At 40.0% G+C, this 51,651-nt stretch overlaps 1 long non-coding RNA gene across 1 annotated transcript; it reads right to left on the reverse strand.

Moving 5' to 3' along the window:
* Positions 1-19,373: 19,373 nt before the first annotated feature.
* Positions 19,374-21,303, reverse strand: LOC132098486 (uncharacterized). Its single transcript, XR_009422936.1, has 5 exons — positions 21,150-21,303; positions 20,549-20,745; positions 20,267-20,433; positions 19,923-20,002; positions 19,374-19,747 (listed from the first exon to the last, which is right to left on the reverse strand). It is a non-coding gene; the product is annotated as an uncharacterized LOC132098486 (long non-coding RNA).
* Positions 21,304-51,651: the final 30,348 nt, after the last annotated feature.

A 51,651-nucleotide genomic window follows, 5' to 3' on the forward strand; every position in this document is an offset into this window, starting at 1 on the left:
GTATTGCAGGTGGGCCGCCAATTACTATTAAAATAAACAATAATATTTTTCATATATGTAAAAATGTCTAAGTCATAACATAATAACACCATTTCATATATATAATTAAGAAACAAAAAAATAAATATTAAACTGATACTATGCTTCCACTATTCGAGCTCGCTGATTTAAGAATAAACCACCAATTTATCTTAGATATTTTTGCTGCATATGCTACAGAACAACAAATTCAAACATGCATAAATGGCTTTCAGCATGTTCCCTCCTGACTGCTTGCTCCGCTGACTGTCTACCCGCTGCTGAGCTCTGCCTGGATCTGGTTTTCCCGTTTTGCTGAGCGGTGCCAGCCCGAGCTATTTTCTGTTCATCTCCAGTCCATTCTAGGGCTGTGTGATTGATCGAAATCGTCATAAAATCATGATTTGAGCATACGCGCTTTCTAAATCGCTTTATAGCACCATTTTCCACGGCCCTGACCTCCCGCAGTATGCTATCCGAGCCAATCAGAATGCAACATGCCTAGTGGAGAACAGAACAGACTGGGCATATGCCTAACTCCAGGTTCACACACTGTCTGTGATGCGCCTTTTATCCAAGCCCATGTTAAAGGATCAGAGCGTTCACACTGCACGCGGTAAAAGGCTAGAAATAAAGACGTGTGAAAATAATTAATATCTAGCACATGAGCATATATAGAGTTGTGAGTGCACAGGGCGCAGTTTAAGTGAGAGGAGACACGTTTTAAGTGCTTGCACTCTCTCTGGGCGAGAGAAGCGTGTAGCCTATTTGAACATGCGCGTCTGGTTTTGTAACAAAGAAAAGGAAATCTGCGTGTGAGCTGAGAGATTCGCGTATAATGTATAACAAATCTATTTCAACACCTGAGGCACCGCTACAATTAATGAGCTCTATGAACAATGCATGGCAAAAAAAGAAAAAAAGTCCCTGGACACGGGATTTATTTATTTATATATTTTTTTGCCATAAGTCTATCAAGTTTTTACACCTTTACTATAGTGATTATTTTGACTTATGTCTGTTGTAGAGACGTTACAACTTTTTGATAAAGCTCTAATTGGTTTTCTTTTGGAAATATGTTTCCAATTCATCCTGAATGCATTTATGACTGTAAAAGCATATCGGTGTGTGTCACAATTGTGATTAAAATCGAAATCACAAAATTTATCAAAGATAGGTTTTTTTTTTGTCCATATCACACAACCCTAGTTCATTCAATAAATACAGTTAACAATCTAGTTTCTGAGTACTAAGTTATTAACCCAACAATAGCGGGATCAGTTAATTTTTTTGCAGTGGGCCGCGCAAACATACGTGTTTGGTTGTGTGGGCCCGCGAGTTGAAAAAGGTTGGGAACCACTGCAGTAGGCTAAGTGCAAGAAGCTCTAGATGCTATTTACAGAAAAAATGTACAGTGAAAATCGTGATATATTCTATTTACCATGTAAAAGTAGCAGTTCTTTGCAACAGGCGGAGTGTAAATAAAAATTAGATGCTAGTTAAACTTTATACTGGCAGATACATTTGCACCTCAGTATTGTTATACATTAACAGGATGCAATAATAACAGATTATAAATGATTATATACAATTATAAATAGTTGTATCATTATTAAACGCTCGTTATGCACTTTACTCCCACTTTTAGAACATTGTTAATTTTTATTGAAAATAAATTCTAATGTGACATGTGATGGGAAAAGTGAGAAGAACGAGCTCGGCAAAAGCCGGACTCTAACCCAATCAATCGCGTTACAAGCTAGTTTTCCGTGCCAAAAACATTACTGCCTACACCACTGAAGCCGTTATTCACGTGTGTCGTATTTAACCTTATGTGTCGATGGAGGGCAGAGCTACAGTAGATTTGCTCTTAGTAATAGACACTCTGAATAATCTTGTTTTTCCATTTGCATTAAGATTATTTGTATTACCACACTGGCATATAATTTTACTGAAGTAAAATGCACTTAATTTAGGTCCCCCAGGAAGTATCTTATATCATTTTCTTATATAGAAAATCAATCTTTATTTTATTTTATATATTTGTACTTGGGGAAAAAAAGAAGAAAAAAAAAAACGCTTAGTAAGAAGAGCATTTTTCAGCGTGCATCAATGAAGTGTTTAAAAAGGGGGAGGAGACCAAAAGAAACTCTGGGTTTACCGAAGAAAACCTGCTCCCAACCAGGTTAGGTTCATAGAGTATATTATAGATTGTTACCATGGGAACTGACTCTGAGTACAAGTTACCTCTCTTTCAGAAACGGGCTTGACTTACCCTGATTTTCCGGGTTTGATAAACCTCCCATTCTGAAACAGAAAACCTAGAGTTTCCCTCATATCAGGGTTAACATACTCAGAGTTTTCACTTAACCTCCTTTTTGAAACAGGCCCCAAATGCGTGAGAGTTGGCCACCCTGAATATGGAGTTTCCATAAAGTATATCTTACGAAATGTGTTAGACTATGTATTTAAATTGTTGTGTAAGTATATTAGGGTTTGGCTGAAAAGGATGTTTTATTTATTTTTTAGTTAAAAAAATGGAAGCCATGTGCACTTTTTTTAACCTAGTAAACTGCTATGCATAATTTCAAAAGCACGTAGACCTAAAGCCAGCATTATCATAGAGAAAGTAGCATTATGCCCGAATCCCTCAAGATACGTTATTGTTACTGTACGGTCCATTTTCATTGTTGGACTGGTAGCGGTGACTGCTGAAGTTAGCTCTTTGATTTTAGTTTACTTCGAGTAGGAGGGACTTTCAGCCAGACATGTCAGATTGTGATTAAGTTAACTAATGTATAGGCTTAAAGTAATGTCAACCATTTTTTTTTTTTATATATATTTTGGTGGGTCTTAAAATAGATTAGACTTGTCTAGGTGGGTTGTGGAATGGAAAAGTACTAGAGGAAAATAATTGGATAAACACGGCTTTGACGACGTAAAACAAAAATTAGAAAAATTAAACACAAAAAATACAAATATTAAGGCACAAATGCAAAAATAGGAAAAAATAAAAATATAAACTTGTAATGAGGAAATATGAGTGTGAGGAGTTGTTGTCATGGTAGAGCCCCTCCCCTCGATTTTACAGTCTCCGCCATGTCGGCAGGACACCGGCGGCAAAACATGATTGTTTACTTGTGTTGTTAACTCTGTAGTAGAGGAGTTTCTCACAATTCTGCACCGTTTTACCATGCCTGGAAGTGACTGCTGCATTAAAAACTGCTCCAGTACCTCACACGATACATATGGAACACATTGGAACAATGGAATACAGTTTTTTCGAAATGGACACCGCATCAGTCTGCATCGTCTGAATCTCATACACCTTGCATTCACACTGTTAATGGCTTTAATCTTACCAGTACATTTACGTCTTGCAATTGTGACCTTGGAGAACTTTAACCAGATCTAGGCTTAACGGTTCTTGACTACGCCACCTGGTGCCTCTCACACCAAGATATACGTTGCTTATTAACTGCTGAATACGTAACCTAAGGCAAGCAGGTTCATAGAAATACACCAAAAGATGAACTAAACAGAGACGTGCTTTCAGTAAAAAAAAAAAAAAAGACACTTTATTAGAAAATGGTACAATTAAAAGAGCCTCACAGTCATGGTAGAGGCACAATAGTTGCAACCAAAAGACCTGGCTTACAGAGGGTGACCAGGACTAGTATTGGCTGCTACCAGAAACACTATAATTAGCAGTGTAACAGGGCCATATTAATTCACTGTCAGGATAGTTTACCGGTCCGGGATAAACGTGGAGTTCACCAACCGTGCTCTAAACTCTGGTGCCTACAGTCAAAAGCATAGACACACCACGCACACATCGGCACAACCACTGCAAACAAGTGATTCAATCAATATTGTGAGGTGCAGTTTACCACTACAATACGAGGTGCAGTGCATGAAGATGGACCCAGGAACCTCTCCTATAAACAGCTGCTTTAATACTCTGGAAAAAGATGGAAGGCAAAGAGATCGTTATCACTAGCAAGATGTATGAAGTATACAACTAGACAGAATCTTAAGACTATGTATACTACTGGAACAGCCAATACCACAATGGTCCGACAGGGGCACTGGACAATGGCCACAAACAAAATAACTAAAAAGAAAAAAAAAAGGCACAGCTATCAATACACTTAATTTAGGCAAGGCAAAGCAGCAGGAGCAATCTGTCTCCATGTAACATACGAGATGACCAGTGGAAAAGGAGCCCTTGTGCCAATCTTCACGATCCTACATAAGTTACACTCAGTAGATTTAATACATTTCGATCAAGGGTTAATTGTTAACACAGCCATGCATTATCAGGACAACAAACTCTTTACACGTGTTCAAAGCTAGCATACTGGCTAACACACTGGTTCTTCCCATAACAAACGTTTACCTTTTAGATGCGGTGACTTAATTGTGGTACAGCTACCTGGCAGGTGCCTTGCCCAAGACCTGTGTGCAAATATGCTTAACCACATCAACTCTGGGGACCCACCGGTGGGTCCAATATTGCATATGCCTAATTCTCAAAAAATCAAAATAACAGCTGAAGTGGTTAAACTACAAAGCATGTCCAACAACGACACAAACGTAATAAAGCAGTAAAATGCACACAAATACCTTTAGTACACCGCACGACTACCCGGAAGCGTCTGGCAATCGGTCGAACACCTATTTTCCAATGACCCAGTGTTAAACGAACAATATCAAATGCTTAGCCTGCTACATCATATAGAGATCTACAAATACCTTGATTACACGAAGGAGCCACACATCCAAACCGCAACAAAACTGTAGACCTGGGGCCTGTACCATGAAGCCAGATTAGGTGGCTAGCCAGCTATGTTTCAGCTTAGTTTCCACCAACCCTGGGTTTTAGGTACTATGAAAGTAGCTCGGCTTTAATCGGTGTTCGTTGCCATGGTATCTTACGCTGCACGGCTTACCTGCTCCGGGGCAGGTTATGTTCTGGATTCAAGATCTCAGACTGAAGTTTGACCAATCAGCTGTGAGCAAAGAAACATATAGGTGACGTAACTAATTCCCAGTGTCTGTTCACTGTTGCAATGGCTTCACCTTTTCTCCCAAATCCTGTGGACATCTCCGCGCAAATTGTTAGACGAGCACTTCTTAGAGAAAGAGTTTTTAGGGACAGACAAAATCGATTTGACTTTCCTGATACTTACTTGTATGAAAGATACAGATTTTCCGCGGAAGGAATGTCTTATCTTTGAACTTCTTGAGCCGCACACAACAAATGTGACTCGTCGACGCCATGCCCTTACTGTACCGCAAATGGTATATATTGCGTTGCGTTTTTTTTGCAAGTTGTACATACTTGTATGCAGTCGGGGATGCAGAGAATCTAGGGAAAAACACGGTCTGTTGAACCATTCGAAAGGTGGTCCTTGCTCTGCAGGGGTACATAAACAGCTTCATTGTGTTCCCTGGACATTTATCGACCATGTCCATAAAAGAGGGCTTTTATAAAATTGCCGGTAAGATATCTTGATAGGGTGACATCACATGAACAAATTTAACATTTCACACTAATTTTTTTTCTTTTTCAAAAAAGCATATTTCACACTTAGAAATCTATTATACAGTAGTCTGCAGTAGCTACCAGTTAAGAATGATTTTAAATATATATTTTTAATTCCTTAATTCACATTCCTTCTATAGCCCATTGAGGTAGAGCCTTCAGTTTCTGGGGCAGGTTGTGAAAAATCCTACAAAAGAGATGTGTAAGGGCCAGTCCCATACACAAAAGAAATATGTTTGAAATATATTTTCAGAATATATTTTTGGAATATATGCAAATATTTGAAATTGGCCCAATAAATATATTTCACACTTAACAATGTAATTTTGTTATATTTCAGAATATATTTCAATGTATTTTTTTCTGTATGGGTCCACAAAAGTGTCAAAAATATATGTGTCATATATTCCAAATACATTGAAATATAAAAAAATATATGATGTTAAGTGTGAAATATATTTATTGGGCCAATTTCAAATATTTGCATATATTCAAAAATATATTCTGAAAATATATTTCAAATATATTTCTTTTGTGTATGGGGTCACTTAATTATGACATTTAAATGTGTGCCATAATAAAAAGCTCAGTGCATTCACCTCAGCAACTGTCTCAGAACACACAGACAGAGTGTCTTCATCGTTTGGTTCACCCTAATAAATAAAAGGCCAATGTAAAGCATAACTGTTATAAAGCAGGTTATGTTTGGTGTTATGTCTGCTGCATACTGACCTCTGTGTGGGAGACTGTGTGCATGTGTGCTTGCTTCAACAGGGACACTGTATTTCCCTCTACTGAAGAACAGAGTCAGCCATATTTAACTTTTTAATAAAACATTAGTAATGCATTGCACACACATACCCAGTGTCACTTGCTTAGAGGAGCCAGCACCAGGGTCAGACTGTACAGCACTTCCAATCCCATCCATAATCGACCGCCCCTTATTGTTGCTCAGCGCCAACTCCTCCGCCACAGTGTAATCTTGAGGAGGTGGCCCTCCCCCAGTTTTCCTCTTTTCACATTTTTTTCTGTTTGCTGCAAACAAGTGTTTGTGATTACATGTTCAAAAAAAGAATAAAAGGTTATGGTAAATACTCACCACTTTGAATTATATTTTTATATTTTGTCTTGATCTGCTGCCAAGAACGTTTGGAGTTGGGGTTGCATCTAAAAATCAATGAATATCAATCTTTCTTAGGACGTAATAGCCTATACATTCACATTTTACATACATCTACACACACACGTATGTATGTATGTAAATATATATCAACACGAATACATTTTCATTTTAGCATTTAATACACTTATAATATGATTAGCCTACATAAATGTACATTAATTGTTTAACCTACGCGTTAACGCAATCAGCAATCTTCCTCCAAGATTGTTCTCTTGCTTTGGCAGCAGATAGTGTTACTGCGTGCTTAAAAAATACTTCTATATTCTTCATATTTCTGAAGAATTATCTCTTGCTCCTGCGCGTAAAAATATATAGCTCTCGCTCTATCCATATCGAACGCGATTGGTTGTTCAGTGTCGACGTCACTCTTTTATGTGCGCGTGGATTAATCATAGTTTAAGGATCAAAGCCTGAGTTGACAGAGAACGTTGATAAGCTGCGTCATGGTACCAATAAAGCCTGATTGCATCGGTTTGGTTTTGTCGACTCAAAACCAATCCTGTAACCCCGAGTTTGTTCAGCTACCTTCATGGTACAGGCCCCAGGGATTCTCTCTTAACCAAACAGTGAAGACTGTTATATAGCACCCAGCCTGGCTGCTAATGAATTGTTAATCACTCAGCAGCCAGCTGGGCACCATGACATCAGAGGGCTGACAGTGACTACTCTGCGGGTTACAAAAGGTGTGTTCAACATCGGCTGCGGCTGGATGCAACCGATCGGCGAGAGTAGCCGCGTGCAGGTGGGGAGGAGCAGCAAACAGAGATATGAAGCCGGACACGTTGTGGCTCCCGTAGTTTGCTGCAATTACGTCAGTCATGGCAGATCACGTGGCGTTTGCTTACTTGATCGCAGACGAGCTGGAAGCAATAGAAAATCCATTATTATTTTTTTGCAATACATTGAGCAGGATGAGCAACGAAGGTGAGTAAAGGTTAAATGTAAAAAGTATATTTTTAAACAAATTATAGACACATTATCAATTTAGCTTTAAAGTTACTAGACCTATACCTAGAATCGGAAAATTATATGTTGAATAAAAATACTGTATCGAAAGTCTAAGGTCTTTGCAATGATGTAATGGGTGTTTTTTGTAACCAATAGCTCTTGTTGCTTGCCTTTTTAACAATTGTTATTATTTTGGTTTAATTAGAGAGAATGACTCATTCTGACAAATAAATAATTGAGTTTTACTCAAGTTTTAACACTTCTGTATAGACTAATTATTTAATTAAAATCCCTATTCAACATAAAACACTGATAATAAATGTTTGACTAATGTTACATGTGTGTTCAGGTAGGCTACATGTACTGTATATAGTGAGTACAATTCCTCTTGTTCTTATATAGAATGGTTCCAAAAATAGACAATTTTGTGGAGGATGTTGTCCCTCTCTACAGTCTCTCAGAATTTAGAAGTCATTTCAGGCTTTCCAGAGAACAAGTGGAGGTTTGTACTGGACTGGTTAATATAAAATTAATTGAACTATTACAAGTGTTAGCATGCTGTCTTGATTACCTATTTTTCTACTTTTGCAGGATGTCATGACTACCCTTGGTCCTGTGTATATGAATTTACAACAGACCAAACAACTGCCTTTGGACATTGGTGAATCAGGAGTCATATCGTGGGGTGGCAGATAGATTTAACATGTCAAAATCCACTCTTGCCAAGCATCTCCATGAGTTTTGTTACAATATTAACACATACATGGCCCACCACATATCCTGGCCCAGAGGTCAAAGGCTGGAGATGTCAAAGTTAGGGTTTGACACAGTAGGTTTCCCTAACACTGTATGTGCAGTAGATGGGTGTCACATTCCTATAGTGAGACCCCACTGTGATAATCCCATAGCATACATGAATAGGAAAAAGTTTTATTCTGTAAAATTTAACTGGGTTTTGTGAGAGTCAGCGGCACTTCTGTCACATTAGTGTGGGTCACCCTGGGAGTTGGCATGATGCCAGAGCATTTCGCTTCACAGAGGTTTGTCGTGTTCTTGAAGAAGATCCTCATTCACTTGTTCCACAGGGAATGCACATAATTGGGGATTCTGCCTACCCTTTGTTGCCTCAACTTATGAGGCCTTATAGAGACAATGGCCGCTTGTCTGCTAGGCAAAGATATTTTAACAGAAAGCTCAATGCAGCTCGCGTGGTCATTGAGCATGCATTTGGCATTCTAAAATCTAAGTTTAGGAGGCTCCATTACCTGCAAATGAGAAGTATTTCTAATATCAGCTCAGCAGTCTCAGGCTGCTGCATTTGCATAATCTTTGTTTAGAGCCCAGTGATCAAGTTGTTGTGGTAGGTGATGGTGTTGATGATGAACCATACCCCCAGCAACCCCACAACACTAATGCATGTCATTATAAAGACCAGATTTGTGGCCAGATCTAACTTGTGTGTATACTTAACATACAAAACAAAAGATGAAAAGTAAAGATTTGAATGTTCAGAAATATTCAACAAATGATAAAACAAACTGATTTTGTGTTGAAATAAAGAAATTGTTTTATTGAACAAAATTAGTTTGTCATTAGAAATTGTTTTTTGGGGAAAAACAAAGGACATTTTGGGGAAAGGTGTAAATCAAAAGAGATAAAATCTTTAGATTATAATTTTATTGGGGTTCATGTGGGTTCTGTAATAGATGCATAATTTGCTCTTGTCTTTTCCCCATTTTTTTTTAGCTCCTCCACAATTGTTCCCAAGCTGGTCACCATCTTTTTGTCGAAGGACCTTCTCTGCCTCTCCTTAAGTCGCCGCCATCTCTCCAGATCTGGCCTTACCAGGGACTCAAGCACAGCGGTCCTTCTCTCTGCATGCTCTTCATAAGCGTCCAGGAATTGTAAGGGTTGTGGTCGTCTTTGCCTTCTTGTTATGTATTTTGTATGGTAGCAGTTCCTGGCTTTTCATCCATACTAGCACCTACCGGCTGGTCTTGAAGAGAAGACGTTGTGGGCCTGCTTGTGGAAGAGGTCTCTTCCAAACCCAGAGGTCTGGAGTTAATGGTGGAAGGTGGTGCAGTACCGATCCCCGATGACCCAAATAACTCATCCATTAGCTGGTGGGGGTGGATGTAAAATGAAAATGACCAATGTTTCAGTCTTGTAACACGTGACAATGTTATTTCAGAAACAAAGTAAAGCAGTCTTCAACTTACTGTATAGTACTTCCAGGTGATCTTCCCTTCCCCAGTTGCACGGTGCCTGTCTTTCACTCTCTTATAAGTAGTTAACATGTTTGCTAGTTTTTTTTCCCCATTTTCTCACTTGACAAGTTGTAGCCCTTTAGTGAGAATAAGTTTTGTATTTTTTTTATAGAATGCCATTTTGTTCCGAAAATAAAGGTGCTGATGAGTTTTTGTAAGGTCCAGTAGAAATAGTGTCATTGTATGTGTTATTTCTGTAAAATGGAGGGGATAAGGAGAGAAATAGATCAACAAAGAAAATTATGTAATTTAACAACAGCATTGCCATTTATCTTCCTTACAGTATTTGATGCAATACCTTGAGATTCATGCCTTTCTGACTGGAAGGAAGGGGATGAAGGTTGAATGGATGCTGAAGGGTTTCCACACACTGCACCAGGTTGCAGAGTGGAAGGTGGTGGGTCCTTGACAGTGGAGGTAAGTAGTACAGGGGGCCTAGTGGTAGTAATGGGGCACTGGCTGGTGGATGGTGGAGGTGGTACAGGGGGCCTAGTGGTAGTAATGGGGCACTGGCTTGTGGATGGTGGAGGTGGTACAGGGGGCCTAGTGGTAGTAATGGGGCACTGGCTGGTGCATGGTGGTTTCACAAAACTGAGGTTTAGGGGTGCCGGCGACCTAGTGGAGGTAGTGGGACATGGAATAGGAGATTGTCATGTGGTTTACTTACCATATTGCATCCTTTCAAGCGATGTCCTTGGAAACCGTTAGCATGACAACATTGCCTTTGCTGTCGAACACATTAATGGTTACATTGTCCATTTTGTTGTGTGTTACACAGGGTAATGCAGGTTCTTTATATATCCTAAGGAACCATGGGACCATAGCCAACACCTGTTCCATTCATTATTACTTATAGTTAGCAACAATTGCAATTAGCATTTTAAGTCCACTTTCAGTTTTGGCTCAACATTTGTATCAGTGATTTCCATTGTTTACATGATTTAGTGATTAAGTAACTCTATGTATTAACACGCATTTAAGATGTGTGTATAAGTGGTGTTTTGCAAGGGTGTCTTCCAAAACAAGATAACATATTTAATATATACTTTAGCAGTATGACATGGGTGTTTCTGCTAATACAAAATGATAAAAGTAACCTATAAAAAAAATTCCCTGGTGGGTATGTGTTTTTTAAGAAAGTTTCAGCAACAAGATTTACAGTACCCTCCAGCTGAGCTCTTTTTAACATTTTAAACATAAAACCATTGATTTTCATATACAGAAAAGCACAATTCTGTTGGATTTATATTGTGATTTAGACCAACTATTTGAAAGTGAACAGAATGTTGTCAAGTTGTTAAGATGAAGTTCAGGTTGTTAGCAGTTTGCTAAGCACATGCAGGTTAAGTATAAACACAGCAAACTAAACTAGAGAATATTAAGAAACCAAACAAATGGAGGAACATAATGTATTATGTATCATTTGTATAGGAGCATACATTTATGACCACATTAGATTGTATGTTTTTAAGATTAACATTTTAGTTATTAAAAATGCTCATTTGAATAGGTTATGCTGCTGAATATTGTAAAAGGTCTGTATAAAAAAGAAAGTCATGCAAAATAAACATACACAAACTTTATATTAACAATAAATACAGTAAATCAATATTTAATAAATATGATTTATAAGCAGAGGTGGGTAGAGTACCCAAAAACTGTATTCAAGTAAAAGTAAAAGTACTTCTAGAAATATTTACTCAAGTAAAAGTAAAAGTACTAGTCTTGAATAGTTACTTGAGTAAGAGTAAAAGAGTATCGGATAAAAAATCTACTCAAGTACTTAGTTACTAGTTACCTATTTTTATTTAGATATATAGATAAAATGTATGTAATGTATGTGTGCATGTATAAATGTATATATTTCATCAGCCTTTACTCCAATTTGTGTAATTTATTATAAAACCCTGTCTGTTTACTTAATTAACAGATATAGGTGTCATGCCATAACATATTTTTAATACGACTGGCTTTATATTAAATGTGAATTTAACATTGAAAGTCAATGTGATATAAAAACAGCTACTAATCTTTCATTGTTCAGAAAGAGAGCAAATAACATTTACATTATCAAAGATCATTTTCACTGACAGTCTAGATTTCAATCACTCTCAGAAACTCCCATTAAAATCACTGAAACTGTTAACACTGTGAAATCAATATCTTAATTAAAGATTCGTACACACATCTGCACTTTGTTGTTTCTGACGAGAGAATTCGCCAGAAAGAGGTATTCAGTCAGTGAGCGAGTGAAGGAAGCACCGGCATTTTAGCGATGACTCATCTGAACGCCTCTGATTGGCCAATGCTTTAATAAGCTCAAAAGAATCATGTGTGATTGGTTATAATGCGCAGCGCTGTATAAACGCATCTATCTCTGGCTCAGCGCCAGCAAGCGATCACAGATCTGAATTTAGCAGCTAATGATATGACTCACTGAGTTCTCACGCCGGTGTGATTGTATTAAAATTAATAAAATCTTAATCGGCTATTTTTTGTCTTTTGGAAGCTGCATTCAACTTGAGTTCCCTCTGTTATAAGCCACACACGTACAACAAACTAATGTCACAGTGGTATCGTGTACTGTAATCGAATGTAGCCCAAGTTATTACCTGTTGAACAGCAGACAGCACACGTGGTGTTCATCTAATAAGGATCTCCATCGCTAGAAAATAATAGCCTTTGCAGATTTGCTTTCAATTCAGTGCCGTTCCAGCCACGTTTTCAACGCTGCTGATGATCTTAAACATTACAACTCCGAGTGAACCACTTCAGACGCTCAGCGTGTGCGGCAGGGAACTGAACGACTCATTCAAACTGATTCATGAACCAATTCACTCGTTTGCCAATTGGTTTGATCAAGCCTTTGAACAGAATTGACTCAAAAGAATGAATTATTCGCGAATGGGCATCGCTCATTGCCCAGAGAAAAGTAGACGGCGTGTTTGGAATAAACTGAAGCTTTTATAACATTTATTGCATTAAGATAAAGTAACGAGAGGAGTGTCGCCCACAGTAACGAAGTAAAAGTACAGATTTTCCCCAAAAAATTTACTCAAGTAAGAGTATAAAGTACCCATCTTTAAATATACTCAGAAAAGTATTAGTTACCCCAAAAAATTACTCAAGTAAATGTAACTCGTTATACTACCCACCTCTGTTTATAAGATGAAGACGACATAAAAAATTATTGAACTGTTTTAAAAGTCCATATGAGAATTTCTGAAACTGAAGTCGTCGCAATAAACTTGAAACGCACGTCATCGGTGTCATCAGTGAATCCAGCCAATCGTGGATCATTTGTGCCGTCATCAGAACCTGTGCAGCCGCTCTTCAGAAGCTGCGCTGGCTGAGTTCTCCGGCTACTCTCGAATCGCTCTCGCGGTACTTTGATGGCACACGTCACAGTCACGTTGCGTCAGCGCTGTATCAAGTCGGACAAAATTTCTAACCGGCATGCACTGCTTCAAGTCAGCCGACGATCGGTCTGCGCAGAGCTGCATGAAGTCGAACAAGCCTACAATCACACATTTAACTACCCTAGCTAACCCAGAACTGGTTTGTCCACTTTGCAGCCCCCAACACAAAAACCTGGTACAATATGTGTCCTTGGGCTAAAATCAAATTACAACTAAATACTAAAAACATACACAGCTTTAGCTTACATCAAAAAATGTTGGAAACGTTTGTGTACATTGAACATCTTGTTACAATCTGGTGTTCACGAAACAGTCACAGTTAATTAAGTTACTTTGTCATTTTACTCAAGAAGTGTCTGCTAAATGCAATGTAATTACAACACACTAAAACGCATGTGAGCTTGTATGGGTTAATATTTTGGATGCCTGAGAGCTTCTCCAAATCCCGCTGTTTTGCGCTTTGTGTGAGCTTGTTCCTGTAAGGTCCCTTTTCATTCGCCTTTTCTTTTTGCATTGCTTTACTTTCTTTCTTTTCTTTCTCGTATTCATAGATCCGTCTCTGTCCTGCAGAAATAAAAAATGCACAAAAATGAAAGAGCTCTGGAATGTTGTCGCGCCTCTTTGAAGTTCTTAAGGCATTGGCCCTGGTAACCGATAGCGTATCCTACCATCATGGCCGACCGGCTCAGATCCCGCCTAAATCAGTACGTGACTCCACAATCGCCTGTATTGAGTCGCGCCTTCTGATTAGTTCTCGTGACGTAGCGGCTTTTGCTGCCAAAGGGAAGTGGCGTCTAGAGACTTTTGCCAACAAACTGATATTTCTGAATGGGCTGAGGCTGAGTTTTAGAGGATTTGAAGCAAACATATTTGTTGAATGTGTACTATGTGCAGATAGCTTTCACTCAATGTCATTATCTCATTTTTGATGGAGGTGGCATTATAGGCTTTTGCACCTGAGCTCTTCATACACTCTCAGAAAGAAAGGTACAAAACTGTACCTTTTAGGGTACAAGTGGCCGTCGCTGGGGTGGTACCCGGAAGGGTACAATTTTGGACCCCAAGGAACAATTTTGCAATGAAGGCAAAAAAGTATACCTTATTAAAAGCATCCTCAGGATACTGTCTAACCATTTTGATTATTTTGGTGTCTGTGTGCATGCATAAATAAATAAATACCTTGGCTAACAAATACACAATTTTATTTAGAAATGTTATTTTAAAAAGATTTCATTACATCTCTCAACAGCAAGCGTGTCCAGAAAAAACTAGCTCTTCAATGAAAATCTCAGAAAAACTCATCAAAATAATTTAACAAGTAAACCAGCCTTATTACACAGACTACATTAAAGTACTGTACATTTTGACATTTGCAGCAGTTTGTCGTCAGCAAGAATATCTATTGCTGATAAATAACTTGTCATCAACATTGTAGGCATCTAATGCCTGGTAATCAACCTCTTCACCTGGCAAGAGGACAGTCCATTCATTCTCACATTTCACACAGTATGAATAAAAATGACGACAAAAAGAAACCGGTATTAAAAGCTTGCCACACAATAACCAGTCTGTGTCTATGTTAAGAATGTACTTAATCTGTGTCTATGTTAAGAATGTACTTAATCTAAAAAACAATGGAACAGCTTCTTCATGCAGATGACCCACAGTAAACACATCTTTGACACAATATTTGACATCATTAAGCAGTACTTCTGTTACTCTGAGGAAATACTGAGAACAGTATTTCCTTAATGCCTCACAAATAGAAACATAAGAGTAAATTCCAGTCTTGTTACCACTTGGGTCTCTTAGTGTGTAGTGTACAGGTTCAGTCATCTCAAATTTTTCTTTACAAAACTCTTTTAACGTGTGGAGACCTAACAAGTCTTGAGGCCTCTGAAAGAAAGTTTGGGGACTGTAGCACTTCTTGAAGTTCTGGACATGCTGCAAGATCAAAGCTTTTTTTTCTAGATGATATGCAAGAAATTCATCATAGTTCTCTTTGAAAAAACTAAACAGGAAATTAACATCATCTAAAATTTCTTGCTGCACTGACTGAGGCAAGTGATTTTTTTCTCTGCATTTCAATGTGAAGGCAAAAAGGTTCTCTCAAAACTGCTGCAACAGCTCAGTCATGTTTGGGGGCGCTGAAAAAGCAACATCAGTAGTACATTCTTTCTCAATCTCCTCAAGCAGAGGCAGAGGGTCAGTAGTCGTAGTAGTAGTCTGTTGTAAAACCGTATTTTTATGCTTTCGGTAAACATGACATCTAAAGGATGCATACTTCGTAAATGATCTCTGACAGTCATCAAGACCACAAGTTATTGAAAAATCTGCCTCATGTGCATGAATGAGAGCAATCAGAGTAAGAACCCCTTACTCTGAGTGGGGCCGATACAGGATGGCTGCCTCCGTGACGTGCTCTGCAGTTGTTTTTGTGTTTTTGTTAGTTTGTCCTGTCTTTAGTTATATTCCTGCAATCAGTTTCACCAGGGACGAATTGCTGGACATTCGGCAACACACATCTCCCAATATTTCACCGGTTTTCGACTATTCTGATGTTTTGCTGGACATTCTTGTCGGCGGAGCGGCTGCCCTGATCACACGCTTCAAGAAGACGCGCAGGCGGGGAAAGCGAGCGGGAGCGCTCGTGAGACTCAGAAAACGCGGATTTCGAACGCCGTTGCCTAGCATCCATCTGGCAAATCTCCGCTCTCTACCCAACAAAACGGACGAACTGCTTCTGCTCTCTCGGACAAATAAAGATTTCTCTCACTCTGCTGCTTTGTGTTTCACGGAAACTTGGCTGAATGACACCATACCGGACAGCGCGCTCCATCTGCCGGACTTTCAGCTGTTTAGAGCGGATCGCGACGCAGAATAAACGGGGAAATCGCGCGGCGGCGGGACATGCTTTTACATCAATGAACGGTGGTGTACAGATGTAACTGTGTTAAAGAAGACGTGCTGCTCAAATCTCGAAACGCTCTTCATTAACTGCAAGCCGTTCTATTCGCCGCGGGAGTTTCATTCGTTCATTCTGGTTAGTGTTTACATCCCTCCTCAAGCGCACGTGAGCTCAGCTTTGCAGAAACTCGCTGAGCACATCACAGAGATAGAACAACAACACCCAGACTCTGTTTTAATCATTCTTGGGGACTTTAATAAAGCCAATCTCTCCCGTGAACTACCAAAATACAGACAGCATGTTACTTGTCCCACAAGAGACAGTAATATATTGGATCACTGTTACACAACAATAAAGGATGCATTTCACTCTGTTCCACGAGCAGCTTTGGGACAGTCTGATCACCTTCTGGTTCATCTTATACCGACCTACAGGCAGAAACTAAAATCAGCTAAACCTGTATTAAGGACTGTAAAAAGATGGACTAATGAAGCAGAGCAGGATTTACAATCTTGTTTTGATCTCACTGATTGGAGTGTTTTTGAAGCTGCTGCCACCGATCTGGATGAACTCACAGAGACCGTAACATCATATATCAGTTTCTGTGAGGATATGTGTATTCCTACCAAGACTCAACTAAATTACAACAATGACAAACCGTGGTTCACTGCAAAACTCAGACAGCTCCGTCAGGCCAAAGAAGATGCTTACGTGAAGGGGGACAATGTCTTGTATAAACAGGCTAAATACACACTGGAAAAGGAGATCAAAGTGGCAAAGAGGAATTATTCTGAAAAAATAAGGACTCAGTTCACTTCGAACGACTCCGCATCAGTGTGGAAAAGCCTAAAGAAGATCACCAATTACAAGACACCACCCCCCAGCACTGTGGAAAATCAACGACTGGCAGACGATCTGAACGAGTTTTACTGCAGGTTTGAAAGAACACCCATCACCTGCCCTGAACACCTCTCCACACAACCGTTCACACCAATAACAACTCCTGCAACCAACCCTGAATGCCTCTCCAAACAAACGTTCACACCATTCACAGCTCCTGCAACCAACCCTGAATGCCTCTCCACACAACCGTTCACACCATTAACAGCTCCTGCAACCCATCCTGATCACCTCTCCAATCAACCGCTCTCACCATTCACAACTCCTGCAACCAACCCTGAATGCCTCTCCAAACAACTGTTCACACCACTCACAACTCCTGCAACCCACCCTGAACACCTCTCCAATCAAGCGCTCTCACCATTCACACCTCCTGCATCCCCCCTCTCCCCCACACCTGCAATACAGATCAGCGAGGATGCGGTGCGCCAGGTCTTCAGGAAGCAGAAAAGGAAAAAAGCACCAGGCCCAGATTGTGTTACACCAGCCTGTCTGAAATCCTGTGCTGACCAGCTGGCCCCCTTCTTCACAAAGATCTTCAACAGATCGCTGGAGCTGTGCGAAGTCCCTTCATGCTTCAAACGCTCCACCATCATCCCCATCCCAAAGAAATCCAAAATTACAGGACTAAATGACTACAGGCCTGTGGCTCTAACGTCTGTAGTCATGAAGTCATTTGAAAAACTGGTGCTGGCCCACCTGAAGGACATCACTGGACCCTTGCTGGATCCTCTTCAGTTTGCCTACAGAGCAAACAGGTCTGTGGACGATGCAGTAAACATCGGACTGCATTATGTTCTGCAACACCTAGACAGACCGGGGACCTATGTGAGGATCCTGTTTGTGGACTTCAGCTCTGCCTTCAACACGATCATCCCAAACCTCCTCCTGCCCAAACTAACTCAGCTCTCCGTGCCCACCTCCGTCTGTCAGTGGATCAACAGCTTCCTGACAGACAGGCAGCAGCTAGTGAGGCTGGGTGAGGCCCACTGCTCTTCTCCCTGTACACTAATGACTGCACATCTAAGGACCCCTCTGTCAAGCTCCTGAAGTTTGCAGATGACACCACACTCATCGGCCTCATTCAGGACGGTGACGAGTCTGCTTACAGACAGGAGGTTAAAGAGCTGGCTGTCTGGTGCAGTCTCAGCAACCTGGAGCTTAACACGCTCAAAACAGTGGAGATGATCGTGGACTTCAGGAAAAAACCCCCTGCACTCCCCCCACTCACCATCATGAACAGCACTGTGACTGCAGTGGAGTCATTCAGGTTCCTGGGCACCACTATCTCTCAGGACCTGAAGTGGGACATTCACATTGACTCCATTGTGAAAAAGGCCCAGCAGAGGTTGTACTTCCTTCGCCAGCTGAGGAAGTTTAACCTGCCACAGGATCTGCTGAAACAGTTCTACTCCACCATCATCGAATCCATCCTCTGCACTTCAGTAACTGTCTGGTTCAGCTCAGCTTCTAAATCGGACCTCAGAAGACTACAGAGGGTAGTCCGGACTGCTGAGCGAATCATCGGTTCAACCCTCCCATCTATTCAAGAACTGTACTTATCCAGAGTGAGCAAAAGGGCTGTTAAAATCACTCTGGACCCCTCACATCCAGCACACTCCCTCTTTGAACTGTTGCCATCTGGTCGACGCTACAGAGCACTGAGCACCAGAACGACCAGACACAGGAACAGTTTCTTCCCTCAGGCAATCCATCTTATGAACAGCTGATAATAACTGTGGGACACACTACACTATTTATATTTATATACACTACACTTTTTATCCAACACACATACTTAGCGTACACGTAAATCTTTTGCACATAATATACATGTACATACATGGAACACACTATACTACTTATATTTATATTTATATACACATACACTTATTTATCCAAACACACATACTTAGCATACAGTTACAATTTTTCCACATAATATACATGTACATACATAAATGCTCTTTTTAATATACCTGCCATACATTGTCAATTTGTATATTGTCAATCCTTACCCACCTATTTGTATTTTTTTGTATTTTTTATTCCTTATTGTGTTTTTTGTTCTGTCGCTGTTATGTTGCACTGCGGAGCTCTGTCACGAAAACAAATTCCTCGTATGTGTGAACATACCTGGCAATAAAGCTCATTCTGATTCTGATTCTGATTCAATGTGCTGGATTAATTTGATGATTGTGAATGTTCTTCGAGAACATTTAGGGCAATTGAACAGGTGGGGCATTTTTGCTGATGTTACTGTAAGAGGTTGATTATTCTGGTAACTGGGTTAGGTAGAGGCTTGTCCCCATCCACAGTAAGTTTCAGAACATACCGCTGAAGAAACACCAGGGTGTTCTTCAGATGAGATGGAAATGTCAAATTGAAGACGAAATAAGCACAAAATGCTGCAAGAGCCCCTTCATCCACACCATTCGCCCGGCAGATTTCGATCCCATCAACTTTGATGACTGCAGTGACTCTTCTTGTAAACACAGTTTTCCAGTCAGTGGTCTCCTGTACTTGAACAGAAGGATATGGTGAAGATGGTTCACTCTTAAAGACAAAGCACAAAACAGATTCTTTATCAGTAAAATTTTCTCAGCAGTTGACTAAACTGATGGAGAGAAAATTTACATGCATAAAGACTAAGATAATTAATATTCACCTATTTGCATTTGGCCAAAATAAAGTTTAAGGAATTCAAAGAAATTTTAAACTATATACGCACCTCTCCAAGCACAATGAAATGTTCAAGTTTCTCTCTGAACTAGGCTGGCAACATGAGAAGTGCTGCATTAAAATCAATTCCTGGAACATAAATGTGATACACAAACAAATACCGTATTTTCCGGACTATAAGTCACACTTTTTTTCATAGTTTGGCTGGTCCTGCGACTTATAGTCCAGTGCGACTTATATGTTTTTTCCCTCCTCATGACATATTTTTGGACTGATGCGACTTATACTCAGGTGCGACTTTGAGTCCGAAAAATACGGTATGTAAAAATGTATCAAAAGGCAAGATTTTGATAGGCTTAATAAAGAGCTAAATAAAGTTCAGGAGTCAATTACCAAGATGGTCTTCAAAGAGATTCTTCTCTAGCTTCTTTATGCAGCTTTGCTAAAGTGGATTTCCCTTGAGCAAGACGTAGCACGCTGGATGTAATGGGTCCAAAAGGTTCTCGAAAATGGCGGCTCAGATGAACACATTTATACAGGAAACCAATTTCTTGATAAAGCTGGAGTTAATTGAAAAAGATATAAGTATAAGTAAATCAGAGAATTTTATACAGTTTTAGTGTTCTACATGTCATTGAGTTTGAGTCATTTCATAACTATAATTTGCAAACTAACCCCTGTTGGACTCTTCAAGAATGGATATTTGTTGACGACATCTTCAACAGTCATACCACTAGAAATCTCCTGCTGCCTCCAGGCAAAGGTCCTCCTCATTCGATCTTCAACAATGTGAGTCTCTTTCTATATTGGACCTGCAGGACTTTCACATGTCCCTCTATTGCTGTAGCATATTCTCCAACAGCATTAATCTCCTTGTGCATAGACAAAAACAAAACAGATAGAATTTTATTTCTAGAGATAAAAATTATTGGCCAAAAATTACATTTTAATTTTTTGGCCAAAAGAGAAAAATGGGCAAAAATATGAGCTGAACATATACGCAGGTTTCATGCTCTGTCTAGCTGCTGTCACTGAACGGTAAAACGGTGTTCCGCTTGTGTACTGCTCCAACAAAATAACACGCTGACAGGAAATTTTTGTGCATCTAGAATTTTTCTGTTTCAGTTTTGGCCAAGAATTTTTATTTTGATCCCTAGTTATTTCTAATTTCTAGGCAGGAGAATAATGAAAATGTTTGCATCTTCTCACTTAATTTGAGAACAATACACTGGTAACAAGTGTAAAAAATATTAATATTATAAAAATATGCTCTCACCAAAGGCCTTGTAATTTCTTTGCAACTGCTTTCTTCAGGTTGCACAGACTTTTTTGAATGACCAAACTTCTGTTGAAGTCTTTTCACTACTTCAACTTCAGCCAAAGGTGTCCGCTCAAATTTAAACTTGCGTTTTAGAGACATGTGCCAAGTGTGCTATAAAAAAAACAAAAAGAAAAGTAGTTTCACAAAATAAACTCCATTAACCAAGAACCAAAAGTAGAACATTAAAAGGTAAACCAACTACTTACAGTCAGGGCCTTAGCCACTTGAACATACTCTTCTGTAGTTGGATACCTACAAAAATGTTTTAAACACATGAGTGTAGCATTAAATGTTGTATAAAATTGAATGCAAGCAATTAAAACAGGTACAGGTAATGAGAAATACATTTTGTACTGAGCCATGCTTTCATACAACGTTCTAATAATTTTGTTTCGGTCTGATGACGTTAGTCTGCATTCTTTTTGGTCCAACTTGGCCTGAACATCAAATGGAAACTTAGGAACTTCAAAAAATGCAGGGAAAGCTGTTGATGGGCTGATATTACTATTGCCAAAAGAGAAAGTAATATTTAGACATTGCAGTGTTGCAGGTATACATAAAATAGAACAAATACTGTAAAGTACCAGTTTCAGTACTGAAAAGACAAATAATTTACATTAACAAACAAAAACACTAACTTCAGAATTTTACCAAAAACTTTTATTTAAAATATGTGCCAAACCCTTTACTTGATCATCTTAGTTGTCAATTCATACACTGTGGTAACCCTTATAAATAATTATATAGTAAACATAAATAGTGATGCACCAAAAATGATGGGCACACTGGGCTGAGATTGTACACTCTCCATGTCAAAGCTTCTGTTATCTTATCTGCTCAAGTTGTATTTTCTGTTGATATTTTTGAGAAAGAAAATGGCTAGAATTTTATAGCACCTCTAATACACTATGTTACAGGTGCAAGAAATGTATAAACTAAGCACTAGTAAAAGTACAGCAAAGCAAAATGTAGAGAAGCATGCATGGGAAATAACCCTAACCTAGCTACTTTTAAGATTTGCTTGTAGAATAGCTCTCTGAAACAAATGAAATATTATTAAACAGCAATTACCTTGCTCCAGCTCTTGACTGGCTTTCTACAAGGACAGGTTCAAGAGTTAATGTCACTGTCCCCTTCATCTGCTGAATAAATCGATGGAATTTTGCTTGTTTTTTAAATGATCCCTCAAAGAGGAATGAAATCATTGACTCAGTCAGTCCGATGTCAACAGTCTCTCCATCCACATCATTGTCTGTAACAAAAAAAAATGAAAAGTATCATTTAATTACCCATCAAACTGAAGCATGTACTAAACCAGTGTTTTTGAAGCTTTTCCTATTAATTGGATAAGAAATCAAATACACTGCTATATAAAAAAACCCAATAATTGATATTCTATATATAAAGTATGAATAACAACACAATGCATTAGAGCGTTCAGCGCTTAATCCATAATGTTCACGTTCCCTCATTAGGGATATGAGTAAAAAGACTGCAGAAAAATAAAATCTCTCCGTGAACACACCTAACGTTACCGGAAAAAAAAAACATCAGGAGACGAATTTCCATTTTAACAGTGAGAGACACCTCCCCCGCTTACAAACATCTGAAGTTACTCGTGTTTGTAACGAATAAATATTCACTTGGATGCTGTCCTTTTACTTAATTAATCACTTGCTTTGCCGTATCTACACAAAATGGCTCTGTGAAAAGTAGTGCGTTGGGCAACTCTCCTGCGGCCCATTACAAAATGTTGTCATACTCGCAAAGGCGGGAAAATTAGCCTCAAAATTTAAAATGTCAATCACTAATTACCGTACAAATGTTAATATTGCAAATATATTCCGTAGTGGCCGTAGTTATTATTATTTAAGCAACAAGGTAACGTTATGAGAGGCGGATAAAAAGATCACGGATATCACAGGGAAAATCCTCAAGAAACACTTCAAACCTTTAAAAAGTGTAACAGCATAACTTACTCAACTTCAAACTTTTTCCTCTCCTCTTCAGTGACTTCGATACCAAATTGTATTAACTCCTTTATTAAGTTAGCTGTAGACATTCTAGCCAGCTCCATCTTGCAGGCCAACGTACGTTACACCAGCCAGTCTGACGCAAGCTTTTTTAGCGGGCTAGAGCAGGGGAACATCAAGTTCAACAAAATTAACCGAAGATGGCGTCCAACGTGTATAAATTAGTTTATATAACATTATTCCGCATTTACCTGAGAAATATTAACTCCAAGCACGCCAGCATCAATCGCCTAATTTATCTACTCAAGCCAAGCGAGGGAAATTTTCTTGAAGCGACATCACCAATAACGTCTGCATGAGCAATTTTGAATATAATTACTTGAGTATAATTAAATGTTGCCATTCCGCATTGTCCTTATTCCAAATGTCATTCGGCATCTTAAAATAAAATAATGCAAAGGTCAAAATTTTAACGTTTTAAATTAATAAAAATACATTTAATAAAAAAGCTTTTCTAACTACGACTATAATATTACAACAACAACAAAAACCTTAACAGTTATTCAAAATATTTAATATAACAATTTCATTAGCTTTGTGTTTTTTATGATATCTGTCTCATTTTACAGGTAGGGGAAAAGTACACTGTTTGAAAATATATTTTTTACATTTAAAGAAATGTGTCTCGATGTTATCATGAGTTGACGCACATTAAATTTAATAAACAAAAAAGAAAAACACATATGCCTACTCTAATTGGGGGTAAACTTAAAGTAAATATATAAATAATAATAAATAAAAAATTCCAAGGTAAATGTACCTTTCACATCTGAATCTCAAAAGTTGTACCTTTTGAGACCATAATTGTACCCATAAGGGACCTACTGTGTACTTTTAACCCTTGTGCGTTGTTGGGGACGTGTGTCCATTAGGGGGTAAAGTTGAGTCTTATTTTGGCCACAACTTTCTCTGTGTTTGAGCTAATGGAATGATTTTTGGTGACAAATCTTATTGTGACCCATATTTTGGGAAAATGCTTTGAAATTTTTAAAAAAACTCAATGGTACACTGTGGGCAAATTCACTACCCTTTCGGGATGTTCGTGGATGAAAACATCCACTAAATTAAACTGCTGTAAAAATGTATCAGATAAATATTTTTTTCAAATTTTTTTTGCATAAATCTATTAATCAACCTCAGTCCTGATCAAAGCTACCAAATTTAAAAAAAAATTCCAAGATTTTAACTTTTTAATTACCAAGTTCATAAATGATGTCACTGATTTGGGAAAAAAACACACAAAATTACATATTTTCAATATAAAAAGTGATTGTGGACTGGATTTTTTTAACCTTTTATCACAGTCTTGGGCATGTCAAAGATTAGTAACAAGATTGGCTTTGATGCATTGTTAGTTTTTGTGCAGCATTAGATTTAAATTTTTTCTCCCTAATTTGTTGTTGGTGGCTGTTTTTGCCCCATTGACTTCCATTATAACGACATTTTTTGATTGCAAAGCCATGACACCATATAATCATGCATTCTTGATTGTTTGTGGTTTTCACTTTTGAGAAGAGGTAAAAAAAAATATTTTTACAGTTGATCACTAGGTGGGACCATTAACCCTTTAAATAGGCCTGTGCAAAAAAAGGCTTGGTTTCTGGCTTGTATGGAGTTATATGGAGTATAACAGCAAATTATAGTGTTTGTGTGTGTGTGAGATTCTTGATTGTTGGTGGTTTTCCCTGTTGGGAAGAGGTAACATTTGTTATTTTTACAGTTGATCACTAAGTGGGACCATTAACCCTTTAGATAGGCCTGTGCAAAAAAAGGCTTAGTTTCTGGCTTGTATGGAGTTATATGGAGTATAATAGCAAATTATAGTGTGTGTGTTTATTATTTTACAAATGTATTTATTTAAAAATAAATACAAATCCATTTGCAAAAAAGCATTATAAAAGGTTATAAAAGCATGGTAATTTTTTGTAAGGGAAAAACATGACTCGTGTACAGTATTAGGATTTTTCTATAAAGATATTGTAGTATTGTAGAGTATTGTATTGTAAAGTATAGTTTTGTTCAATCTTGAGTATTAAAGTCATGAGAGAGATGGATAACAGGGCAAAATAAAGAGACTGAAGAGAAAAATGGAAGTGAAGGTGCAGTTCAGGAGATAACTTTTAATTATTTTGCATGTCCCCAAATTAAAGATTTAAACCTTTTTTATGTCAGGTCCATACAAAAAATAGTTTTGTCCATGAATTTTTTTGTATGAGTTTGAATTTTCCAGTCTGAATTTTTTTCCCAGTCCGCCCTTCCTGTAAATTAATGGCAAAGACATGGTTTCATTTACTACACATAGGCCTACTGAAGCTCGCAGTGTTTTCAACCTCTGCTGCCTCAATATAGGAGTACACGAGCACATAAACATAATTTCTAGAACTGCTCTGTGTCACTTCATGTGCATTTTACTTATTTTGAGAAAACTATCATCATATACAGAGACAGCAGTTTCAAAAAAACACCAATGTTTCAGGAGTTTATTACACAGAATACGTCACATGCTTATTAGATAACTGTATTTAAGTTGATGTATATGCTTTTATTTATTGTTCTTTAATTTTCACAAATTTAGAAAAGTAATCAAAAAGTACTCAAAAGTAATTAGTTACATTACTTTAATAAAGTAATTGAAAAAGTTACACTAATATTACATTTTAATCAGAGTAACTTGTAATCTGTAACCTATTACATTTCCAAAGTAACCTTCCCAACACTGCTAGTAAACAATGACAATCATGATATCAGAAATGAACATTGTTGCTAGTAGCGATTAAATTGCAGATATCAAGAAAATAAATTTTCACTAGTAACAAAGTAATTCCTGAAATCAACAATCAGTATTTCTGATACTGATACTGAATTTGAATGTCAGCCTATGGTGAGATTTTACTAGTGAAAATAAAATTACAGAAATCAAGAATTATAGTGTTTACTAGTGGAAATGTAATTGCTGATATATCAAGAATTCATATCCTGAGAATGAATAAAAGTCAAAACAACTCGCCTTCACACATGCAAGTTAATTCAGCGACGTCCTCTTCTTTCTGGTTTGGATGGTATTGTGAACATGATTTGTAATGTCTCTCCAATGTCTGCTCTGAAGTGCTGGCTCTGCATCTATGCACTCGATGCATTTGTCTTTCCCCGGGACTCTCAATAAGGTTATGCAACTTCCAAGTTGCCCCCAAACTGCTTTTTTTCGGCATCACTCCAAGGCCTTCTTTTACCCATCTTCTGTGCAGCAGAACCTAAATAAACCGAAAGACACATCCTTCCATCAAAGTCAAGAAATCATGGAATCAGAGGCACACACATAAAACAATCAATTTCCATATTTCACATCATGTAAAAAGTTTCATAGAATAGGTTACACCGGGAACACTTCCCATAACACCCCATGTACTCGTGACTAGGGATAGGCATTTCAAGCAAAAATAATATTCAATGATTGCTGGGAATTATTTGATTATTATTTGAAAATCGCAACCCACCCCCCATTCACACAAGCTGGCATGTATAAGAGACACACACATAAACAGAGAGCGAGAGCAACCATTCATGCTGTCCATCTGCATGATAACAAACTGTTTCATTAATTAACTCAATCCATTTAATGATTGTAACGTGCTGAAACATATTAATATAATAAACAACCGAATGACGGCACTAAATTAACATAACAGTCTGATGATTACCATATATCAACTGCTCATAAGGCTATAGCATTTCACTTCATAAACTGTAGCATGAACATAATAAAATATAAAACCAGTTCATCTATTATCCATGATTAATTGAATATCACCTCAAGCATAATGATTTTAGGCTAGGCATAATGGGTTAACACATAATGTGAATAGCTTGAATGTTGGCTAAACACTAACTGCACTAATGTGAACATTAACATTATGTTGGTCATAACAATAACCTATCTCACATTTTTATATAAAAAAATAACATGTTCGGGATGAAGAAGGGAGCGCCGTTTGTTCATGATTAGGCCGACCATAGAGAACAGCGTTTCTGATGGCACAGACATCGCGACACGCACAAGGAAAGCCTTTACTAGTTTGGCCAGTCGGGGGTATTTGTGGTTTGGTTTTCCTCCAGTTCATCGGGAAACGTGGATGTGCGGGCATGATTGTGTCTTAGATTTATATGTTATAGTCCTCACCAAACAGGACTGCGATACAGATGCAGACAGCCAATAACTTTGGGCTTTTTGGCTTTCATCGAATATCTAATCCTCGCTCTCTGAGCTGTTCGAGATGAGATCGCTGGCCTGACAGCGCGCTTCGCCCGATATCGTTACAGTAAGTAGAAACTGTGACACAATGTGTGTGTGAGGGATAATGTGGTGTTCTGTTCTCTGAGAGTGGATTGACAGCTTTTACGTGTGTTATTGGCAGAGTTACACGTCACCACCGCATCAGCACCAAAAACTGGGATTTTTAAAGACATTAATCACTCAGCATATTTGATATTCTATAAATAATCAACTAATCAAATATTCAAAAATCGTGAGCCATCCCTACTTGTGACATCATAAGAAGAATAGCATCCACACCAATATCTGTTTATCCCGAGGTTTACTGAAATCAGCCGGATTGGAGCTGTATCCAGATCAGATGAAGGACCTGCGCCTAGACACGACTGCAAGGATCCCTAATGCCGTGTTCACACTGCATGATTTCCAGAGTAGTCCGATCGTAGCTCTTTTCACACTGCAGGATTGTGAATCTCCGACAGCTCCAGATATTTAATATGTCAAATATCTCACGTGTTGGCGACTCGTCTGTGATTCTCTCTGATTGTGTCTTTTATCTTTCACACTGCGTGATTGTCACTCGTGTGAACGAGCACCGATTTGCCTATGATTTCAGGCATTTGTCGGCGATTACGAGAAACCTGTCGGCGAGCGAAAATCAGGCCTAAAATCATGCGTTCTGAACTCAACATAAGTGTCAGCAGAGACCATGTCAACTAGACTTCCCTGAAGGATCAACCTTCCCTTTCCCTCAGTACAGATCAAAACATTATCAAAATGATTCCATAGAAACGACTTCATTTGGTGAGGTCACTTTATAAAGAAAAACTATGCATCTGCACGCATACACATTAAAATGGACATATCTATAAACTAAACGCATAATACACATGTAAATGCTGTCACGTCTCCACAGATACATGTTTCTATAGTTTACACACAGATTATAATGGTCACGTTTTCCAAAACTTGAAACCTATCTTAAAGTTTGCGTTCTCAGGCCACCAAAACCTTGTTGTCATGTACATCATGAATGGCTACAGAAGCACTAAAAGTTTTAAATTAATCACAAACTTCCCATAATGAACATTTCCTGATAATTTAGTCCAAGATGTTCATGTCTTTCTTTCTTCAGTGGAAAACAAATTAAATTTTACATTTTTGAGGAAAACATTTCAGGATTTTTATGCTAACAATGGACTTCAATTGAGACCAACAAATTTTAAATTCGAAATCTAAGACTAGAGACGTGGGCGCAAGTAATGCCTCTTGTTTACAAGCTTGGAGAAGGATCGTTGAAATTGTACTGTTTGTTAAATCAGGGGTTCCCAAACTTTATCATGAAAAGGCCCCCATAATACCACTAGGTTCTGGCCAAGGCCCCCCTTTTGCATGATGTGTTATTGAACCCATGGACAATACCTACTACGGCAAATGTAAATAAATAAACAAATAAAACATCTGGGTGAACATCCATTGACATTTATTAGTGTTGTAATAACAACATTTGTATGTCAGATCATCATATATGGTAATTTCAATATCTTCAAATCTGGAACAGTAATTTCATCATTCAACATTGTATCTGTGTGTGTCAGTCAGTGAATGGAAAAAGAAAGATCTTAAAGAGAGTGTGTGTGGGGGGGGGTGGATGTTGTCAGATCATCATATATGGTAATTTCAATATCTTAAAATCTGGAACAGTAATTTCAACATTCAACATTGTATCTGTGTGTGTCTGTGTGTGCCAGTCAGTGAATGGAAAAAGAAAGATCTTAAAGAGAGAGTGTGTGTGTGTGTGTGTGTGTGTGCGTGTGTGTGCGCGCGTGTGTGTGTGTGTGTGTGTCAATGGGAGTGCTTGGCCTGGTTGCAACATTCAACACTGAGAGAGAGAGAGGATATTAATGGGACGGATGGGCCTGGTGGCTTCTACATAGTTTGTCCAGCCTGGGCTTTATGTCTGTCAGTGCAACACGCATGTCACTCTCCACATTTAGACGTGCTCTGTGTTTTGTTTTAAGTACTTTTAAAGTTGAAAAACCAGACTCACACAAATAAGTGGTTGCAAAAGGAAGAAGGAATTTCAGAGCACTCTCAGCTAGGATGGGAAAGTCATTTCTTACATACATCCAGTAGTTAGAGAGAGAAAGAGTCTCAAATTTCATTTTTAAATCCCATGAAGAAGTCATCTCAATCAGCTCCTCTTGTGATTTTAAGTCCAGACAAGAGCCTACATCAGGGGCAAATGGGTTCCTTACCCAGTTTAGATGGGTGCTGTCAATGTCAGGGAAATATTCTCCGAAATATCCCTGGAGGTGCTCCAGGTGTGATTGTATCAGTGAAGAAATGGTGTCCAACTCACCACCAGATGACAGCAGCTCTTGGTGTAAAAGTGGGAACATTTCTGTAATTCCCTCCTTGAGCTTGTTTGACCACAGCATAATCTTCAGGGAAAAAGCACGCACTTTGTCTTGCATATGCACTATGTATGTGTCACGCCCTTGCATGCTTTGGTTAAGCACATTCAGATGACAAAAAATGTCAGCCATATATGCAAGTTTGAGAATCCAGGCTTCATTTGTAAAACGGTCAGCCAGCTGATGTTTCTCAGACAAGAGAAACTCTGCAACTTCCCTCCGCAACTCATACACACGGTTCAAAACTGCCCCTCGTGAAAGCCAGCGTACATTTGAGTGAAGAAGCAATCCATCAAAACGGGCTCCCATTTCTTTACGCAGAATAGCAAAAAGTCTGTGTTTCAAGGGGCGTGCTTTAATGAAGTTTACTACGTGTATTACGTCCTGTAGTACCTGGTTAAGCTCATCATCCAACCGTTTAGCCACCAGTGCTTCTCGATGGAGCATACAGTGCGTGAACGCCGCATTCGGGGCCTTCTGTTTGATGAGAGCTGTCACCCCACTGTTCTTCCCAGTCATAGCCGCGGCCCCGTCAGAACACACACCCACGCAACGAGACCAGTCAAGTCCATTTGAATTAATATATTCGTCCAGCACTTGAAAAATCTCTTTCCCGGTGGTTCTACTTTCAAGTGCTTTACAAAACAGTATTTCCTCAACGAACATTTCTTGGGAAATGAATCTTATGTACACAAGCAACTCGGCAGCGTTTGCCACATCTGTACTTTCATCTAGCTGCAGCGTAAAATATTCGCTAGCTCTCACCTGGTCCAACAGTTGAGCAGACACATCCTCAGCCATGTCTCCAATACGTCTGCTCACAGTGTTATCAGAGAGTGGTACAGCGTCAATTTTCTTGGCAGCATCCTCACCCAGTAGCTCTTTAACAATGTCTTTAGTAGCTGGTAGTATCAAATCCTCTCCAATTGTGTGCGGCTTCTTAGCTCGCGCAATGTGAAAGGAAGCCAAAAACGATGCCCTCAATGCTCTCTCAGGGACAGTAGCTTGCCGCACGAATGTTGCTGACTGCCTGGTCAAATGTTCTTCCTTTCTTTTAAAAAAGTCAATTGGTTTTTCGGCCTCTGCTGGATGCTTCTGGTTCAGGTGACGTTGAAGTTTTGATGGTTTTAAGCATTCGTTGGAGAGTATCTCGAAGCAGAGAACGCATTTGGGGCACTCATGTCCATTCTTGTGTGTGATGCAGGTAAATCCATACTTAATGTATGCTGCCTCATACCTACGAGTCTTAATTGGCCAGGAGTTCGTTTTCTGATTTTTTTTTATCTGAGGTTTCGATTGCTGGCTCGTCAGGTTTTTTCCTTTTTAAAAATCTATCCATTTTGATAGAGGTTTGACAGAGTTAGCCAGCTAACTAAATAAATAGCTGAATAGCTGAGCACTGGCAGTTGTTACCAAGGCTACACTGACAGATTACGTGTACCAGCCAATCAGAAAGATTAGCATTAAAAGTTTAATGTTCAGATATTGAAAAATTATTAGAATGCTATTTCATAACAATACTCATAATAATAATAAAAATATATATTTTTTAATATTTAATATATATATATATTTTTTGCTTTTTTCTTCCAACTTGCTGCGGCCCCCCTGGCGCCACGTGGCGGCCCCCACTTTGAAAACCACTGTGTTAAATAACATATTTATGTCTTTGTGTCAGTTTATTGTTTGTATGGTCCTTACTTGTGTGTGCCCTGCATGGAGTCCACTAACGTTACTGCAGCGCATCTTGATGTGAGTGAGCATATATTTTTAATCACAATTTATGTTCCTTATGTTCCTAAAGTGAAAGCTCTGCGGTTGACCACACGCCTGCGCATTTTGCTGGGTTTTTTTTTCTGGAAACAAAAACAAATAGTCTTTGTTTATGTAGAGAAAGAGATGTCAGTCGTTCACAAGGCAACTTATCTGCTAACGTGAACATAAGAGAGCGCTCTAAAACACAAATGATCTGAGGCGCCTACATCAACTCAACAACATGCATGGAGTTTAATCAGATTCATGTACTTTATGTTGTCTCGCAACGCTGGGAAAAATAATAATAGCGAAAAAAATGATGACCGCTCAGATGCAAAGCTACTGGAGTCACTACAGTCACTCTTCATCAGTCTGACAGTAGCTGTCAATCAATCCATCACTGCGGTCTCAGGTGCACAACCCCACTCAGCCCCGCCCTCGGCCGTGGGGGCGGTACTTCCACCTACATCTCTGTGACGTAATAACTGGCATAAAAGACAGATAGTTTGGCTAGATGAGACTCTAATCTTCAGCTGAGAGCGTGCAAAAGCCGTTTGGAGCTCTTCAAAGACCTTAAAACTGGGTTGATTTGGACTTCAACATGTTAATATCAATTGAAATCCATTGTAAGGATAAAAATCCTGAAATGTTTTTCTCACAAAAAAGTTAATTTCTTTTCCACTTAAGGAAGAAAGACATGAACATCTTGGATGGCATTGGGGTGAGTAAATGATCAGGACATTTTCTTTTTGGGGTGAGCTAATCCTTTAAGGTGAACAATAACGTTCTTGTAGAGCAAAAACAATCTCTGTTCCCTAAATGTCTGCGTTATAAAACAATCTGTGTTATAAAAAAAAGCTATATAAATGAAGATGACTTGACTTGCAATGGCCCAAGGGCAGTATGGCCAAGAGGTTAAGGCACTCCTAATAGTACATGCACGCGGCTGGGCAGCTAGGGTATTTTGTAGGTGGTTACTAGGGTATTACCAAGCAGTTGCTAGGGTGTATAAGGTGGTTTATTTATTGTCAACAAAGAAGCTTACCATTTCTGTCAGTCTTAGAGGATCTCTTCATTTTGGTCTTTATTTAAGTGTCAGTGCCTTTTGGGTGAAGAGAAGAGACAGCCAATGATATACAGTAGGTGGCCAGCCTATCTGGGCCTTAACGCTGCGCGTACCAACTGTAATTCAGTCGCGTGTTAAAATCATTCGTGAAACTACCGCCAGGTGGCGCAAAGGGACGGATTGCGAAATGAATGTAATTGTAAAATGAGATAAAAGAAGGAAGTAAAACAACAACATTATGATATAACATTGTAGCATTTTAAAAAAAAAAACATTAAAAAATTTACAATTTGTTAATTTTTAAAATGTAGGATAGTCTTAGGCTACAGTCTACTCAACAAAAATTAAAAGAAGACCTTTACAGAAAGGATCATATGCATGCTATTTTTATTAAACAGTAAATAAATATAAGGCCTATGTATATATATATATATATATATATATATATATATATATATATATACATATAGCAATAATTATTATTAACTCTGTTATTATTCTTGATTTTTCAAACTACGAACACTTTGCATTTTTGAATCATGCCTTATGTGACCAAAAATAAAGTATTATTTGTTTCAGCTGTTTGATCGCGCTGGTGCCTCGAGCACATATTCACTGGAAACAGCAGTCGTTCACCAGACATTCGGTGTGAGCACTTTGACATATTGTTAATTTTTTATTTTTTTCCATCGATACTGAAACGCACACAGCCTATTTACCTCATGAATAATAGTTAAGCTTCAAATGGGCAACATCACAAATATGGAAATGTTTGGATTTCTCCCGATTGAGAAAGCCAAACCTTACCTTATGCTTAGCTTTAAATTATTATTCTTTTTATTATTATTATTACTAAGCCTATATTATTATATAATGCAATTAACTTATCCATTAGAATTATATATTTTTAATTATTGTTTTGTTCTGATAAATTTGTTAAATTTAAAGGATTTGTTGTAAAATATTTTCTTATATTTTTTCCTCTCACAAACTCTGATTTATTTTTTAGCGTGTTAAAAAAAAACATGCAGCAAACAGAGTGTTACTCCTTTCAAGCTGAATCTCACAAAATTGGTTAACTTTCCGACAGCATCAGGTGTTTTATTTTTGGGGAGTAGAATTGTTTATTTCAATGAATGTAATAGATTACATATCATAATATTTAGGCTATAATATTATAAATCAGGTTGGTTTGTATTGCTGACGTAATATGTAAATTATAGGGGAGAGCAGGGGCGAAAGTACCATTTTTCAGAAAAACATCATTTTAAAAGATAATGTTGTAGACAGAGATATATTTCTGCTGTGGCCAGTAACTCAGACGTGTGGTTTATCAATACCAGGTGGTATTTTGTAGAAATGTAGAAAGACCCCATCGGTTGGGACGAAAGTAACACAACATTATAAGGTAGATTTTTTTCTGTTACTCTTATTTTTCTTAAGTATACCTGATTGTGACCTTGTTAATATGTAACTGCAAACATATTTTGTCCTTTATCTTTGCAAAAAAATATTTTCATTTTAAATTTAAGCTTCATCAGATGTCTCAAAACCTGACTGTATTTTTTTTATTGTCAATTTCAATGTATTTTTATAAAACATTTTTTTCAACAGAATGTACAATATAAAATTTTTATTTCATTAGCATAATAAAAAAAACCTCTAAACATAATGTAACAGTAGGCCTATTTATGTTTCCATCCAGTTGTTTTTATTCATAAATTGAAAGTTTGCATTAAAACATCTGGAAACACTGCAAATTCACAGGTGGAGGTGTAAAGGCTAAGATATGGCTAATACCTAAATATAAATGTGACGTAGCAGCTGCCCAGAGAGAGATGTTCCTCTATGTCCAGAAACCCCCTCTCAAAAACATCTAGATAAAACCAGACCTGTGTCTGTCTTTCTGAACCTCACTCAGACATATTCTTTTGGTATAATATGACATAAACATTTTAATAAATAATGCAAGACACAGAAATTTACAATATAGCATGCACTGGAACAAAACAACACGACTAATTTGAAAAGATTACCGCTTCAATAATTTACTTTTTGTACTCGAAAACAGTTTTACGGACCTAACTTCGGGAAACGATGAGGAATTACATGATATTTCTCAGCTCCATCAAGGATTGCATGCTAAATATGCTGTCATAGCTGGGAATGCAAATGCAGAAAGAGGCTAGGAGAAAATCACTTTGTTACCAGAGAATGTCTAATAGGAAGAGAATTGGCACTCTCTGCTTACTTCCGGGTTCTGGATTGGTTGCAGTAACACGTCTCTATCCATGCGGGGGCGCTCGCGAGCAAGTGCAGAATGAATGGAGGTCTATGGCGAAATACCCCTCAAAACCCACTTTTCTCAGGATATAATTTTTGTCTAGTAATTTAAATGTTGTATTCGAAAGGGGGGGCTAAGATAATACACTCAGCTGAAAATTGCATTTTTAAGTTCACTTATCTGCTCTAAAAAAGCGTTCAAAAATGTGATGACGTCACATATATTCACACTGCCAGAGGGTCTGCTTTACGGCAATTTCTGACTTCCGCTTCATGGCTTCCTTACTCGTGGCATCGACGATAACACCAGCTGCTATTTGAGGTAAGGCTCTTTCGGTTAATACATGAGTTACAAAGAGTTTTAGTTAGCTAATGTAAAAAGGAAAATGGGCGAATATTTTACATATGTATATTACTTACAATGGTAATGGCAGCGACTTTGATTTCTTCGGCTGGCTGTCGAAGAAATCATATTTTCTTCGACAGCCAGCCAACAGTTAGCTATCTGGAACAGCCACAGCAATAATGGTCTTTTAGCTCCAGCTCCATTCAGGCCGTGAAGGAGGACAGCTTTCTCTGAGCTGCTATGGCGCTTTGTTGTTTGCTCAGCCTCCTGTTCCTCTCGCGGATATCTGCCCCGAGCCTGCACATCACAATTTTTTTAATAGCTATTGTCTCCAATAGGCTGGCATGCTCAGGGTGCGAGCTAAAGAGGCTGTTGAACACACCCAGATTGCCCAGAGTCCTTTCCATTTTTTGGGTGATCTTGTTGTGAGGCCAGAAAGTGTCTATGTGCCTCGCAAATTCCCCCTCCAAAAGCATATATAATTGAATATGAGCATTAATATGAGCATTATCATGTCTGTTCCATGTGATTTATTTGTGTCAATGCAGTGTTTTGAGTTGTAGAGATGACCTTATCTTCTACAATGTCCAACATCAACACCAGTTGTCAGTGAGGTAGGGAGTGCCAGTGAGGTCATTGGAGCTGTTGTGGAAGAGGTAGAGGGGATTGCATCCTCTGAGACTGTGGCTAGTAGGGTTGTTCCATCATCCACCTCGCAATTGGATGATGCCGATGCAGAAAGGGCAGGTAGGATATTGGAAACACTCAATCCCCTGAGCGCAACGGTGAACTCTCTCGCACTTGGGTTGTATTTGTGGCCCCCTTTGCCCCGAATCAAGGAGAATAGGTTCTAACAGAAAAAAGCAGGTGGTCAAAATCCTAGTTTTCAGCTTTTTGTTTTATAAACTTTTTATTTGAAAAGTAATTCTGTGTTGCACTACCTCAATGCAGTCCTGATTTAATTTCGAGGTGCACAGATACTTCATTCCAGCATCTGTGCACCTCTTGTGGACTAGAAGAATGCTCTTTATGGAGAGGCACATTCCGTGCTGGCACGGTGGTGGTTTACGCTGAGATCTGGGGGGTGGGGGGTTGATTAGTGTGTGCCTCAGCCTAGATGTTGATTTGGTGTAGTTTTTCTTTTCTTATTGACTGACCTGAATTGCCAGCCTGCCACCCAATTGATACATTCACTCAGGAAGTTTTCTTTTTCCTGGTTTCCAGTACCGAGGGGTCGTCGCCAGGGATTTGAGTCCTTGACAGATCTGCAAGTAGGATAGGTCGTAGTTAATCGTGTGTAGTTAGTAAGTTGTATGTTTGAAGTTAAGGTGCAATTTTTTTTTACATAATTACCTGGAATTTAGCACGTCAAAGAGGTGATTTATTTTTGCAACAAATTCTGCTGTATCTTTTGCCTCTGCTGGCAGTCTCTGCAATGTTACCATCGCAGAAATGCCTGGGTCACAACAGATTTGACAATTGAATAGGTGGTCAGTATCACATTTCAATCTGCAGTTAGTTATTGAAGAAAAGTTTTTGAAAAGATGGATAAACTTTACCAGCAGAGACAATGTGGCTAAACACTTGTGTAGCCAAGCTGACGCGCATTTGGGAAAATGCAGGCAGGTGGATGTGCCTCTCTGTTAGTTTTGGGGCCATTCTAATGGCGTAAAACTTGTCCAGCTCGTAGAATTTTGTGATGTAATTCCAATGAACATTTTGTCCTTGTGTCTAAGGATATAAATAAATATGTACTGGTGTGTAAATCAATGTGATATCTTTTATGTTCAGTATGAGTCATTGCAATTGTGATTGCTTTGTTTACTGTGCTTACCTGTAGGCCATATTTGAACAGGTTGTTCCTGATTGATTTCAGAAGGTGAGGTACATCAAAGATGACTGGAACCCTCTGAACCCCCACCAGGATGCAGTGGGACTCCTCACCTCCCAGAGGGTCCAGGCTAGCCCCGAGGTTACGCACAGCCTTAACATTAGGGCTTCCCTGGTCACATATTACTGCCTGCACCTTTGAAATTGGTTTATACATTTTGTCACACAATGCACTACATACTTTCAGCCCTATGTTTTGTAGGTGGTGAATGGCATCTTTAATAATGGCTGCAATTTCCTCCGCTGGCATTGAAGTTGGGGAAAAGAAATATCCTATGGTCTGTTGAAAGACATGATTTAGGTAAATGTGTTTGAATATACACAGCAATATCCAAAACAAATGTTTTTCTTAAATATGGCTTGCCTGCTTCCACTTCCCCATAATGCCCCTAACCATGACGACCATTGTTTGTTTGGCAGCAGCTCCTGATCCAGATACACCATAAATGGCGTCATTTCTCCGGTCGTAATCAAATTGTTTTTTGATTGACATCTCGTCCAGGACTACTGTGCACATTCTTTCCACAGGGGTCATAGTGGTGGCGATGACTCCCATTTGGGAGATGATTCCCTGCAGGAAGCCAGGCTGTCGGAACAAGTAAGTTATAATCAAAATAATTATATTTATACTTACTCTAATAACTTACTCTAGTTATAATATAATAATCAGATTTTGTTATATCTTCAAATTATGAAACTGGTCGAAGTTGAGTAGACTAATTTCATAAATTGGTATTTACAGAGAAATATCCCACACGTCCAGTGACATAACGCCTAAGCGTTCTTGTTGAGGGAAGAGCAAATATCGTCTTCAGTTGACGATAGGCCTTTGGACTGCTGTGTAAAAGCTGCAGCCCTAGGTCCTTCATGTTCCGGTCAAACCTCCTTCCTCTGTCTTTTTTCCCTGCCTCTGACAGCTGTGCCTTGATGAATTTCCGGCAGCCCTCAGGACACCTTTGGAGCATCTCAGCCATAATTTCATGGGGACTATGGAAGAACAAGGATTTAGATTGTAAGATTCAAGATGCATTCCCTTTTTGTTAAATCAAGGGTTTATAATTCTAAAGGCAGCTTTTTTTTGCCTTTTTTTTTACATTACTTGGGTTTTTTAGGCCTGACAGTTGGCTTTCTTTTCCTCCGTTTTAGCCTTTCCAGCCGTGCAAGACGTGCCTCTAGTTGTTTAATTCTCTGTAATAACAAAAAAGGCATCCTGTATGTGTATCTTGTGATAATGCTAGAGTCACAATCTTGAAATTGAAGAAGATCAGATCATCACCTGGTCCTTTTGTTGGAGACTGCTGAGTGGAATGGTCACCTGAACCCGAGCCTGTTCTTTTGTGCCTCCATTATCTGTCCCTTCTGTGCTCTCCTCTGTCCTTTCCTCTATCTCAACTGGTGTCTCGAGAGTCTCCTCTGACCTTTCCTCTATAATTTCTGGTGTCTCCTCTGTGCTTTTTTCTGTCCCTCCCTCTGTGTCTATTATATCCCTCTCTTCTTCCTGCTCCGATTGTCTTTGCTTAGCTTTTGAGAATTAAATCAGTCAATTAATTTCAAAGGATCAGTTAAAGTTAATTCATTTAATGTAATGTATGTAAATGTAATTTCATGGTCTTGTGTCTTAATTATTTGTTTGGTCTCAGTTGTCATTGTTACCTTCAGTTTTTTTCCGCCTTTTTAGAGGTGGGGAGGCAAGTGTTGGCGGGTTGTCGCAATCCACCAATTTAGGGATGGCATCACTGGTGAGTGTCGCCTTTCCATTGTGCTATTAGAAGCACACAGCACAATGTATCAGTAATTCTATTAATTGTATTATTTATTGTATTATTTTTATTTAAATTGTCATTTCCTTCCAAATGCACAACTCACTTTGACAAGGAAGCATTCCTCAAAATGCATTTCACAAACAACATATCCCCCCTGTATTAACTCCTCGTGTGACATGGAGAGTCTGAGGTCACTTCGTCTCATGTTCATGAGCCATTTCTTTCTCCTGAAATTGAAGCCTGGATTAGAATCATAATTTTCCTTATCCACATATTGGTTCTTCACTAGCAGCTTTCTCCTTTTTATTGTTGAACCACCTTTGTGTTACAGACTTAATGGACTTTATTTACATCATCCAACAATCTCCAATTTATTTAACATTGGTTATTATTGTTATTGTTCTTATTGTTAGGTATTCCACTTGTTCTTTTGATAGGTCTTTCACTTTTTATTGTTCTGTTGAGAAGCCCCCTCGCACACACACATACTCCTGAATTCTTTGTTCTTTTGATCTCTTTGTTCTTTATTCTTGAAGTTGTAGGACTTGACTTGACTTAGTATAGTAACCTATCCTATCATTTTTCATTATTATTTACTATTGGTTGTGTCCAAGGAACTAAGGAGAATAGGTTCCACCAAAAAAAAAAAAGGTGTTTGAAATCTTAGTTTCAGCAGGCTACTTTTTATTTGAAAAGTAATTGTGTTGCACTACCACAGTGCAGTCCTGATTCTATTTTGAGGTGTAAAGATGCTTCATTCCAGCAGCCTGCCACCCAATTGATGCATTCTCTCAGGAAGTTCTCCTTCTCCTGGTTTCCTGCACCGAGTTGTCGTCGCCAGGGGTTTGAATGTTCAGTATTGTTGTAGTATAGTATCCTAACATTTTTCATGTTTGTTCATTTACTAATTTACTATTGGTTGTGTTCTTGTTGTTAGACCCCTCGTTTTTACAGTTCTGTTGGTGTGAAGTTTACTGTAGATGTAGTATAAGATGTTCTTTATATAGATTTTAATCTTCTGGTCTTTATCTTAATGTTTTGATGCCTTTATTTGTACTTCCTAAACTGTGAATAAACTAGCCTGTTGCAATGTTTTGTGTAATTACTGTTTCAATGTGATTATCTGTCTGTCTATTAGGAGGTCATGTAGCCTAGACCATGTTCCTCATTTAACAATTTCATCTAACAACAAATTATGTTGACAAATTTAACTAATGAATACATACATAACATTTATAACATCAACATAGCTGAACATGAATTCTTCAATTACCTATTTGGTTATCTGTTTTGTTTGGTAAAGTAATATTTAGTAGTAATATTATTTACGTACTTTTGTATATGTTATGCATTCTAATTGTATCAACATCTTTTCATTGGTAATGAGAGGCTATCTGACCTACTGCTGCACTCCATCGAGCGAGATATTCCAAATAATTGTGAGAAAGTCATTAAAAAATATAAAAACACAACAGACAGACGGGTACTGCTTTAAATACAGGTGATTTATTTAAAAGAAAATCGATGTTTTTTGTGCCCTTTTTGGTTCTTCCGCCCCTGCCCCGGAGGTCTGTGCACACCACTGATACAGTCTAAGCAGATGCTGAAGTTGTTAAATCGTAAACAAACGATCTGTATGGAACAATTGGTTAAGGTACATTAAGTGTTCGACACCCAACCACTTGGAAGCGCCAGAGAAAGTCTAATAGACAGGCTCTGGCAGCGCGGACTCCTATTAGACATTCTCTGGTCATGCGCGATTTTACCCGCGCTCCAGTTTTTGCCAACATTCCCGCCCAGGTGCAGGTATCCTATGACCATTTATACAGGAGCAAGAAAGTCCTCCTTAAGATAATGTCAGACATTCCAGAGCCCGTCTACATTAGACATTCTCTGGACATTCTCAGACGGGCTCGAGCTCTTTCTTCTGATTCTGCTTTAGCTTCAGGTGCCATCAAGCGGGGTCTGCGGTCGTAATCAGTCGCAAGTCCGTCACTGACCAATCAGCATTCATTAGCAGAATGCTAGCTTGTTCCGGCCAACAACGGCCCCACCTGAAAGAAATCGAAAGGACATAAGTACCGGTTCACAAGCTCCTTTGGACACAAGCTCCTTTGAACTGCTTTTTGGGAGGCTTCTGGTATGCGACGGAACAAGTTGGACCTGTGAAACGAGAGCTCCGTTAAGTCAGTCGATTAAAACCCCTTAAATTCAGCGAATATTATCTAAGTTTTGGTAAAAGACTCGGAATATGAGAGGGGTGCTAAAACATGAAACCAAAAGATGACTGGAAAAGCAGAACAAGAGGGACACAAAGGAGATGGAGCGAATACACTTGATGCTAACAATGCTAGCATAAGCGCACACAGCAGTGACTCGACTTCTCAACCAAGTTTGAAAGATATAAGCGATCAAATAAGCAACCTTCGAACTCAGCTAACTGCCGATCTAACAGCGTTTAAAAAAAATGTTAAGAGAGAAGTGAAAGAGGAACTCTCAGAATTCAGACAACAGATTAACCAACAGTTAGCTTCTACGACGTTTACCCTAGAAGAGCATGACAATAAACTCGAGGAGGCGGCAGCGCGTATTGAAGAACTGGAAAGTTGGTCGGCAGCGGCAAATGAAGTGCTCCAAGAGACACTAAAAGAGCAAAGGGCACTGCTTGGAAAAGTTGACGATTTGGAATAAAGGGGGAGGCAAACAACCTCAGAATATATGGGGTACGCGAGGAAATAGAATGTTCCTCTGTGATTCAATTTGTGGAGAAGTTGTTGGTGAGCGAAAAACTTATTGAAGAAGGGACTGATGCCCAAATACAATGCGCACACCGCTCACTCAGCCCGAAACCGTCCTCCGACACACCTCCGAGATCAATAGTTGTTAACTTTCTTCAGTACAGAGTCAAAGACGCGGTTCTCAGAAACGCCTGGAAAAAGAAGATTCAGCTTGGGGATAAAACTCTCTCTTTTGACTACGACTACACAACAGATGTGATCCAGCAACACAAAGCTTATAAAAAGGTTAAGCTTGTTTTGAAAGAGAACGGCATCTGCTTCCAGACACCATACACCCGCATGCGTATCCATTAGGAGAGCGGACAACAGACCTACAACTGCGCTGAGGAAGCCGAAAGAGAACTGCTTCGCCGGGGTCTTCTACCTGGGGGCCACATCGGTGTGGATAATGCCAACAGCAGCGGCACATCAGCGACTCGAAGACTGGACCAAACATCGTCATAGCAACACGTACATCGGCGCGGAGAGAGGGAGACAGCCAAGAGAGCACGGGAGCAGCTACAGGAATTCCAACGGAAGATCAATACTTAAACTGAGAAAACAAAGACGCGGAGGCCCGAAGGAAATAGGTACTAGCTATGATCCAAAGAGCTGTGTGTTTAGTTGCATTTGGACATTGTCTGTTAATGATGTAAACACTAGTATTGTCATCCTTTTTTTATGATTCAAATAACCTGACTTGAAGGAGCTAAACGCCTAATGTAGAATTAGTGGAAAAGCTCTTGTTGATTTATACCCTGGTTCTGGGAGGGGGTAGTCTCTTAGAGGGAGGCTTTCCCCCTTACCTTAGTTTGGCGAAAATGGTGGAATTACGAATACCCTGCCTTGGAAGCCTTTTTCAGTCTATTTGTTTTGTTGCTTTAAGTTCAGTTCTGTTTTTATTTACAATGTTCATGTTCGAAGTTGATGGTTATAAGACAAGCAACCAATCTGAACCACCTTACGTTCATGATGCACAGTCAAAAGCTTAAAATAATGTCATTAAAGGTCAATGTAATCCAGTCAAGTGGGCAAGGGTGATGAATAAGATAAGGAAAGACGATATGCACATCATCTTGCTACAGGAAACACATTTAGGAGCTCTGGAGCATGAAAAACTTACTAAATTTGGTTACAACATATTTTATAGCTCATATTCACAAAGTCATAGGAGGGGAGTTGCAATACTTGTAACCAAAAAAATAAAGTTTGACATTTTCAAAGAAGTAAAGGATAAGGAGGGTCGATATATTTTAGCAAAGGGTAAAACCAATAATAATCTTATGACACTGGTTAACATCTAAGCACCACCTGAAAGCGAAACAACAATTTATAAAGAATTCTTTGATACACTAACAGTAGAAGCGGAAGGGATCTGTGTATGTGGAGGGGACTGGAATGCAGTCTTAAATTTGAAATTAGATACCACAAGTAAAAACAAGTAAAAGAAATCTTACAAAATTACTTGATATTATGTTGGAAAAAACTGGTATGGTGGATGTGTGGAGGAAGCTCCACCCAACTATGAGGGACTATACACATTATTCAGTACCTCACTTGGTTCATTCAAGAATAGACTATTTTATAATGAGACAGGAGGACTTCTACCGGGTAACTGAATGTAAGAGTCACTGATGTTTCAGACCACAGCGCGATCTATTTAACTCTTAACATGGAAAATAACACCAAAAATAATGTATGGCGATTAAATGTGGGCCTTCTTAACAACCAATCAGTAGTTGGATCTGTCAAACAGGACATTAAAACATTTATAGAAGAGAATGACAACGGGGAGGTGGATCCATCAATATTATGGGACTCGCTAAAAGCTGTCTTAAGAGAAAAACTAATAGCCAAGGCAACAAACATTAAGACAACTAGGACTGAAGCATTTAAAAGATTAATTAAAGACTTAAAGGATAAAGAGGAAAAATTCATTTTGAAAAAAGATCAGGACACTCAAAAAGAAATTTAAAAATTGAAAATGCAACTTGAAAATGATTTAGATGAGGAAGTAGAGAAAAAAGCTAGATATTCAAAACAAGCATAATTATGAACTAGGCCCAAAATCTACAAAGTTGCTCACTAGAAAATTATGCAAACAACAAGCGGACTCAACAATTTTGAAAATTAAAGACCCTACCTCGCAAAAGCTTCAAACTGAGCCAAAAGAAATAGAAAACACTTTTTATCAATACTACAGCAAATTATATTCACCAGAAGGCGCTCCTAACAAAGAGTCGATCAGAGCATTCCTAGACAAATTAGACCTTCCTAGTATAGGAGAAATACAAAATAAGAGAATATTAGCAGAAATTGCATCCAAAGAACTAGATAAAGCAATAAGTAGACTAAAGGCAAATACAGCCCCAGGTAGTGACGGTTTCCCCGGTGAGTGGTATAAGACATTTAAAGAAGAATTGAATCTGCTTCTTCTTGAAGCTTTAAACTATATCCATAAAGAAGGCAAGATCCCTCCCTCATGGAAGGAAGCAATTATTACGCTGATTCGCAAAGAAAATAAAGATAGAGATAATTATGCCAATTATAGGCCAATATCAATTTTAAATGTTGACTATAAGCTATATACATCCATTATTTCTAAACGATTTGAAACCTTTATTTCTGATACAATTGATGAGGATCAGACTGGCTTTATAATTGGTAGACAAATGCAAGATAATATCAGAAGAAGTCTTCAAGTGATTCACAATATTTCCAGCAATAAGCTTAAAGCATCTTTGATCAGCCTTGATTCAGAAAAGGCCTTCGATCGAGTAAACTGGGATTTCTTATATCTAATGTTGGAGAAATTTGGCCTTACTAATGAGTCTATTCAGTGTATTAGAGCAATTTATGATAAGCCAACTGCAAGAATAAAAGTGAATGGATCTTTGACAGACCGGTTTGAACTCCGTAGAGGCTGTAGGCAGGGCTGCGGATTAAGTCCCACCCTTTTTGCTTTATACATCGAGCCACTGGCACAAGCGATTCGGGAGAAAGATGATTTAAAGGGGATTATGATCAACGAAAGAGAACAAAAGGTTGGATTATTTGTGGACAATATATTGTTATTTCTAGAAGATATTAACATATCACTTCCTATACTGAAGGATCTTCTGGGAAAGTATAATGTGTATGGGGGATAAAAGTTGAATGTTTCCAAAACCCAAATATTACTGTTTAATCATTCACCCTCAAATGAAACTGCACGCACATATGATATAAAATGGAGCACCAACAAAATTAAATACCTCGGAGTATTTCTGTCTAAAGATCCTTCACTACTATATCATTTTAACTACAATCCAATAAACAAAAGTATTAAATCAGACATCCAGAGATGTCCAGAGACCCATTCGACTTAAGTGATAGAATAAATGTTATAAAAAAAAATGAACATCCTCCCTAGGCTACTTTACTTATTTCAATCCCTCCCGGTAAGCATACAGTCAAAACAATTTACAGAATGGGATAAGCTGTTATCGAAGTTTATATGGGATGGGAAGAAGCCCGGAGTTAGGTATTCAACACTACAGCTGCAGAAAAGAGATTGAGACATGCATCCCTGGATATAATGTTCAGACACATATGGGAGAGAACCATATTCCAACCGAATTAATAGAATCTCTTGGCCCAATTGCACAATTCACAATGGAAATTTGGTATAATGTAGCAAGACAATTAAAATTGAATAAAGAAAGAAAAATACTAAGATGGGTAGCTCATGACAAAGACTTCAAGCCAGGAATGCATGACTCAAATTTCAAATATTGGATCAATAAAGGGGTTACAGCCTTTTGTATTTTAATTAATGATGGGGAAATAAAAGGTTTTCAATATCTCAATGACAAATTTAGTCTAGATAATCGAGACTTCTTCCGATACCTGCAACTAAGAGAATACTATAATAAAGAAATTAAGGACAGAAATGAACCTAATGCGGTTTTAGAGACTTTGTGTGGTGCATATCAACAGAATATGCGCAAAATCGTTTCAAAGCTGTACACTAGCTTAATGTCCTGTCAGAAAAACACAACTCTGAAGAATGGTATAAAATCTGTGAGGTGTCACAGACATCTACAAATTCACAAAAATGGAGAGAATTCAATTGGAAAAATTTCATTCGATTTTTTTATCACGCCATCTATTAAAGGTAAACAACTGTCCACTCAACAAATGTGTTGGAGGAAATGTGGCACTGTTGGTGCTAACCACACGCATGTTTTCTGGGACTGCATTGAGATAAGACCTTCCTGGACTTCTGTCCATCTTACTTTTTGCAAAGTACTGAAGTATTCTGTACCTTTACCTTTTACAACAATGTATCTGGGTCTTTTGTCCAATGTAAAGAAAGAGGATCAATATTTGGTTAAGATTGTATTGTCGGCAGGAAGGCGATAACAAGAAGATGGCTCAAACCTGAGCCACCCAGCCATACTCAGTGGATAGACATTGTGCGGGAAATATTCACCATGGAAAGAATGACTTTTATTCTAAGATTGGAAGAAGCAAAATTTAAAGAAAAATGGGACAAATGGATAGCTTATAAAATAGCATTAGAAACGGTGTAATCTGAATGTTTTTATTTTATTTTTTTATCACGACATACAGTTGCTGTCTTATGTTTAATTTTTCATTTCATTTTATTTTTGCATTCTGTAAACATACTCAAAACTGAGTTCATCATGTTATGTGTTTTATCTGCTTAAAACAATAAAGATAAGAGTGAAAAAAAAACATTCCTCTGATATTACGGCTGTATTTTCATAGGTGGTCTTATTTGAAAACGGTTGCCTATTCTCCATGTTAACTTTCATAGGTAAAACTTGTCAAACCTGAGTTCTCTTACAAGAGTTCTCTCGTACTGCGTCTTAGCTAAGACGCTACGGGAAAAGTCTCTTTTCACGAAACACTAAAGCAAAAAATTATCCTTAATTTTGAATTATTGTAAAGCGCATTTGCAGCAGCACACAGCCATAGACGAGACGGCTCGCTCGCTCATTGGCTGCTCTGCGGCAACTGCACAAGCCTATCGAGCGCAGGCTGATGCAACATCAGACCAATGAGGGCGCTCGCGCCCTCCATGCCACTTCCCGCCGAAACGGGTGTGGTCTAGCCCTATAAAGGGAGTTCGAAAAGGCTGACTCACCTGATTTTACATCTCTTCAGCGAAGCTCACGCATCGTTGGATCACGAGAGGAAGCAAGCGCCGTCGATAGCATCTCAGCGGGACGAGCCATTCCTGAAGCCGCTGGCCTACGCCGCCTTCCACTGCCGTTCCTGCTGCGCGTTCCGGCGCCTATATCCTTTTTTGTATCCTCGTGTTTTTTCGCCCTGCGACACACACTCGTAAAAGAGCTGCATCTTTTTAAAGATTGCCCTCGTGCGGCTCGTGCAGAGCCCCGCTCAGCGAAGGAGACCGTCACGTCATCTGTGTCTCCTGCCTGGGTGAGGATCATGCAGCACTCGCGCTCGCTGACGGCGGCTGCCCTCACTGCGAGCTACTGCCGATGGTGACTCTGAGGACTCGCCTGGCATTCTTCTCCGAGCCTGCATTCCCCGCTGCGCCGTAAAAAGTGCCGCTCCCAGCGAATTCCGGAACTGTCTCCAGCTCAACCGAGCTCGCCGGTTCTCCCTGCATCGCTTCCCGATGGTCAGCGCCCGCTGTCTGCTGCCGCATCTTCCAAGGAAGTGGGGCCGCGTCGGGGGAAGAGGACACGTGCTCTCTGCTAGCTTCGGGCAGTGAGGGTTGGGCGAGCTCCGGGGATCTCGCGCCTTCTGCTCAGAAGCCCAGCAGACGGGTTGATATCGAGAAGGAGCTGATGCAAGTGCTCACGCTGGCCGCGACGAGCCTCGGCCTCGAGTGGTCTGCACCAGCGCCCCCCTCTCGTTCCCGGCTGGATGGTAGCTTTCTTTCGGATGAGCGTACTTCTCCTAGCTCAAAGCCCATCCCGTTTCTTCCTGAGCTTCATGAAGAAGCGGCGAAAGCTTGGAATGCTCCATACTCGGCGCAAACTCGCTCGTCTGTTTCGCCAGCATTCTCCGCACTGGATGATGCTAAAAACAGAGGCTACCAGTCACTTCCGCCGGTGGAACAGGCTATAGCGACGCACCTTTGCCCGCCCTCTTTTGGACGGCGGATGAAAGCGGCGTTGCCATCGAAAGCCTGCCGCATGACGTCATCTCTGCTCGCACGGATCTTTTCTGCTGCTGGGCAGGCTGCGTCTGCGTTACACACCATGGCCACGCTGCAGATTTTCCAGGGTGATCTCCTCCGTAAGCTGGATGAGATGGGACCTGAAGCTATCTGTCTCGCGGATTTGAGGAGTGCTTCGGATCTCTCTCTCCGCGCTACCAAGTCCGCTGCACAGGCCATGGGACGGGTTATGGCTTCCGCTACTGTGGCTGAGAGACATCTATGGCTGACGCTATCAGACATGGCAGAGTCTGAGTGAGGTGCGTTCCTCGACACCCCGCTGACTCCCGCTGGCCTCTTCGGATCGTCTGTCAACGAGTTTGTTGAGAGATTCGTCGAGGACCAGAAAGCGTCGCAAGCACAGTAAATGTGCACGCTTACAGCCCACAGTTACTCACAGACAGCACGAGTCCCACGGGACCCGCTCAGCCCTCCCTCACTCGGTTAAGCACCGTGGCAGGGTCGAGGAAGAGCGATCTGCCCGCTGTGATCAGCTCCCCGCCTCAAACGTCACAGGCATAACGCCCATGTTACAGCACATCGAAGCGCCGCCGTTGCCCAGCCAACAGAGCACGCTTCGCATCCAACCCTTAGCCATTCATGCAGATGCATGGTCAGCGCTTCCAGGGGTTTCGGATTGGGTGCTAGACATTATAAAGAGAGGCTACTCGCTGCAGTTTTTTCGACGCCCTCCGCACTCATTAGCGCGTGTCGAAACTACGGTCAAAACAGAAGTAGCACACCTACTTCGGCCGAAATATCAAAACTGTTGAGCAAAGGGGCTGTGGAGCCTGTATCTCAAGCTCAAAGCGAAGGGGGGCTGTACAGCAGATACTTTCTAGTGCCCAAGAAAGACAGGGGTCTCAGTCCCATATTGGATCTAAGACAGCTGAACAAGGCATTGGTGAAACACAGTTTCAAAATGCTTACGACCAGGAAACTCCTCGCACATATTCGCAGAGGAGACTGGTTCATGTCGATGGATCTGAAGGACGGGTATTTTCAAATACAGATAGCGTCACGTCACAGGCGATACTTGAGATTCGCCTTTGAGGGCCAGACATACCAGTATACAGTCCTGCCGTTCAGCTTGTCCACGGCTCCTCGTACATTTACGAGGTGCATGGACGCAGCGCTCGCTCCTCTCAGACTCAGAGGCATGCGAGTGCTGAACTATTTGGACGACTGGCTGATTCTGGCTCAATCACGATCAGAGCTCGTGGAACACGGGGCCATTTTACTCGATCACCTCGAGAAACTCGGTCTCAGTGTCAACTGGACGAAGAGTTCGCTGAACCCCAGTCAGACGATACTGTTTCTGGGTATAGCTCTTGACTCAAGCTCCATGACGGCGTGGCTGTCGCCACAGCGCGCATTGGGCATTCAGCGCGCAGCGAGCTCTCTCCGCTGCGGCGCGACCTTCACGAAAACGCTCACTGCCCCGCGTTCTTTTCCAAGAAAGAAAGTGCGCTGTCACAGAGGTGGCCGTGCTGCCCGCTCTATGCTCCCCCCCCCCCCCCCGTCTCCCTCCTTCCGCAGGTGATAGAACGGCAGAGGTAAACGAGATGCTCAGTACTGCTTGTAGCACCACTTTGGAAGAACCAACCATGGTTTCCAGATTTGATGCAGTTACCAGACACTGCCCCGTGGCCAGTGCCGTTGAGGAGGGACCTCCTCTCGCAGACCAGGGGCTCGATTTGGCACCCTCAACCGGAGTTGTGGTCCCTCCATGTGTGGGCGCTCAACGGTTACCCACTGATCTCTCAGTGGGAGTGCTAAATACCATCACTCAGGCTAGAGCTCCGTCGACACGACGGCTGTATGCCTCGAAGTGGTCAGTATTCTCCAGCTGGTGCAAAGCTCGGGGACGTTCACCCCTTAGTTGTGAGGTGACGGAGGTTCTCTCCTTCCTACAGGAGCTGTTGGATAAGTGCAGAGCCCCCTCCACGCTCAAAGTTTATGTGGCGGCTATCGCAGCGTTTTCTGAGACAACGCTCGGTCAGTCAATAGGAAGAAACGATTTGGTCATCCGCTTCCTGAGAGGAGCTAGGAGGCTGAATCCTCCCAGACCTCCGTCAGTCCCTGTATGGGACCTCTCGACGGTTTTGGAGGCCATGAAAGGTTCCCCTTTCGAGCCTATCCTAACGATTGGCCTCAAACATCTGTCATTCAAGACAGTGTTCTTGTTGGCTCTCGCTTCAGTGAAGCGTGTGGGTGACCTGCACGTGCTCTCGGTGAGCCCGACGTGCTTGGAGTTTGGGCCTAATGACTCAAGGGTCATACTCAAACCTAGGCATGGTTATGTGCCGAAATCCCTCAACACGCCGTTTTGGGCTCAGGATATTTCCCTGTCTGCCCTGTCGGTGTCAGGAGAGGATGGAGACTCGAGTCTTCTTTGCCCCATTAGGGCTTTAAGAGCTAATGTGTCTCGCTCCGCTGTCTTCAGACAGACTGAGCAGCTGTTTGTCTCATTCAGTGGACGTTCCAAGGGAATGGCTGTTTCAAGACAGAGCCTATCCAGATGGATAGTTGACGCCATAACGTTAGCTTACGCTTCCAGGGGCCTTCAGTGCCCACTCCACAAGAGGCGTCGCCTTGTCGTGGGCATGGTCTAGTTGGATTTCCTTACATGATATATGTATGGCGGCAGGATGGGCCTCGCCGTCTACATTTATCAGGTTCTATAACCTGGAGGTTCCCGCCCTGCAAGCAAAGCTGTTGTCGGTATAGTTGAATCAGGGTCCTGATTGGAACTCTGAGATCGCAAGCACTATGTGCTGCCGACTGTTATATGGGCAGTATTGCGTAAGACCCGCATTACAACATTGGTCAGGCCTTGCCTTGACTATGTGTTGTCATATTGCCGCGTCTACGGACGCTGCTAGATATGGGACGGAGGGTCCCCCCCCCCTGTTCTGGACTCTCTGTGAGTCCCTCTGGTGACTGTGCACTGTAAATCCTGGGCATCGCTTCCAGGTTTATTGGTGCGTGATCCCTGCGCGCACGGCGCTTTACATGGGGTTCCCGTAGCGTCTTAGTTAAAAGACGCAGTACGAGAGAACTCTCGTAAGGGAACATACTCGGTTACTAACGTAACCTCGGTTCTCTCTAGAAGAGGGAATGAGTACTGCGTTCTCTGCCGTGCGTACGATTCACTCTGGTTTGCTTCGGCGATGAAATAAATCAGGTGAGTCAGCCTTTTCGAGCTCCCTTTATAGGGCTAGGCCACACCCGTTTCGGCGGGAAGTGGCACGGAGGGCGCGAGCGCCCTCATTGGTCTGATGTTGCATCAGCCTGCGCTCGATAAGCTTGTGCAGTTGCCACAGAGCAGCCAATGAGCGAGCGAGACGTCTCGCCTATGGCTGTGTGCTGCTGCAAATGCGCTTTACAATAATTAAAAATTAAGGATAATTTTTTGCTTCAGTGTTTCGTGAAGAGACTTTTCCCGTAGCGTCTTAACTAAGACGCAGTACTCTTTCCCTCTTCTAGAGAGAACCGAGGTTACTTTAGTAACCGAGTACGTTTTATAATGTTATTTGTTGGAATAACTGACAATGCATTTGCCAAATTTGATTATTGTTTCATTTTCAGAAATCAGATTACTTATGATTATTTTATTGAGCCCTAATTTTTAAGAGATAACTAAATCTGTAGTTAA

Source organism: Carassius carassius, chromosome 22, assembly GCF_963082965.1.
Source record: "Carassius carassius chromosome 22, fCarCar2.1, whole genome shotgun sequence".
NCBI classification, from domain to species: Eukaryota; Metazoa; Chordata; class Actinopteri; order Cypriniformes; family Cyprinidae; genus Carassius; species Carassius carassius.